This window comes from Cottoperca gobio, chromosome 12, assembly GCF_900634415.1.
Source record: "Cottoperca gobio chromosome 12, fCotGob3.1, whole genome shotgun sequence".
NCBI lineage: Eukaryota > Metazoa > Chordata > Actinopteri > Perciformes > Bovichtidae > Cottoperca > Cottoperca gobio.
In genome coordinates, this window is record NC_041366.1 from 2,644,461 (window position 1) to 2,714,852 (window position 70,392).

A 70,392-nucleotide genomic window follows, 5' to 3' on the forward strand; every position below is an offset into this window, starting at 1 on the left:
AAGTCTTTCAAGTTCTGCAATTTGTTGTTCCTGCTCTAGCAGTACTGTATTTTCCGCACTATAAGGCGCACTTAAAAGCCTTTAATTTTCTCAAAAAGCGACAGTGCGCCTTATAATCCGGAGCGCCTTATATATGGATTAATTCTGGTTGTGCTTACTGATCTTGAAGCGATTTTGTGTGGTACACGGCGCTCTGTCAAAATGTTTTAGTACGACTTTGGTAAACTACAAAGCCGCACCGCTTGCAGTATTACGGCTACCGTAGTCAGGAGCGTCGCAGAGTAATATATACTGTGCTTCACCATAATATTACAGTGTGTGTGTATAAGGACCCCAAAATGGCACCTGTCAAGAGACACGCTTACGACGCGAGAGAATTCAACATTAATGAATCAATGGTACGGAAGTGGAGGAAGCAAGAAGATGACCTGCGCCAAGTAAAGAAGACCACACAGAGTTTCCGAGGGAACCAAGCGAGATGGCCACAGTTAGAGGACAAAATTGAACAGTGGGTTATTGAACAGAGAGCAGCGGGTAGAAGCGTCTCTACAGTCTCTATTCGACTGAAGGCAACAGCGTTAGCACGGGACATGAATATCAATGACTTTCGAGGCGTCATTGATACCTTCTTGGTGCTTTCGTTTTATGAAAAGACGCACACAAACTACCATCTCGCAGCAACTGCCAAAAGATTACGAAGAAAAGCTGGCCCCTTTCCGCGCATACTGCAAAAACAAGATCACTGAAAAGAAGATCCGGCCAGAGCACATCACCAACATGGACGAGGTTCCCCTCACCTTTGATATCCCCGTGTACCGCACCGTGGAAAAAACAGGGACCAGAACGGTGTCTATACGCACCACAGGGAACGAGAAGTCATCCTTCACTATAGTTCTCGGTTGCCAGGCTAATGGCCAGAAACTTCCACCCATGGTCATTTTTAAGAGGAAGAAAAGAAAAGTTTCCAGCTGGCGTCATCATCAAAGCTAACCCGAAGGGCTGGATGGACGAGGAAAAGATGAGTGAGTGGCTGAGAGAAATTTACGTCAAGAGACTGGATGGCTTTTTCCACAAATCTCCGTCCCTATTGATCTGCGACTCCATGCGCGCCCATCTCACCGATGTTGTCAAAAACAAAGTGAAGCAAACTAATTTGGAGCTTGCCATCATTCCGGGTGGATTAACTAAAATACTCTAGCCGCTAGATATTGGTGTCAACAGGGCGTTCAAAGTTAAACTGCGAGCTGCGTGGGAGCAGTGGATGACAGAAGGCGAACACACATTCACCAAGAAAGGGAAACAGCGCCGGGTGACTTACGCTACTATCTGCCAATGGATCATGGAATTTGAGGGATTTGTGGACGAGGAATGAACTGAAAAAGTGAGTGTATTGTGTTGTATTTTACGTGTTACAACTGAACAAGGTTGGGAGTTATTGTGAATACGCTCATTAACGTTTGAACAATGTTGAGTTATTGTGAACACGTTTAATAAAGTTTGACTGACTGACTTATCTGACTGTTTTGTTTCGCTTAATGCGCCTTATAGTCCGGTGCGCTTTATATATGAAAAAAGATCGAAAATAGACCATTCATTGACAGTGCGCCTTATAAACCAGTGCGCTCTATAGTGCGGAAAATACGGTACTTCTAAAGTGGCTTCATTTGCAGCAATTTCAGCAGTGGCTTCTTGTCTTTTGAAGCAAGAGAGGATTGAACTTCTTGATGCATCTCTCGAGTTGCTACGAGAATGAGCAGAGGACTTGGTGCCATGAGAGCTGTTACTTCCTTTGTCAGGGGCAGCAAACTTGCATACAGACTGTCTGTTTGCTGTTATTTTCTTCACTCTCTTTACCTTCATCTTCTCGTGTCTAGTCGGTCTCTTGCAGTCTTAATGATTGTCTTTATTACTGCTTCACATGTGTCTACTCTGCAACGTGTGTCATGGTCGGGAATGTCAATTTTTGTGAAAGGGGGGCGTTCACGTGTATTTGGGGGGCATTTGTAGGCTATGCTATGTTGTTGAATCTAATATTTGAAAGAAAGAAAAAAGAGCGAGACAAAGTCCTTGTATGTGAAAATTTCACCATGAACGTCGTGTTATTGACTTGGTTACATATTTACAAGTGGGGTGTTCCCCTGACGGACTTCCCCTGAAAGCACCGTGCGTCCAGCATCTAGACACACAATAGCTGTGTCTCAATTCAGGACCGATCAATTGTAGACCGATTACGTCACAGCTGCCGCAACAGGGCCGTCCCATTTCGGAGACTCAATGCGCCCAGAGAAGTTATTTTCTGACGAAAGATGGCATCCCTCGAACCAGCAGTAGCAGCAAATGGATATACTTTTAAATGTAAGTATTGGGTTTCAACCCGCTCGAATAGCTAACGAAACAAGTGTTATAAAATCAAAGGACCTTAAAACATAAAATGTTTGCTAAAGCTGTTTGGAGCAGCTGTACTGTGCAGGTTGGCTGCCGGCATCCAACCTAAATTAGTCTTTGAAAGTAGAACTTTTAAGACCTTAACTTTCAAACCTAAGAGTTTTAAATGTTGATTTATATTTCACAGATTGTGGCGATTGTATAGATAATTTATACTTCATATTACCCGCTTGGTTTTCTGACAGTTGAATATCACTTAAAAAGTCCAGTGCAATAGTTGGTTGATTATACATATTTTATTATTTATAATATATGTACTTATTTTGCAACTTAATCTTCTTTTGTTTAGTGGTGTACAGCTAACATTTTGTTTTGTTTCAGGGAGGAGACGGTGGCAGAAGAGAGGAGAAGAGGGAGAGGATGGACAGACTCTTCTCTCTGCTGGAGAAACTTGTTGACAAATTAAATGTAAATTAATTTAAATAAATAATATTTATGATGAATATTGTGTATTTATTTTACATGAACTATAAATGAAAATGAATGAAAACTTAGCAAATGATTGATTAATTGATTTCAATGCTTTTTTTATATGCCAAAAAGTGACATGTGACCTTAAGGCACGTGACGTGTGGCCGGGCAAAAGTAAAAAGATACATTTGCGCGGCTTTCTTTTTCCCAGAAGCAAACAACCTAGCTTATCTTCGAAATGGCACAGAGTAAAATGAATTGTGCCAGTATTCTGTTGAGTATCTCAATTATGGATTTGTGCCTTCCCCCACCAATGCACAACTTCCGATGTACTTATTGTGCGAAAAGGTTTTCTCAAATGAGGCCATGAAACCCTCATGTCTCCAGGAGCACCTTATCAAGATGCACCCGGAGAAAGCAGACAAGGAGCATCCCTTCTTCCAGGCCCTTAAAGATAAGCATGGTAGGAGTACCATCAGCAGTCTCTTCTCTAGGATGACCAGCCAGAGTGATAGTGGGTTACTGGCGTCATACAACATCTCCCTGCTCATAGCTGAATGTGGACAGCCGTTCACAATCGGAGAGAAGTTGGTGCTCCCTGCCATCAAAGAGGTCATCTCTACGGTGATGGAGCGTGATCCCACACAGGTGCTGAAATCGCTCCCACTCAATGACAATGACACCGTGGCACGCAGGATTAATGAAATGGGCGCTGATACAGAGGAGCAGCTGTGTGTCATCCTGCAGGACTCTTATTTCAGCATTCAGCTGGATGAGACAACAACGCCCTGCTGATGGCCTATGTCCGCTATAGGGCCTCCAACAGTAAGGAGATGGCTGAGGAATTTTTGTTTTCTAAATATCTCAAAACCGACACCAAGGGCCAGACTATTCTTATCTGGAGAAGTCAATTCCCATTAGCAACATCCTGGCATGCGCCACTGATGGTGCTCCCTCCATGGTTGGCAGGTACCGTGGCTTCACCGCTCTGCTGAAGGAGCAGGTCCCGCACGTCCTCGCAGTCTACTGTGTCTTGCACCGCCATAACCTTGTGGCCAAATCTAAAAGTCCAGCTCTTCACAATTCACTTAATATAGCAGTCAAGGCAATAAACAAAATAAAAGCCTGTGCCCTGAATGACAGACTTTTCCGACAGCTGTGTCAGGTTGATGCAGATCTCGGGGAAAAGGTAATGTCCAGCTGCGACATCATGTACCTTGCAGACTTTTTTTGTCTTTTTTTAAATGAACAAAGTCACACTAAGCAAGGAAATGGCATAACCCTGGTCCAGTGCAAGGCAGTCATCCACAGTCTCACCTCCAGGCTGGATCTGTACAGGCAGAGCATGGGCAGGAGGCAGTTTGCTCATTTCCCACAGCTGACCAAGGTGATACTTAATTTCAGAAACATCACTAAATAGATATAATAGGCCCACTGTTTATTAATTAGGCTAATATATTTTATGTCTTTGAATAAATTATGTTGTAATGTTTATTATATTGACTTGTCTAAAATATGGGCCCAGGGTGTAATATGTAAAAAAATCATGAAATGTTTTTATTCAGGAAAATGAATCTCCAATTCTGACATAATTAACAAATATTTTAATATATTTTCTTATTTAACTCATCAAGTATTCTAGCGTGATATTTTCACTGGCTTACCCTTTCCTCATGTGGAAACATATGGACTTAAGTTATGCAAAACAAAACATGCAAGAATTAAATAACCATTTCAGTCACATGGAAAGCAACTCGGCCAATCGTGCTAAAACACTCAGCTCTATTGTTGCACAATAACGACCGCTGACAGTGACAGTTTTGACAAAACTTTGTTAAAAATAGTTTAGCAATTGCACCCTGTATAGGCCTATATATGCACTACAAATACAAAGAACAAGCAATACAATACAATAAAATTGAATCGTATGGTCTGCATAAAGAAAGATTTGCTGGTTATACTCATTGCAGGTGTCTGAGGCACTTACCGATGACCTCCTCCTCATTTACATTGACCACCTGAGGATGGTTAAGGCGGACATGGAGATCCGCTTAAAGGACCTCCTGGACCTGGATGTTCCCATCTGGGTGGTGCAGCCCTTTCAGGCAGACGTAAACAAATGCGAGCCCGCAATCCAGGAGCATTTTATCGACATTCAATGAGACGATGAGGCCCAGGCTACTTTCCTCACCTCTGGCTGGGGCAGCATGTGGATCAAATATGCTGAGCTTTACCCAACTCTCTGGGAGAAGATCAAGCTGCTTCTTCTTTCCTTTCCCATAACATACCTGGCTGATCAGGGATTCAGCCAGGTCCTCCACATGCAGTCCAAGTACCGAAATAGCTTGGACTTGATGGCCTCCGGCGCACTACGGCTGAAACTACCTTCTCTGCAACCCGCAGTGAAGAAAATGGCTGAGAAACACTAAGTGCAGGGCTCACACTAACTATGAAAGCAAGTTAGCTTATTGTTTTTAAAGTTAAGAGGAATCCTTGCTATTTTGCAGTACCCTCAGAATTGTTCCTTTGTTGGTGGCTCGTTTTCCGCTTAAGTGTGCAAATTGTGTCGCATTTCTGAGGCTGCTGTGTTTAACACCAATTAAAGTTTGAATGTCTGACCCATTTCTGATTGGCTGCAGTCAATGACACCGATTAAAGTTTGAATCTCAAACTTCTTACCGTTGCATTTAACACTTAAAGGGCCTACGAAATGATATTTCGTCAGTATTATTGGCCTTGGTATATGATAGAGGTTGCATATCTATTGTGAAATGTGCCATATATATATTTTTAATATTGATGTATTCGTAATAAATCACGATGATAACAGCATAAAAATGACTTCCGCTAACAACAATCGATCGCTGCGCCGAGAGCATCCACTTCGGCAATGTTCGGGCGATGACGTCACAAGTAGAATGCAGCCGCCGCCAGTGTTTGTCTGCGTTGAAGCGTCCAGCAAAGACTGCTGTCAATTATTACGAGAAAGAATGGACAACAATCGACCGCCAAGGATAATTGTGAAGCAATGTGTTGTATGGGGATGTGGGGCCGTCTCCAATTCTAGCTTTCTGTGGCCAAAAGAGGATAAAATGTTGCGTTTATGGACAAGACAAGTGCGTCGATGAAACCGATGATTTGTGGGCAGCACTTTGAGAGATCGTGTTTCGAACAAACTATGCTCGCCAAGGAAATTTAAAAAGAAATTAAAAGTGAACGCAGATGCTGTGCCTACAATACTGCCGAGACCCCAGCCAGCACAAGCCAGCACGCCGATTCAAACACGTCCGCCGGTGCAGAGTCCTCCACCAAAGAGACGAGGAAATGCATTCGCCAAAAGGAAGAGAGCAAAGGTAAGCCGTGCTACTTGTTTACTGTATTTCTTGTTTCAAGCATAAAGCCATAATCGGTCAGTGTTTCCCCTACCATTGCGCCTGTCAACGGAGCCCAGCGCCCTGCCAGAAATTCAAGGTGGTTTTAGTTTTTTTTCTCAAATAAAATAAATATATTTTTTATTCACAACTCACTTTTCACATTGACAGGTGCTCTTTTATTAAATAAACTAAACACTTATGCTATTGATCTAATTTATGTGCACGTTTCAGTTTGTACTGTTTACTTTGCGCATTCACATTCTCTCCTTCGCTCCGTTTTACGAAGGGCGGGGCTTCGCAGCTGACACACACACGTGCGCACACACCTACAGAGCGGAAGGAAGGAGAGGGGAGAACTAAATAGAAACCGCACCGCGCACGCAATCTCCCCGCGCCACGCACGCGCACGCAATTTTCCCGCGCCACGCACGCACGGTGAGCGCCCCTCCAAAGCAGTAAACCTAGGGGAAACACTGGCATTCATATACACACACATAACATTCAACTAAAAACGCAGTTGCCCAAACATTATACAAACATACCTCGTAGGCTGCTTGTCATCTAGAGGGGTTGATGTCTTAAACTACATTTATTGAGCTTTATACGTGAAGAGATCGCAAGCTCACGTTGTGCTGCTTAGATCTGGAGCCGCGATCACCAAGTGCATCGATTAAAAAAACCGTGTTACACAAACACCGCAGATTAGCCCCGCCTCTATTATCTTCAAGGTAGGAACCAAAATTAAAGTGCAACCCGAATACTTAAATAGGGAAAACGTGAAGACAGTTACAGTTCATGTAAATTGAATACACAGTATATTTATCATTGTATATATTATTTATTTCAATTCGTTTATATTTCATTTGTCAACAAGTTTCTCCAGCAGAGAGAAGAGTCTGTCCATCCTCTCCCTGCTCTCCTCTCTCCTGCCTCTGTCTCCTTCTCCCTAAAACAAAATGTTGGAGCAGGTTTAGCTATACAGCAGGTAATATGAAGTATACATTATTGAAACAACCGCCACAATCTATGTAAAATATAAATCAACATTTACAACTCTTATGTTTGAAAGTTAAGGTGTTAAAAGTTCTACTTTCAAAGGCTAATTTAGGCCGGATGGTGACAGCCAAACTGCATCGTACAGCAGCTCAAAACAGCTAGCTTAACTAGCATCGCCGCTAACGTCCCGTAACTTAACCTATAATTTTAGCGAAAATGTTATGTTTAGGTTGTTTTAGTTACTTTTTGTCTCTCCCACAACGTAATTCCTCTCTCCTACAGCGTCCATTACAATTACATGATGCAAATGGCACATTATGCAAATTAGGCAACGGCGTAATTTAGCGACTTTTAGGACAGCCAATAGCTACTTTCCTTACTGAGGAGTTGGCAACACTGACTTTAGCTAGGCAAGCTAACAACATGCTTCAAGATTTCTCTCTCCAAGCCAAAGAAACGTAAAGTTGATTCTCAAAATCGTCAATTCCAGAGCGAATGGACAGAAAAATATTTATTATTTTGCCAGTCCTTGAGATTTATATTACAAGTAATAAACTGGTGTGTTTAAATCAAATCAAATTTATTTGTATAGCCCAATATCACAAATTATACATTTGTCTCAGTGTGCTTTACAGACTGTACAGGTTACGACACCTTCTGTCCTTAGACCCACAAGGAAAAACTTCCTAAAAGAAACCCCATAATTAAAGGTGGAAAAATGGAAGAAACCTCAGGGAGAGCAACTGAGGAGGGATCCCTCTCCCAGGACGGACAGACGTGCAATAGATGTCGTATGTACAGGATAAACAACATAGTACAAATACAACATTTGACAGAAATTATGTTGTGTTGAAAAAAAGAGAAAGTATGGATGAATCCAGGAAAATGTCAATAAGATTCCCGGTATCCAGCAGGACCAGGGCAGCAGGCGCAGCCACGATTCCTGATCCTGACGTAAACTTTATCAGTGGCAACCTGCCACATGAGAGACAGACACTCCGGGGATGATGCCCCGGATGATGAGTTAGTAACATACATTTACATACAGATAGAGAGGGAGAATAAGAGAGGGAGGGGAGGAGAGAGGAAGAGAAGGAAGAGAGCAGGGAGGTGTCCCCCGGCAGTCTAAGCCTATAGCAGCATAACTAGGGGCTGATCCAGGGCAAACCTGAGCCAGCCCTAACTATAAGCTTTATCAAAAAGGAAAGTTTTTAGCCTACTCTTAAATGTGGAGAGGGTGTCTGCCTCCCGAACACAAACTGGAAGCTGGTTCCACTGGAGAGGAGCTTGATAGCTGAAGGCTCTGACTCCCATTGTACTCTTAGAGACTCTAGGAACCACAAGTAACCCTGCAGTCTGGGAGCGTAATGCTCTAGTTGGTTTATAAGGTACTATGAGATCTTTAAGATATGCTGGAGCCTGACCATTAATTGCTTTGTAAGTCAGGAGAAGGCTTTTGAATTCTATTCTGTATTTTACTGGGAGCCAGTGCAGAGCAGCTAATACAGGAGTAATATGATCCCGTTTCCTTGATCTTGATCAAAGATGACGCCAAGATTCCTTACAGTGTTGCTGGAGGCCAAATTAATGCCATCAAGAGCTTCTATGTCATTATAAAATGCGTTTCGGAGGCGTTTAGGGCCAAGTATAATAACTTCAGTTTTGTCTGTGTTTAACATCAAAAAGTTGCTAGACATCCAAGTTTTTATGTCCTTAAGGCATGCTTGAAGTTTAGCCAATTGATTGGTTTCATCTGGTTTAATTGATAGATATAATTGGGTATCATCCACATAACAATGAAAGTTTATAGAGTGGTTCCTTATAATATTGCCCAAAGGAAGAATATATAAGGTGAATAGAATCGGTCCAAGTACAGAACCCTGCGGAACTCCAAGACTGACTTTGGCTGTCATGGAGGATTTATCGTTAACAAGTACAAATTGAGATCGCTCAGATAAATAGGACTTGAACCATGATCAACAGTGTCGAAAGCAGCACTGAGGTCTAACAAGACAAGAACAGAGACAAGTCCTTTGTCTGATGCCAATAGAAGGTCAGTGGTAACTTTCACCAGTGCTGTCTCTGTGCTATGATGAATGATGAATCCAGATTGAAAAACCTCAAATAAACTATTATTATGTAAAAAGTCACACAACTGTTTTGCGACTGCTTTCTCAAGGATTTTAGCGAGAAAGGGTAGGTTAGATATCGGCCTATAGTTGGCTAAAACCTCTGGATCAAGACCAGGCTTTTTAAGAAGTGGTTTTATTACAGCTACTTTAAAGGATTTTGGTACGTAGCCAGATAATAGAGACAGGTTGATCATATTTAATAACGAGGTGTTAATTAAGGGTAAAACTTCTTTAAACAGTTTAGTTGGAATCGGGTCTAAAAGACAGGTTGATGGTTTAGACGATGAGATTGTTAGTTGGTTAAGGTTGATTGGAGTAAAACAGTCTAGATATATTTCAGGAGTTACAGATGTTTTTAAAATTCCAACAGTTGAAGTTAAGTCATTACCAATTGAGGGCAGGAGGATATTAATTTTGTCTATAATAATTATAATTTTATCGTTAAAGAAGCTCATGAAGTCGTCACTACTGAGAGATATAGGAATAGAAGGCTCTGTAGAGATGTGACTCTCTGTCAGCCTGGCTACAGTGCTGAAAAGAAACCTGGGGTTGTTCTTATTTTCTTCTATTAAGGAAGAGTAATAAGCTGCTCTGGCATTACGGAGAGCCTTCTTATACGTTTTAAGATGATCTAACCAGACTAAACGAGATTCTTCCAATTTAGTGGAAGGCCATTTACTTTCAAGATTTCTCGACTTTTGTTTTAGTTTGCGGATTTTTAAATTAAGCCATGGAGCTTTCTTTTTCTGTTTTATAATCTTCTTCTTTAGAGGAGCGACAGAGTCGAGTGTTATTCGCAGTGAGGCTGCAGCGCTATCAACAAGATGATTAATTTGGGAGGGACTAAAGTTAGCATTGGAGTCCTCCATTATATTGATATTGAGTCCTGGTATTGAATTAAGTGCTGATGGAATCACTTCCTTAAATTTAGTCACAACACTTTCAGATAAACATCGAGCGTAGGATATTTTGCCTACTGGCTTGTAGTCCAGTAACAGGACTTCAAAAGTTATTAAAAAATGGTCTGATAAAAGAGGATTATGTGGACACACTGATAAACTTTCAATGTCAACACCATATCCCAGAACAAGGTCCAGAGTGTGGTTTAAACAGTGAGTTAAATGCATTATTAAGGCTGTCACTATCAACATCCACATGAATATTAAAGTCACCTACAATAATTACTTTATCTGTTTTAAGGACTAAACTTGATAAAAATTCTGAGAATTCAGATAGAAATCCAGAATACGGACCAGGAGGGCGGTACACAGTAACAAATAAAACTGGCTTTATTGTTTTCCATGTTGGGTTTGAGAGCGTAAGAACAAGGCTTTCAAAAGAGTTATAGTTTAGTTTAGGTTTAGGATTGATCAAGAGGTTTGAGTCAAATATGGCCGCAACTCCACCTCCTCGGCCAGTACCTCGAGGAATGTGAGTATTAATATGACCAGGTGGAGTGGATTCATTTAGACTGACATATTCTTCATGTCTCAGCCAGGTTTCAGTGAGACAAAATAAATCAATCTTATTATCTGATATTAAATCATTTACCAATCCAGCTTTCGTTGATAAAGATCGGATGTTTAAGAACCCACATTTCATTTTTCAATTTAGTTGCACTTTTGCAGCGGTGGTGTTTATTTTAATTAGGTTTTCATGTATAACTCCTTTTCTGTTAACCATATACTTGATTAATTTCAGTGGTCGTGGGGCAGACACAGTCACTATGGGGATTTGAGTGGGTGATTGCCTGGAAAGAAGCACAGAGAAGTGTGTAAGACTGCAACTCTTTGTCCTGGTCTCAACTCTGGGTTGTCATGGATTAGGTCCACTAATAAACTTTGTAATATTATTGGATATGAGATCTGCTCCAGCCAAAGTAGGATGGATGCCGTCACTACTAATCAGACCAGGTTTTCCCCAGAAAAACAACAAATGTATTTCCGTGATGAAAGAATACACCGGGAAGAGGCACTACAAGTCAAATAACAGCTTGTTTCCTGCCAGTTTTCCCGTGGGCTCAGAGGAACGGAGAAGGAAAGTACAGGGACTAGCATCATTTGAAGTGGCTTTTGGTCGCGACAGAGCCACGATAGCATCCCTGCTTTTATCTCCTCTCCTTTCCTCCGCTCTGTGTCTGACTGACTGTAGGTGTATGCGCACGTTTGTGTGTGTGTGTGTGTGTGTGTGTGTGTGTGTGTCGTGGGTGGAGCCCTGCCCATCGCGAAACAGCAGAGGATGTGAATGCTCAAAGCAACGCAGTAAACTCTGAAACGTGCACATAAGCTAGATAAATATCATTTAATAAAAGAGCACCTGTTCAATGTGAAAAGTGAGTTGTATGTTCCAAAATGTATCCAAGATATGTATGTTATTGTGAGTCTGATGCTACTGTTTTACTATGTTCTATTTGAATTTAGTATTTAATTCTATGGATATGGACTTGTTTTCAAAGCATCTTAAGTATGTTATAACAGGGCTACTTACTGTTAATGTGGTGAATACTGTTTTACTATATACATCTTTTTTTCTACATTCGTGGACATGGACCTGTTGGGGAAAACAACTCTTGTCTCCTTGGTTTTAAAAATGCAACATTTTGCACTTTTGTGTGAAGCCTTGTAACCATAGCTTTCCTACTTTTGTGAATGGACTGGTTGCTTTCTGCAATGAATTATGGTGATACAATTAAAGTGAAAAAAAAGGATGCACATGACTAGTTCATTTCATGTATTAGTAACTATTAACACTACTGTAAGTAAGAGTCATTTGTAGTGATTCATTGACAACGTATTGTGTGGCCCACAAACCGCCATTGATTTTCCTGTTTGATTGAACAGCCCTGGTGTAACGCATCGTTTGGTAGAGGATTGTCTTCACTAGCTTTTAGTGGGAACCTCCATTTGTTATTGATATCCAACATACTGTACAATCACCACGGCCCCTGGTAGACCACTACACCAAGAAAAGTCTACACTGTGTGCAATTATCAATGCCTGTGCAATATTCACTTTTTATTCACTTTTTATAGCTTTTGCTGTCAAGTGCAATATTCTCTTTTATAACTTTTGCAATTACACTGTCATGTGCGACTGTACTTATATTATATTACTGTTACTGTATTTTTATTCTATTTAATTGTGTACTCTCTTTGCTGTAACAATGTAAATTTCTGATTCTGATTCATAATATATGAATTAATAGAAATAAAAAATGTACAACTGTTACAATGGATTACTATAAGAATCCTTTATTAATGATTTATTTAGAATTGACAAGCTTTTTCTGATGTCTTATTAGAAATGGAAAAATTCAAGAGACACATGAGCATTTATAAGATATAAAATTATTCTTATAAACTATTCATTAGGGGTGACTTATCACAAAGTAACTAGTTTAGTAAAGTTATCTGCTGGAAAACTCAAATAGAAAAGATAAAAGAAGTTAGAAACATGTGACGAGACAACAGCATTCAAAGTTACACTCATTTATTCGGATCCCAAAAATGTATTTTATGCTAATTCTTGTGGACTGAAATGACTGAACTGATGACTGCAGACAATGATGAACTTTATTGAACAGTGCAAAGGATCAGAAGTAAACAATAAAAGTGCAAACTGGTCATCTTTTTTAGGGAGCATGGCTGGAAAAGCAAGGCACTGAAGTCTCAGGTGGAGCGTCTCTGCATTCTTCAGACCTCCATTACTCTGCTTGGTGAGAAACTGCTGGTGGAACTGAGATAGGGAGGGTCGCTCTCAGTTTGGGAGAGGAGCAGGAGTTGATGGTGAACATGCAAGATGGAGAGGAGTAAGAAGCATCTCTGGTACACAGCTTGTGTAGAAGGAAACATCTTCTGGTAGATCTTGAAGTCTGTGAAGTCCAACATGGTCTGGAGGAGGAGGAGGAGGAGGAGCAGAAGAAGAAGAAGAAAAAGAAGAAAAAGTAAACCGAACGTAAACAGAAACACAGCTTTAAACTATCTGCCCAGGCAACTATAAATGTGTTTGCATGTTAACTGAAAGATCATAGTGTGTGTGTGTGTGTGTATCTCCGATCCTCGCTGAGGTCTCCACTTGGCAATAGGACAGAGCTGGCCGTGCAAGTTGCCGGGAGAGGCTGTAGGTGGAGGTGCACTCCAGAAACCGCTGACATTCCTCTGCGGCAGCTGCTCCTCTTCCCAGATGGATACATTTGTTTAAATAATTATGTCACACTCAGTCACACCCTGTCACACTCTGCCATACTCCATCAAACTCAGTCACACCCTGTCACACTCTGCCATACTCTGCCAGACAGAGCCACACAGCCACACAGAGACACACAGAGCCACACTGAGCCACACAGAGTCACACAGAGCCACGCAGAAGTCACAGAGCCACACAGAAGTCACAGAGCCACACAGAGACACACAGAGCCACACTGAGCCACACAGAGTCACACAGAGCCACACAGAAGTCACAGAAGTCACAGAGCCACACAGAGCCACACAGAGCCACACAGAGACACACAGAGCCACACTGAGCCCCACAGAGTCACACAGAGCCACACAGAGTCACACAGAGCCACACAGAGCCACACAGAGCCACACAGAGTCACACAGAGCCACACAGAGCCACACAGAGTCACACAGAGCCACACAGAGTCACACAGAGCCACACAGAGCCACACTGAGCCACACAGAGCCACACAGAGCCACACAGAGCCACACAGAGCCACACTGAGCCACACAGAGCCACACAGAGCCACACTGAGCCACACAGAGCCACACAGAGCCACACTGAGCCACACAGAGCCACACAGAGCCACACATTTTATACACTTTAAAACTACTGTATGTACTCCAGCTCTATACGTTTTGTAGTCATTTTGTGTCTCTTTGTTATTGGAGACTTTTGGAGACTTTTCTGGTGTTTTGGAGACTTATCATTCTGTAGTTACTGTCCTCAACGAGCAGCGGGTGCTGCCGTGAAAAAAATTAATTAAAACATAATATATATTTTTTAATTAATATGTTATTTTATATATATAACATTTATATCGGGGTTGTCAATATATCAGATTTTCATTACATAACTATCGTGGCATAATTAATACAGGTAGATCAGCCTGTTGGTCCGGCCCTCCACAACAGTCCCAGTTTCTCATGAGGCCCTCTGCTAAAATGAATTGCCCACCCCTGTTCTAAAACTAGCACTAGTCACCATGGAGCTCCGTCTAAAATTTGTATTTAATTGTTTTTTCTGTTAAAAATCAATAACACTTGAATTATTCTTTATTTTAAAATGAGAATATTGAATATAGAATTTAAAAACAAAAATGTTTTATGGGGTCAATTCCACACGCAAACAAAATCTCAATTTCCCTTTTCGCTGAGACAAGCTAGCGGGAGCAGCTACGATGGGGCGTTTATTACACTAAACATGGCAGAAAAGCGAAAGAACAAACTATTTTCACAATGATTGGGAGGAAGAATTATTTTTTACAACAGTGAAAGAAAAGTGTGTATGTCTCATTTGCGGGGCGACGGCAAAGCGGCACATTGTGGAGACACTTCGGTACCGGTCACAGAAGCTACCATGCTAACTAACTAACTAACTAGCTACCAGCTGCAGCACTGCGGGCAGAACAAGCCGTGAGGTAAAGCAGCTTTGGACAGCAGCATCTCTTTTCACCAGGCCGGTGAACAAGTCACAGAAAGCAACGGAAGCTTCATTTAGAGCTGCACATTATAAATATAGTACAAGAAAGCCTTTTCGGACGGAGAGGTCTTGAAAGGTGCAATGATGTTATTGAAAACACTGTTCAGAGACGAGAAGAAAGGTTCTGATGTGGATCTCCACTCTCTGATGTTACAAAGTTAGTGTTTGTACAAACAGGGTATGATTAGAATATGTGATTGTTAATGATTTCCTTAATGTTTTTACAGAAGTGATACTTTGTACTAAAATATAGCTGGTGTGATTTTTAACAAAATGCTACAAATAGTGCTCATTCATACAAAACTGTCAATAAAGATATTTACAAAAATATCAGAGATGTGATAACTCTGACTTTCAAATGTTGAAATAGATTGAGAACATAAATAAATAATGTTGCATGTTTTAATATATCTGTGTTTCTACCATGGTAAATCATTGTTAATAATCATTGTGAGGAATAATTAACATTAACATGTGATCAGACAGTCTCTTCACATAGATGAATATTTATTATTATTAATGATAATATTATCATTAAAGGTGAACTGTACAACTATGTTATTCAGGAAGTTTGTATCAAACAAGTAGCCCTTCATATTATTCAGTACTCTTGAAGCAGCTCTCAGTATCAAAAAGGTTGGTGACCCCTGATCTAAATCATAAATTAGAATCAGAATTTGGCGTATTGCCAACTAGGTTTTCTCGCAAACAAATGCACACTGGTAGCGGTTTGTGCAGAGTGGAGCAGCACACTTTTCCGAACACGTTGGGGGTTACCTTATAGATAAACAGTGGCATATTTTTGGTTAAAAGTGTTTTTGTTTTCAAAAGCTTGTACAATGAAAAGTGGATCAATACAAACCTTTTTTGGCTTTCACCTGCGAGGGGTGTGGATGTGAGTTTTGTGTATTGGACCAAAAACACGTGTCAACTTAAGGTTTACACTCTGTTACAAATTGAATGCTACAATAGTCGCAAAACTCGCTCCTCGCGGAAAAAGAAACATGTTAGAGTAATAGATGGATTATCTTCTACAAGAGTAAATTACTGACGTGAGATCTTGTAAACAGATATGTTCTAATATTCTATCTTGCAAATTATTGATGATTGTGGAGCATTCTGCTGGTATCGTGACTCGAGGAACTGTCAATCAAGTTCACGTGTATAAAGTGCATTAGTCGTTGGCTGATTGAAACGCTATCATGGAAGAACAGGAAGAAGAAAAAGCTAAAGCTAGGAGGGAAGGAATATGGGTCATTCCAGAATTGGAGGACATTTCATGTCCCACATATAAAAACATCTAATAATCCATGCCCAAAAAGCTAAACCATGCACTTGTTGTGTTAAATATACTTGTCTTGAGACAAAATGTATATAAAGTTGTAGAAAACGTGGTTTCAAAATATTATTTAAAATATCAAATAGCTCTCGAACACCCCTAAAATGGCATTTTTCTCTTGTCCCAGCTTCTTGGTGACCAACTTGCATGTCAAATATAACATTTAAAATAGAGTTTTAATTTACTTTTTTTGGCATTATTTATTGATATGTCTCTTGTAATGGTAAAATATATTTTTTAAATAACAGTAATTTTACACTGAAAGTGTGTCCCACAACATGCGTGCTACCCTGTTACCGAAACCTTCTTAGCTTGGCAGAGGAAGTGAAAAAACTGTTAGTCACATGACACAGAGGAAATGGAATCAGCAAGTCATGTGCTACTACCATGGGTAGACCAAAAGTAAGTCCTCCCTTTTATTTTTAATATATTTCCAATCTTTTCACTCTTAATGGAGTGTGGCACTCACACAAACACAACCCTGTTACTCACATTATGAGACTAAAACAAATTAATTTCAATTGTATCTTTCTTTAGTTGGATATCTAAGTGTGTCCATTCCTTGACAGTAGCATTACATTGTGCAGCTAGCATTAATTCCTGAGGTAAAAGCTCAAATTAGCATTGATTTGTAACTCTGTTACTATAATTAGAGTAAAAGGGTTGACATACAGTAACAGGGTTGCATTTCCTTCAGATACTCTATTATTTATAATACAATTTCATATGTATAATTTAGCATAATATAATGTTTTAAATGTATTACTGTATTTTCCTACAGTATGAATTTCCTTTTTTTTTTATTGCCACCGAGTAGCGTAAGCATGTTAAGGTTGCAACTACTTACCATTTTCTTAACAATTATTAACTCACAAAGAACAAATGTGTTTAAATCATGGTTAGATCAAGAGGTTAATACCCTTTTTTAAATTGATTTCTATAGAGTTCTAGGACACCATTGAGCGCTGCGGAAAAGCAAAGGCGCTATCATGCCAGGCGTGATGCTGATGAGCAGAGGAGACAGGAGTACTTGGTAAACGAGAAAGAGAAGTGGAGGAAAGATGTAGAAACAGGAAAGAAGAAAACGTAAAAAGACAAGAGTGAGAGAGAGCAGCGTGCCCGTCGTAAAAAATGGAGAGAGGCACATAAGAGGAGTAATGCCAGGAAAGAGGTACTTGAGAGATTAAACAGAGCGAAATTAAACCGTGAGCTGCAGAAAGTAAATGATCAGTTGAGAAAAGCAAAACAGAGGGCAGAAAAATACAAAAAGCGCCTCCAACGACTGAAAAATAACAATCCATCTCCCAGAACAAAAGTCAACAAGTTGATTGGGAAAATCTCAGGTACATCCCTAAGAAGAACCTTATTGTTCCATACAGCAGTGGCTGAGGAAATACGTAACAAGTATGTTCCTTCAAAAAGAGAGAGTGACAGACAAGTCATTGCAGGAATAGTCACCAGCAAAATAATAATGAAGTACAGGCTGCAGAGATTGGTGCAAGAAGTTTTGGGAGGAGGAGGACAACATTTGCGACTGAAAATGTCTGCAGGTACCAAAAAAACAAGTGCTTCACCTTTGTTGCCACTGATGACCCAACAGAAGGCCCCATTCACAACACACCAGAAGAGGTGCAGTGGCACAGCCCAGAGATTGTGGGCAAATGGTGTGCCCTGGTGTATGACAACATCATCTACCCAGGGATCATCACAGAGGTGAATGAGACCCACTGCCAGGTGAAATGTCAAACCGTTTTTACTGGCCATTGAGGGAAGATCTTCATTGGTATCCCTTACAGGATGTGCTGACCCTTATTCCTCCCCCAGAGAACGTTACATCACGCCACATGGCTATTGCAAGGGAAGTATGGAATACTCTGGCATGCCACGAAAAGTGAATGTGTGCTGCAGCAGGGTGGGACATGTTCAATTTAATTAATATTTGTCAGTTTGTCATGACTATTTTTTTAAATGCTCATTAATCTTTAAGCAAGGTTGTTTGCATACTGTACTACTACAATGTTTTATATTTGTCCAGTGTATATTTGATTATACCCAGTTTGTTGTTGTGTTGACATGTTTGTTATGTATCATTGATACTCTTCCTGTTAATCCTTCATTGGAAAATATATATAACATATTATCAAACAACATTTCTGTGGTCCTGAGTATTTATTTGTCACATTTATGTCATGATCTACAACCAAAAGTAATGTAGCCATTCAACCCTGTTACTCTAATTTCAACACTGTTACTATATCATTTTCTGTTAAAATAACCTTAAATAATTCTCTCAGCTCACAAAAGTTTAAACTAATGTCCTTTTAATAGCTTGATATGCATAATGTATTTGAGCAAATATTTCAAATTAAATACTGAAATTGGTAAAAAGAAACGTGTGACAATTGAAAAGTTGGGCAAGATCGATTTAAAAAGCTGCTTAAATTAACATTAAACCAGTTTTATCCAAAACTACATGAGTATTTAATATAAATGTGACTTTCTTTACTTAAAGAGTTTTATTGAAGAATATTTTTTTAAATACCTTTTTCTGCTTAAGAGTATGTGTCACAGGGTTGCACAAAACATGGCACACAACAAATAAAACGTCTAATAAAAAGTGTTTATTTGATGCCTTTACTGGCCAAATCACTTTTTTTGATTGTTTATTATCTGTTTTTCCTAAATACATAACAAAAAGAATAAAATAAAAGGTCAATTTTTCAAAAGTGTCGATGACTAAATTGTCTTCCAATTCTGGAATGACCCATAAGCTAATAGGCTACAGCAAAGAAGGAGTAAGCTAGCCCAGCTAACAGGCACAATGAAGTAGATGGACCAGCTGGCTAGTGTTTTCACTATAAAACAAAAACTGAGTTGTTGAGTGAATTTCAAAAAGGAAATGATGCTCTAAAACTTACTAAAGAGGAATTTAAGGAGGACCAGCTTTATTGGGTTGAACCTAAAGCACACGAGGTCTACGGTTTCTTCACTAAAACTGAAAAATGGGTAGAGGTGGTCGAGGACTGTGCTAATTAAGCAAAGCTATGCGATGAACAAGTCAAGCTTTCAGATAGCATATCCACAATACTATCTGCCACCAGTAGAAAACATGGTTGTTCTGTGTCATTCTCAATTTCATCGATACGCCTTCAGGCAGAAGTGGAAAGAGCAGAATTGCTAGCTATGGCTGCTACAGTAAAGCAAAAACAAGAAAAGGAAAAGAAGGGAGCTGTAGACAGCTGTAGAGTTGGAGTTGAACATTGCAATAGCTGAGTATCAAGAGAAAGGCATGAGTGCCGCAGCCAGACAATAACCGATAGTAAACCGATTGAAAAGAGTTGTTGAGAATTTTCCTTTGCCAATATGGCTCCCTTTATTTACATTTAGCAATTGTTTCAAGTTTTTTCAAGGACAATTGGGGCCGGTGTTGTTGGAGCCAAATTAAGTTTTTAAGTAAATACCATTTATTATCATGAATATGTATGTGTAGAATGTGGAATAAATGGTTAGGGGAAGATAATAATATTATATATATATATATATATATATATATACATTATTAACATACAACATATACAATATTAGGATTTGTATCAAGATGATGCACTCTTACTCCGAGAAATGTCAATATCAATAACAAAGATTTCCAAATTCTATCTGCTTGTAATGTTATAAGTCCTACCACTAGGTGTCACTGCACACATACACACATACACAGACACACAGACACACAGACACACGTACACACAGACACACAGACACACAGACACACGCACAGATTCCTTGCTTCATAGTTAGACTAGTGCAGTGCCTATTCAGAACGGACTGAATGTTTGGTCTGTGGCAGCTTTCATGAGAACTGCTCATACAAATCATTTCACACTCAACAAAGCACTTCCTTCCCTGAGCAATACACCTGCCATGACATAGTTGTGTCACACACCGAAGACACAGAAACATTGGTGAAATACACTTCACAGGAAACAATATCAGGGGCGGACAGCTTTAGATTTATTATGATGTTGAGGTATGAAAAATATTGAACTTACTATTCTAACTCATTGTAAATCACTTAAAAAATATGCAACTTAACAGTATACTACTCACTTACTGTGTACTTCTCCTTCAGATTGTACTATTACATTTACCTGATAGATAAATGTTACTGGTTACGCTGCAGATTCAGATTTTACTCACAAAATATAACAATTAAATTTGATGCATTATTATTGAACTATCCAGCTTTATATTAGAATTGAAAGTCCTACCTTGAACAGATATAGAACAGTATCTTTAAGTAGCCTACATTGTGCTGATAATGCCTCTCTTTAACACTTTGCTGGACTGTACAGAGCGCTGTTTGCTGTTTATTCAAACTTTATTAACATTGAACGTGTCCAAAGGTTTTGGGTTCCCTCCTGGAGCTGCTGCCCCCGTGACCTGACCCTGGATAAGAGGTAGACGATGTATGTATGTGTCCAAACTGCACCTGATCCGATACTGCACTCACTTGGGTCTCCACCAACACATCCACCAAGTGTGAAGTAAAATTGCGTGATAAGTCTAAAACACTCGAGTGTTCAATGTCTGTCTTTTTTAAAATAGTTTTATGTCTTTGCCAATTATATGATTTATGTTAGAAATAGATTTTCAGTCATTTAAAACCCTGAATAGTAAAACAAAAAGGCGTCCTGTGTCTTTTCCTAATCATTTTTCCTTGACTTTGATGGAAAACGTCATGAGGTCAAGAAACGATCTGAAGAAGAAATCCTAATGTGATAATCGAAAGATGTTTCTAATGTATCCGTAGTGTTCAGTCAAACAGTGCGTTTATGTGTTGCTGCTGGAAGTAGTTGTGAGAAGGCATTATCTCCTTTACTGTCGTAAAGGGTGGTCCAGTGTATCCTCTGATAAAGGAGATAAGAAAGGAAGCATTTAGAGAATGTGAACAGCTCTTATCATGGCTGCCACTTAACAGTTCTAAGGTCATGACACTCAGTCAGGATCCTTCCTAAGCAAAAAACTCTGCTCACCGGAGCCCCTGTCAGGCTCTCACCAGGAGGTACCGCTGGTGGCTCGGGGCCCTCTGCCTCCCTCTAGTGCTTCTGACCTGCCTACAGTTTGGAGTGGTCTTTATTGATTGCTTTTATGTGTCCACAGTTTTAATGAATTTGCATGCTTTATCAAGGCTACATTTTGTATTATATTCCAGTACGTGTGGTGATATTCTCTTGCCTCTGACTCCGGACCAGACCGGGTCAAGAAGGTGCTGGCAGCCTTACAATACCTTAAAATCTTTACCAACTAAAGTTTATTATAATATAATGTCACTATCAGACTACAGTAACATTATGGAAGCTGTCAGGACATTGCATCCTTATTTCCCACTGTTGGATCCTTATAAAACTTTGTTAGAGGCTCATTTCTGACATATTAGAAAAGAACTGCACCGTTATCTGAAGTGAAATCACACAGCCTATCTAACCCAAACCAAAAACACACAGGCCTGATACAGTTGTATTGGTGTAATGACGGGTCACTGTTATTGATCTCAGTACCCTAAATAGTATTACTAGACAAAAATGGCTAATTGATTGATTGATTAAATAAACACAAGTATGGTATTCAACAAATGCAGTTATTGATTGTTTGTGTATCGCAGTTCACTGGAGTCCGATGTTTCACAGCTGGGTTGCTCCACCAAAAGTCTAGAGCAGTACAGCATTTTCATTGAGAATATCCATTAAAACAAAAAGCTTATACTTATAAGGGTCTTACAGTGGGAAATAAAGTTGCACTGTCCTGGCACGAAGAACATCTAGGCTACGAGCGACCAGATTTTATTTCTAAGTTTCCATGATCGATGATATATATATATCATATTATAGTAGCATTGTGTTACTGGACTTTACTGTAGCCTACAGAGAAGGAAAAGTGAACAAACCAGTGAACCAGTCCTTCTTGTATGACTGCTTTTCTTTATTTTTCCGAGGGACAAAGCCATGACTCGCTTCAGTGTTCAACAGGTCAGCCGTTAACTTTCCTGCTTGTTCTAACACTTGTTCCTAGAGCTCAGTTCAAAAGTTATAGAGGTCTAATGTTTGCCATTTGATACAATCAAAGTGATATGTAAAAGGTGAACCCAGATCATCATTGACTGCATACAATTAGCAAGGAATTTATCAAGGTGACATGAATTCTAAATAAACATGGTATACTGCAAACATTCAGTTGCAGTGGTCTCGCAGTAGGCCTTACATTTCTTAAATTTGCTTATAGAATTCAAACCAGAATGTAGGAAACATACTCTTGTCTTTGTCAACAAGGCCCTTCGGTAAATACAAAATGACACTTTGTGACAAAGAAGTGGAGCCTTTGTGGGATTTTTCTAACATTAATGTTGACAGACAAGAATGAAGAACTGTTCACAACAAAGGTGTTCTTACAATTGTATTTTGAATCCTATTTCATGGATTGAAAATTCTGGTTTGCATAATGGTTAGTTAATAGTGTCTGTGCACACTTGAAGTAGACAGTTGCATGTCAGCAAATTCAATGAAGTCTACAGCCGAAATTAACATAATGTGACACTAGTACTGCTGTCCGGTCTAAAACATCCACTTCTACAGCCATGTGGAAAGTAAGGGTGTGGGGGTGGTCAATGGACATATAATAATAATAACAATAATAATAATAATAATAATAATAATAATAATAATAATAATAATAATAATAATAATAATAATAATAATAATAATAATAAACTTTATTTATATAGCACTTTTCTTAACAATGTTACAAAACACTCTACAGGAAAATAAATAGCAGATGAAAACCAAATAAATAAACAAAACAACAGAGGGACCATAAAAAGGCCAGGATCTAAGGGCTATCAAGGGCCATTTCAATTTTTACAAAATCCTTCGAATGCTATACTAATTATTGAAATCATAACCTCTGCAATTTGTTTTAAAGACACAGCCCATTCATTTCACTTTTCTTTCATGCTGTGCAAAAACAAATGCACATAAAACATGCTGTTTTATCAGAAATCAGAAATCCTTTATTAGTCCCACAACGGGGAAATGTACCTTGTCACAGCAAAAGAACATATGTAGTAAAAAGGCAGTACGCAATAATTAAATATAATAAAAAATAATATAAGTACCAAGTGGTTGATAGAAAATAAAGTGAGTATTGTAAATGGCAGTGATAATTGCACAGCAGTGGTGGAATAGTCTGTTCTTGGTGTGGTGGTCTACCTCTCTATCTTTCCATGTTTGTATGTTACGCTCTGCAGAGAGCTGCTTGTTGGGCCAAACTCCGCTGAAGAGCGTTAACTTTATCCAAACGCACTCGTCCTTTCAGCTCGTGCAGTTTGGCATGTTTTGTGCTTTCGGCTACTGACGCTCGAGATTATTTTTTCCGCAAGCGTGTCCGCACAAACTAGACACACTGGCCTTTAACTTCCACAAAGAAATAATCGTTCGTCCATTTCTCCTGGACGCCATGCTGCGTTCACTAATGTCAATGACGTTTAATATTGAAGTTTGACATGACATGACCACGTGATATGTTCAAGGACCCTGACCTTGGCCAGGAAACAGTCAGTCGCCCATTTTATTCTATTGCTTTTGGATTTTCTTTTTTTTTGCGTGTTTGTGAATTACCTCAAGGGCCGGATCAAATGGACTCGCGGTCCCTGCCGGAGGTTCCCCACCCCTCCTTTAAGGCATCACACTTGCCACACAGTGAACCTGGCTCCTCTGTATCATCCCAGTGGAAAGTAAAAGCACCACAGAGTACATTTGTTTTTTCATTTACTAAATGAAAAAACAAAAAGGCCACTTTAGCAGCAACAGAATGCATGATGTATACATTGGGGCTTAACTAATTAGGCAGTCTTTGCATGAAGTTAATGGAAGCCTGCACTGATTCACATTTACTGTCTGCCGACATTTCTATTTTGTATCTTTAAAAAAAAAAACACCAACTATGTTGACATGGTTTATTCTTGGTTTAACTTTGTAAGTGTGCTCTGGGTCATGATGGTGTAAAGTGTGGTGATCCTGGCTGTGTGTGTTCATCACCATAGATCAGTGATCTTCACTATTTTTTACACGAGCCAAAATCCATTCGATCTCAAAAGATGCCTCAGTTAATTGTTCAGCTGTATTAGTTATCCTGTGTTTGAGCCTTTGTTGTCCAGAAACAGAAGAAAGCTGCTCTTTTTAAATTTTTCCTAATTTCCCTTCCAGGTGCGTAAGTTTCGTTGAATTTTGGATGCGTCGTTTGGAAATGCTGCTCCAAATGACTTTGCTTGAAACCAGAGCGGGTTTGTTTGCATATTAAGCATGAAAGCTTCGACTCGTGGAGGACAAATACAAATGTCTCTGTCCACTTGTCTTGAATTTTCCTATACTCGTCTTGTATGGCTCGTACCTTTCTTTTTTTAACGGGAGTATGAAGTATGAAGTGCCATAGTATCCTCCAATTTAAATGCTCCAATTTAGCGATATACATTCGATTTTTTAGCAAATGTCCATAATCATAAGCATGCTTATGATAACATATTTTTAATGACCGTAAGTTTATTTATTTCTATACTAGCCCACCACGTATATACCCGTCCAAGAGCACAGTCGCCATTGTAGTGCTGATAGACCGCCAAAACAACTCTGCAGTGAGTCAGTGTAATGCCTAGCAAGTTTAAATATCTTGTTCTAGTCTATATTTGCACCTTTTATCAATTATTATTGTATATTATTTTGTATTATTTGTAGGCTAATAGAGCAGACACTCTCAGTGTTTTAATGGGTTGTATGTAATAGCCCTGCTTGTTTTTATGAAATATCTGTATTGACTGCATAATCAGAACTATCACCCCTTTATTTAGCCTACTGCCATGCGAACCACCAATGAGTAACACTGCCATAGATCATCATACACGTCACTTATTTATAGAAACACCTGTACACATACAAAAGTCCAAATTACAATCTCTACAATTTACTGTATATAATTTCTCCCACTCGCTCACGCACACGCATGCACATTCGTAAACATATCATGGGAAAAGAACTGAGCTGAAGTCTGTCATAACTGGCCCTCTGGTTTTGGTAATTAAATCAATGCATGGTACAACCACGGGAAAAGACATATTTGAGGAAGTACCTAAATGTGTGCGAAATGAAACTGCCCCGGGACAAACTGACAGGACTGACGCACCTGCGATGCGGTGAAAAGAGCCGATTAATGCGGGAGAAGATGCAGCTAACGGTGTATCACAGCATCATACACCAGGAAGTGCTGTGTTGTAAAGCTCTGGAGATGGAACATGTAATAAGCACCTTAACACAGACAGGAAACTTGAGGAGATTCATTCTGAACATGGCGGTTCGATGGCTGAGTCGAGGGAAAGTGCTGAATAGATTTTTAGAGTTGCGTGAGGAAATCTACCAGTTTTTGGAAGCAAAGGGAAACACACCACAGATCTCTGGGACGAAAAGTGACGATGTGAGCTGGCCTGTTTGTGTGACATAACGAAGCATCTCACTGTTAAACCTCCAGCTTCAGGGCCAGTGTGATCACGACATGTATGATGCAGTGAGAGCGTTCCAAGCCAAGCTGCATGTTGGAGACACTGATGCAGCAAGGAAACTTTGGTCACTACGTGTTTCCAAACACTGACAAACCATCTCCACCAATATTGAATATAGAATTTAAAAAACAATTTTTATTTATTTATATGAACTCTGACCCTGCGCAAGCTAAATCTCCATTTCTCCAGAAAAGCTAGCGGGAGCAGCTACGATGGGGCACTAGGTGCGTTTTTTGATGCTAAACATGGAAGAACAGTGAAATAATTATTTTTTACAACAGTAAAAGAAAACTGTGTATGTCTCATTTGCGGGGCGACGGCAAAGCAGCACATTGTGGAGACACTTCGGTACGTGTCACCAAGCTACCATGCTAACTACCCACCTACAGCACTGCGGGCAGAACAAGCCGTGAGTTAAAGGCAGCTTTGGGCAGTAGCATCTCTTTTCACTAGGCCAGTGAACAAGTCATAAAAAGAAGCTTCATTTAGAGCTGCAAATGTTTTTTAAATAAAGTACAAGAAAGCCTTTTTGGACGGAGAGGTCTTGAAAGGGGCAATTGAATTGGTTATTGAAAACACTGTTCTAAGACAAGAAGAAAGGTTCCGATGTCATCTCCACTCTCTGATGTTACAAAGTTAGTGTTTGTACAAACAGGATATGGTTTGAAGATGTGACCATTAATGATTTCCTTAATCTTTTTTACAGAAGTGATATTTTGAACAAAATACTACAAATGTGCTCATTCATACAAAACTGTCAATAAAAATATTTATTAAAATATCAGAGATGTGATAACTCTGACTTTCAAATGTTGAAATAGATTGAGAACATAAATAAATAATGTTGCATGTTTAAATATTGACCTGTGTTTCTACAATGGTAAATAATTGTTAATAATCATTGTGAGGAATAATTAACATTAACATGTGATCAGACAGTCTCTTCACATAGATGAATATTTATTATGATTTTTATTATTAATGATAATATTATCATTAAAGGTGAACCGTGCAACTATGTTATTCAGGAAGTTTGTATCAAACAAGCAGCTCTCAGTATCAAAAAGGTTGGTGACCTCTGCTTTAGATCAACCGAGGTGGGGGAGAACAGAGTGATCGATTGTGTCGAAAGCAACACTAAAAAAGCGAAACAGAGCAGAGGAGGGAATGTGAATGCGCGAGGCAAGAAAAAAACGAAAAACTTGAATTTCACGGGGCGTGGGGTTCCGTTTTGGGCATAATGTAATGTAATGAGACGTTTATTATGTGAATAAAAAATAATTGCGTTGTCTTAATTTAAAAGGAACACATGCTACGTTCGCAAATTGCAAATATGTTTGAACTGGACAAACGTGCTATTCACAGTAACAGCCCAGTCAAACACTATCTACAGAGGCGTTATTCTGTATCATTTTATTTAGCCTTCATATAAGAGTGCTTCATTTGAACAAAGAAACTATAACTTTTATTCTGTTGCTACTTGTATTTTGGCTTAAGAAGAGTTTCAGTTTCAGCTTCTTCTTTCCGATACGTTCTCTCCCAGCTGTACTTCATCCTTACGTTAAGGGCCAGAACAGTCACTCTGTTATCTGACTTTTAAAACACCCACTCATCTCCCCAGCAACTGTCACATGGTTAGACCTCCAGAGAAACTGGTCTTACAGGAAGTGCATTGAGTTTGCCCTTCAAAATAAAACGCTCATGTTACACAACTTCTACCACAGGCTCAGAGTCATATTGAGTTCAGTCAGAGTATTGAGTTCAGTCAGAGACAAGCTTGTGATTTTAGCCTACATTCATTAAATTGACTTGATGATCAAGGAGACATCTACTTTTGTCAAACTGTGCTTTGCATAGCATATATTCAACACTGTGAATACAAACATTTATAAAGTATTTTGTTATTGTTATGAGGTATTAATGTGGATAGCAAAAACTGTTGTACTGTACCTTCAAGACTTTTTCAATAACTGTCCTTTTCCTATCTGCAATTGCATTAAATCAGTCAATAATATTTAATAATGAACTATACATTTGATTTCCTATGTGTAACTATTTCGTAATATGCACCCTTTTTCCAACACTGGTGGTATTTTGTTATTCTCGCTGTATTCCCAAATTATCCTTTTTTTATTTTGAAGGCAACATTTCTCCTGTTCCGACATATGTTGTGTAACCTGACTGGACTAGCTGAGTTACATCACGCAGAGAGTCCGTGTATGTAACCTGGCACAAGCAGCTGAGGTGAGCCGCGAGCTCCTCTCTTCAGTGTCTCCACCGGGTCCTCTCTCTGTCCCACAGCCGCAGACATGACGCTGTCTCTGGGATGGCTCTCAGCTCTGGTCGCAGGTGTTTTCTCCGCTCATGTTTTGCAGAAACTCTGCTTCCCATACTTTTGGAGGGACCTCGTGTTTCTGTTGAAGGTGATGAGGTACGGCGTGAAGCTGGAGCTGTTCAAGCTGACCTCCAGCGTGCACACGGTCCTGGACAGGTTCATCCAGCAGGCGCAGCGCATCCCCAACAAGCCGTTTGTTATCTTTGAAGGAAGCGTCCACACCTACCGGGACATCGAGCAACGCAGCAACAGACTTGCTAATGTTTTCCTCGAGAGAGTGAACTTGAGGAAAGGAGACTGCATTGCCTTGCTCATGAGCAACGAGCCCGACTTTCTGTGCGTTTGGTTCGGGTTGGCGAAGCTCGGCTGCTCGGTTGCTTTCCTGAACACTCAAATCAAGTCCAAGTCTCTGCTGCACTGCTTTAAGTGCTGTGGAGCCAGAACTCTAATTGTTGGTTCAGGTAAAGCTCTTTTCCTTCACTTGTTATCATCACCTTTTCTAATAGACACTGGGTTTACTCCCCTCAACTTCTGCATGTCATGTCATCAATAGTGTCGTCTGTCAATGAGACATGCACAAGAAACCCGTTATTCATATCTCCTGCTCTCTGTTCTGCTCTCTGTTCTGCACTCTGTCCTGCACTCTGTACTGCTCTATGTCCTGCTCTCTGTCCTGCTCTGTCCTGCTCTCTGTCCTGCTCTCTGTCCTGCTCTATGTCCTGCTCTCTGTCCTGCTCTGTCCTGCTCTCTGTCCTGCTCTGTCCTGCACTCTGTCCTGCACTCTGTCCTGCTCTCTGTCCTGCTCTGTCCTGCTCTCTGTCCTGCACTCTGTCCTGCTCTCTGTCCTGCTCTCTGTCCTGCTCTGTCCTGCACTCTGTCCTGCTCTCTGTCCTGCTCTCTGTCCTGCTCTCTGTCCTGCTCTGTCCTGCACTCTGTCCTGCTCTCTGTCCTGCTGATCCGGTTGCCACAATGCAGCCTTGTTAAATGCATTTATTGTATGATAATTAATGAAAAAAATAGATTTATTCACCTTTTTCAGTTTTTCATTTAATTACTAGATGAATAGTTTTTCATTGTAACACAATGTTTTGATTTCTGTGTTAGTTAGCCATTTAAATCTTCTATAGACAAACTCTAATAGGATGACAATGTTGCTGTGCGTCTGCAGGATAGGGAAGGAAGCAACATAGTTTACACATAATAACCATCATATAACCCTACAGTATGCCAGATAGGGCTGACACTGTGACACTGTGACACTTTCCTTAGTGATTAGTCTGTTGGTCATTTTTGTAATTGTTTATCCAATGCAATGTTAGAGCAAAACTAGCTCATCACATTTTTCCAGAACCACAAATAATACATGTACATATACATGAGAAAAAAATGCAAACTTGCATTGAAAAAGTTAGAACCAGGTTGGCTTTTATCCCGATTAACAACCAGAATTCTGATCAATAAGTTATAAAAATAGTTGTTGATTAATTTGATGTTGATTGACTAATGAACTCATTGTTGTAATACTATTGTCAGAATGTATTTGTGAGACTTTGCAATCTAAAACATTTTAGAGATGAACATTTGATAGGCACTTATTGATTTTGTTCCGATCTCTAAATGTCCGGCCAGGTCGATTTTGTTGTGAACTGTGTGGAGTCTCAGTGAATGATTGCTCAACAACTCTGAAAAACATCCAAACTCATATTCAGCTTCCACCCGTGTTTCTCATTGGAAGAATCCTGTTTCTACAGTTAATAGGATTCAGCATGCTACAGCCATGTGACAGGATGACATCGTGCTCTACCAAACAAGCATTATATTGGTCAGGGGCACTGTCCTTATTACAACCCCAGTGAAACAGGAGAAGGATTTTCGGAATAGCTGGAACAGTCGGACACTGATGAGAGTGGATGTGATGCCATCCAAAAGCACTGTTGCCATAGATTCTGTCAACAGATTATTACCTCCGCCAAAGAGGTTCTGTTTGTCTTGTCTGTCTGTCTGTCTGTTTGTATTTCGGCAGGATTAAAGAGAAACCTACTGGCCCGATTTTCATGAAACTTGGTGGAAGGGTGTGTAGATGATGTAGATGGGGCCAAGGAAGAACCCATTACATTTTGTTGCGAATCTGTTAATGAAGAGTGAATGAATCTCTAAATGAGCTCTAAACTCAAGAGATTATAGTTTGATGGGGAGTGCTGATCAAATTGTCTCTTCAAAGTCTTCCCACAGGAGCTCAATAGTGTTGAGGTCAGGTGACATTCTTGGCCACTGCTGCACTTTCACCTTGTTCTTCATTAAGATGAAGAATGTCAGGGTCATGTTAACCCAGGGTGTGGGGACAGGGTCGCATCTTCACTTTCAAGATTTTGCAATACATCGGCAAATTCATGATGCCATCAATGAAGTACAATTGGTCCACACCTTCAGCACTTTTACATCCCAATATAAGAACTTTGGATGACATAAAATCCAAAGATTGACTTTGGTCTAAACTGGTTTTCGAGAGCTGGGGCTTTCGCAGTGCTTCCTGCGTGGATCACAGCCATGCATTCCACTTGTATGCAGGATGCGTCTTACTGTGTGAGATAGAACAGTCACTCCAGTTTGGCTTTTCACAGCTTTTGCAAGCTTTGAGACACTTGCATTCTGATTCTCCTGCACTTTTATCACAAAACTTGCTCATCAGGAGGTGAAATATTGCGGCGATGAACTGGACGTTTCCATCCTTTTAAAAGTCCGTCCCTTTTGAATTTCTGTATCACATTCGCTACTGTGTTCCGACTTAATAACAATGATTTGATAATCCTCTTGTCCTTTTCTGAGAGTGATTCATTGGGTTAAGTTAAGTACTACTTTAATTGTGAATTGTGAACCTTATTGGCCAAAGGTTATACTTCATTGCTGTAGCACCAGCACTAGGTCAAATCATGCATTTGTGGTCTCTGTAGGAATAGAAAAAGAATCCATGTCACCAACGTGCTTGCTCGAGGAGCTATTGTCTGTTCGGTACATATCTTTTTGGACGGAAAAATTTTGGAAGAATTGTAACAAAAACAGCAGGGCTTCAGCGCTATGGGCTAAGACCCCAGAAGAAGGAACAGCTCACATGTTTGATATAATTCTTACTGTTAAGACAAAGCATGCTCTGCTTATTTTCCATTTTAACCTCATTATCCTGCTGCATTATAAATACTTCAGAACTATAGCAGCAGCCATTCCTCCTTGTTGAGGATGGAGTAGGATTCATAGATGTATGCAGAGTAGATTGCTTGGGTAATGATTATAATTATCCCTGAGAGATTGCCCAGCAGTGCTAACATGAGTCACAATAATGACCAACAAAGCTGCGTTATTTCTTTTTATGACTGTGGTTTGTTTACTTTGTGTTGCCTCAGTGAACACTCCATGTTTCCTTGAAGACACTTACAATCACAAAGTATTGTATTTCAAATCATTTACAGGTCCCAGTCAGGAATGGTGCTGTATTGTGAAATACTTATTATTTATGTGAGTTTAGACCTTACAGTGGAGGTTCATGACATGTGTAATTTCAGTGATAAAGAAAACACACTCATTGCAAAACATTCTCAAAATATCCAGTCTCCATGAAATAGCTGCACGATCCTTTTAAAAGTAAAGTTTTTATATATATATCATACTTCTATTAGCTTCCTATCTGCTCTGATGTCTCCACATACAGCAAGCTCTTACAATTTAAAGCTCAAAAGAGCTTGCTAAGAGGGATAAGTCAAGTTGAAATATAATTGAAGAAAAATGTAAAACATTATTCAAAGTATTCTCTCCATCTGCCAGATTTAGTGAAAGGTCTGGACGGCATCCTAAGCAGCCTGCTGGAGGACAACATTCAGGTGTGGGCCATGAAGAGCCAGAGTGAGCACACACAGGTGCACACTCTGCTGGATAAGGTGGATGCTGCCTCTGACCAGCCGGTACCAGCAGTGTTGCGGGCCACCACCTCCGTCAAAACCCCCAACCTCTACATCTTCACCTCTGGAACAACTGGTGAGTTTTCTACAGCTCAGTGAGGAGCAAAATTTTGAATCTTAGTTCATAGTTACCACCGTTCATCATATCATCGTACTATAATGACGTCTATGTGTGTCTGAGTTGCGATTATCTCGCCAACCCTGGGACCAATCTACTTCACACGTGGCGTGTGTGTTGCTGAGGACCCAAAGGAGTGCAGTGCTGCACAAGAAGTTATTTGGATCAGCGATTCTATAGAAAACTGCAAAAACACGGTCTGCTTGACCGGACTTTGCTTAGCGCCTGCGCTAGGCTGTAAAATGCAAATAGACGTCACATCAAAATTCAGACAACAGTGCGGCTACGTCCGCTAATGGTCACTATAGAACGTCTCTGTATGTTTTCTTTCACAAAGTAGCGCACCTGTCGTGCCATTACCTTACTGTCGATAGAAATGAGGATGTGTGTGTTAAACACGTTGCACGTTTATCAGTCTGAACTTCGACTTTCTTCCAAAGCATTCCTCAAACCTGGGGCATTCAGGATACATTTAGTATCACGAATGCCATGTAATCAACTTTATGCTGTTTCTTATCAGGCCAGCCATCCATTCACCCAGCTAAGTGTTTTATAGCCACCTGCGTGTGTCATGGTTGTGTTGGTAACAGCGCTCCTAGGGTGGACCCCTGCAGCTTCTCCTGGGAGTGCTGAGACTTCTCCCCTATGTAATCCTCCCACTGTTCGGAGCTCTTTGCTTCTTCATTGTGTTTGACTTAATGCCAAGTAAATAAATGCCATTTATTTCCTTATAATCAGTTTGAATTTACTGTGAGATCAGGCTTTGCAGAAAGACAGTAAAAGCTTGTTTCCACTGGACGTCAGTCGTCTGTCAGAACAGGAATGCTTTGACTTCTGCTAATTCTGCTTGGTACACCATCTGTATCACATGCACATTACTGATTATATTTACTGAGACTAATGATTATGGAGCAGATTTCAGAAGGCGGTATGGTTTTAGTATTTCTCAGGCTATCTGCCTTTTTATTGTTCACAAACATGACAATTTAAAAAATACATTGTGCACAAAACAATATGTAAAACTAGTAATTTGTGCGATTATTCAACAAATCTCAAGGTAATGCTTGACACAACTTTGACTTGATGTGTAGGATTACTGTCCATCAGAAGCAATATCTCGCTTCTTTTGGAGAGAAAAAAAATCTATTTTTGGAATCTTACAAGATAAGAATCTCTATTCCTACATGAATACGTTTCCCCCATCCCTACTGGACAGCACCGAAAGGATGATACATGATTACATTTCAGTTCACTTTTCTCTTATTATCATTATTGGAGTCCAAAATCAGTTAGGGCTTCTTCTTCTCAGGAGCATCCACAAAACTACTACTGTATGATATTAGAAACACAATTGAATGCATCATTGCATGCCACTTTGTTGCATTGGCATGGAGGCAACAATGATTGAACGTATCAATTGTTTATGATCATGTAATGCAGTATCATGTCTTTTCATGTCCACAGGGCTCCCTAAGGCTGCAGTGATCACTCACTTCCAGAGCTTGAAAGCAGCAGCAGGGTTTTGGGCGTTTGGAGCAACTGAAGATGATGTGATGTACATCCCTCTGCCGCTCTACCACAGTGCAGCTTCCTTGATCGGTATAGGAGGAACCATAGAGCTGGGTAGGCCTCACTATATGTCTACATGACTCATCCTTTTGTATTCACCGTTTGTTGGAAGCATTTATTTTACAGTATCTTGTCAGATGAAATCTTAACATGTAGCAAACATCTATCTAGATCAAGGATCGTTTGTCTGACAAAGATAAAATCTCAATTTGAATCTTGTTTCTTTTACCTATTTTAGCTGTTTTTACATTTTGCAAAAGGTCACCATTAAAAGTATTCCAAATGATCTATTAGCAGTTCCTGTTTGCAGTATGATGTTTGACTCAAATTCACCTCATGCTGTATCTTTGCTTCAAGTCTTGCCCTCTGTGCGCCCTTTAAATCTTCTGCGCGCCCCCTGGGAAGGAACGCCTCGCCTTATTCATTTAGCGAGTTGACATATGGGCTGCTTTAACCACTTATAGAATAACTACACCCAGTTTTATTAGTAAAGGGAACATTTCACTTTATAGTGCCTGTACATTTGGGTAACCCTAAACCTAACTCTGTGCCTACCAACCCGCAAACTGTGAACAAGACGAACAAGCAGTTTTTTGTGAAGACATGGGATTCAAACTTAGCCTGTATAAAATATGGATGTAGTCTCCGTGGCGTCACCAATAGCCAGTAGTAACTAGTAAGTAGTAATAACTAAGTACATTTACTCAAGTACTGTACTTAAGAACAATTTTGAGGTACTTGTACTTTACTTGATTATTTAAGTGTCATGCTACTTTCTACTTCTACTACACTACTTTTCACAGGGATATATTGTACCTTTTACAGCACTACATTAATTGCTGACTTTAGATACTAGTTACTTTTCAGATAAAGATTTTAAAAATCTTTTGTGCAGTAAATTAAACCAACCAACAGTAAAAAATTACAATAAAATTAGCTCTACTGCAGCAAACTACAACTTTAAAATATATCTTACATGTTACTGCTTCGATAATCATCATCTAATATTATAATATATAATAATGCAACAACTAAAGAGAAACAGCCTCCAGGCAGCTGTGAGGGCAAAGAGAGGTGGTGTGGGTTTTTTTTTCCGTTTCTGCCACTTTGAATGTAATCTAATAAACAAACTATAAAACAGGAACATGGCTGTAATATCTACAAGAGAGTCAGCAGCTGTACTTCTTCTCTCTGTATTGACTCACTATCACCTCTAGAGGAACAAGTGGTATTACAGGCTGGACGGAGGGCAGCTAGCTGTTAGCATGCTAACTTCAGTAGATATCTCTGCAACACAACACAGAGATGTGTTTAACATAACGTCAACACTGTTACCTATTCACACTCTGTTCATAATGTTAGTTCATTGTTTTAATGTTTTAAGTTTAAATTCTGGCAGATTTTACACATTGAACCTTTAGGCAGGGTCCCTGTGGAGCCTTAAAACATCTTAAAGCTTTGTTAGGTAACATTGGAGAAGCCAGCACGAGTAAGCTATATTCAAAAAAATTGTGAAGTGAAAAGCCCTGCTCAGTGTTGCCAACTCCTTTCCAATGAAAGTAAGCTAGCACTAACACTGACAGCCTGTCCCTTCAGGCCTCCCTACAAAGCCACTTCCCCAAAATTATCATTTTGACCATTAACAACGAACATGATTATTGTTTGTACTGACAGCTGTGAGTCAAGCTAGCAGTTGGCGCTTGGTCCACAGTGTCCGCAGAGCACAGTGTCCACAGAGCACGGTGTCCGCAGAGCACGGTGTCCGCAGAGCACGATGTCCGCAGAGCACGGTGTTCACAGAGCACGGTGTCCACAGTGCACGTGTCCACAGAGCACAGTGTCCACAGAGCACAGTGTCCACAGTGCACGTGTCCACAGAGCACGGTGTCCACAGAGCACGGTGTCCACAGTGCACGGTGTCCACAGAGCACAGTGTCCACAGAGCACAGTGTCCACAGTGCACGTGTCCACAGAGCACGGTGTCCACAGAGCACAGTGTCCACAGTGCACGGTGTCCACAGATCACAGTGTCTACAGAACACAGTTTAACTGCCAAACAACGTGACCCCTTTGATTACTCGCTGTTTCACTTCAACTGGCCGCTTAATTAGAAGCTTTAGAACAAGAAGTGGACACTGGAGACTATTATGGAGAATATTTTAGGTCTTTGTTGCTGTGTTTCCTCTCTTTATACAATGATCCACTGTATGAAACTTCATATTTGGGTTTAGATAACATTACACTAAACTGCTTGTTTCAGCAGCTGATTTAGAATGAGCTTGAATGTGATGTTGGTTATAAAATGGTTTTGGAAAAGCAGCTAATTCTAATCAGCCATTAGTTTGATAAACCTTGCTGGCTTCTGCATTTTATCCAACTGCTACTAAAGTTGACAGTTCAATGTCCTTCACTGGTAGAGATAAACATCCTGCCAGGTTGTGCTAACAAACCTTGGTGAGGCCAGTGTCCTGACACTTTTAGATGATGAAATGTATTTGGACACATAGCTGTTCTCTCCTTGTCAGGTCTAAACCTGCAGAAAGAGGTAGGACAAATTTAGACCTGTTCACATGTTGCCACCTACAGACAAGGAACGTGATAGCTGCTGTTGAACTGGAGTCCTGAACTGCAGGTCTGACACTCCTGGCACTGCGGTTCTACAAACAGCTGGGATCTGCTTTGCATCAAGTCTATCATAATACAGTTCTCAAATGCCATGTACGTTGGAAGGGTTAATGGTCCCTGTAATCATTCCAAGACTTTTAAACTGGGACTCGTCTGAAGATACATCTACTGTAGTATACAAAATGAAAGTTAGTTAAGCTAGCTAACAAATTAGCGAGCACTTCCAGCCTCCAAATGCAAGACTGTGGTTGTTCTCACCAGGTATGTGTGGTAGGTTACAGGTGTAAACTGCTAAAAATGTCATGTCACAGGCAACAGTGTTATTTTGTAATGTTGGAGACGAAGAATGCCATCATAACAAAATAACATCAAGCGGTCTTTGAACCTTTACCAAAAGATAGCATTGGCAGGCAGAAATTGTGTCTGGGGTGTTATTTTCTTTGATCTTTCCACATTTTTGTGTATTCAAGATTCTAAATGAAAAAACATTGTGGGTTCGATCAGAAAGCTTCTCTTACCTAACTTAACCGAGAGATTGGAGATATCTTTGGCAAGAAATACACGTTGTGTCGTGTAAAGAAACCTCACCATACTGAAATAGAGAAGGGTTTCTGAAACAGCCAGTGTCATGCTATAAGTTCAGTATATACGTTCAGTGATGTTTGCACTGCCCTGCTATTGATCATGATACATGACCCTGTCGCAGAGAGTTGCTTAACACTAAATAAAACTTGCTCCATCGCAGAAGAAAGACTGAATGGGCTGTGAACAATTGTGTGATACAACGTCAAACCTTTAAGAAGAGACTGTCTGAAAATGTGCTCAAAGTTGATACAATTAATTGCATCTCACACCTCCCTATCAGTGTGTTTACGTGCTTTCAAGTAAAGGTAAGCTTTACTGTATACTTTTATAATTTAAGTAATGTTACTTTGTAAAAACTACTCGAGTAGAAATAAAAAATTGTTTGAATTAAAATGATTGAAGTAAAAAAAACCAGGACACTAACATTCTTTTCCCCATTTTTTTTGTTTGATGTGGACATAATTTCCACCACAGCTGGTCTTCCTCAGGTAAAGCAGTGAACACACACCTGTTTTATGGTCAGTTTGGGAATGAAATGTCTCCATCTCCTGATCAGATCACCATGTACATATACAGCAACTGAGCAGCATGTCAAACATCTGCAGATCAGGAATGAGCCTCCACATCCAGGTCAAATGAAGACTATAGGGTTACATAAGTTTAATCTTACTGATAGGATAGGACGAGGGATAATTAGAAACAATGAAGTGATGAAATAAATTACAGGTCACCTCTGGAAACCAGCTTCTCCAGTAAACTAATGTCTTAACTGTAATGGTAGTGTAAACCCAAAACCTTTAGGTTTATGTTTGTTAGCTTTGTTTAATTGTTTTCATGCCTTATTGATAAATGGGTTAATTAATGGATTTTTTTTCAATGTAGTATATATTTACTTTTGGCTTGTGGTTAGATTGTTTAGGTGGAAGTGGTTTGACTGTAGTACCCCTGGGTTTTGGTGGCACCTAAGGGTGGGGCCTATAAAATTCTACTCTTTTACCAGAAAAAGGGGGGAACTGTGCCTTGTTGGCTGAGACGCACACACCAAAATAAAATTAAGCAGCGACTTCGGTTAAAACCATGCTTTCAAAATAATGACGAGGGCAGGGAACACATGTGGTTACTGACCTGCAGTGTACGATAGCGGCTATAAACCTTCACCTTGTTCACTCACTTCTTGCACCGTTAGCATTGTGCAGTGAGAGCAAGAGATTCAAACAGTACTTGGACTTGTTTAGTAACATTATGCTATACAACACCACTTATACCTGTCATCAAAGCATGTCAAATATACTGTATGTTTTATATGGAAATCAAATGGCTTCTAGCCATAATAGGATTTAAGGTCCATATGTATAAACATATGGAGTAGATTAGTATTGAAAATAGGAGAATTATATCCTTTTGATAGTGAATTTAATGACGTTGTTGTTGTTCTGTTACAGGTGCGACCTGCATCTTGAAGAAGAAGTTCTCTGCCTCACAGTTCTGGAGTGACTGTAGGAAACATGACGTTACTGTTTTCCAGTATATTGGTGAACTCTGCAGATACCTCTGCAACCAACCTACGGTAATCTTCTGTTCGGCATTCAGCTTTGAGTGTTAATAACCTCGTGCCTGTTTCTGAATGGACATTCTGACGTCACCAAAACAGTGTGAAGTTGCTATTTAAATAAAATGTCCCTCCTCAATATAATTATACCCTGTGGAAAAGGCTCTGGTTTGCTTTGAAACAATTAGTCATGTGTGTCACGTTCTGGCAACATGTCTGGTTTCTGTGTGATTTTTGAATGTAAAGTTTTGAATGAAGCATGTTCTCTGGATTCTGATGGACTAACACACAAACTATTGATCTTCAAAGCACCTGAACGTTTTCTTCTATCATATACTTTCTACTACTTTCATTTATCCTATTCCATTGCTTGCTGTTGATATCACAACTTGTTATCCACACATCACGCTACAAAACATTTCCATACGTCAACATACATTGACACTTAATGACTGACAGAGCAAGTGATTTAGAGTAAAGCACCGGACAAAATGTTTTACAGTAGGCAGACTTCTTTCTTTGTACAGACAGTCCTTTACAGTCACTGCTTCTTGTGAATTGTTCAAGTGAAATTGTGCACAACTGTGGCAGAAAGACAAGCAAGCTCTTTGTTTTTATATTTGTCGTCTCATTGGGGACATGAAGACACGCATGCACACACACGGTGTGAGGGCAGAGCTCATCACTTCTTCAGGCTGGACTCAAAGTCCTCTTTGTTCTCTCTCTCTCAGGCTGAGTGGGTTGGAGGCCGGCCATGCCTCTCCTCTCCACTGATTGGCAAATTAAAGATGTGGACACGTACAGCACATAAGCGCTTTTTCACAAAGTCAATGTCTGCACACAATTACTGCTTGTAATCTGTCATTATGCACAGTGACCAATGTGCAAACATGTCAAAGACCATAGTACTCATCCCAGAGGACACAGATACAAGTTAGTTTCTCTTATTGCCACAGGGCTATGCTGCTGGATTAATCTCAGCACAGAAGGAACGGCTGTGGCAGTACACCACATACATACGCAGGCTTTATCATTACTACTCATTTTCTGTAGGTGTTTTTATTTGATCAGGAGTGCAGAGACCAACAATGAACTGTTGATAGAACACATTTTAGGTATTAGCATGTCAATGTAGTCATAATGTTTATTGAAATCTATTGACGGTGATGAATCCTCAGCCCACAGTTAGTCTGTTTGTGTTGTCAACAGACTCTTTTGTTTTGTTGGCTGCCCCCAGTGGTGGATACACGCAGAGCTGAATTACAAATGAAGGTGAATCAGGGTCTGCTCGGCCCCAGGCCCCAGGCTCATTGTTTTTCAGTTGATTTGTTGTTGATATGCAACCAAATGACCAGGACCAGGGGGTCTGTCTGTGCCCTGGGACCCCATAGTGGGTTTACATGTGTCATCTACAAACACATTCTCTCTATTAATAAAGGGGAACTTCAGTGTTTTTTCGACCTGAACACTATTTTCCAATCTTTTTGTGTCTAAGATACTAATGGGGACAACTATTTTTTGAAATTGGTCCAGTACTGAACGAGGGCGCTGCAGCCAGCAGGCCTAACCGGGCTGCAGTGTCATGCTTCCTCACAACAGCGCACCATCGGTAACGCTGCTTTTTTCACCCACCAACAGGCTCAGATGGATAGTGTCAGCATTATGGAAAAGAAATAAAAAGGTTTTCTTACCTACAAAGCAGCAGTAGTGGTTATTTTGGCCACGGTTGATGGAACGTTGTTGGTATCTGCTTGGAGGTAAGCCCCTCCTCATCTCCGGTGTGCGTTTGTTGTGAACACAGCGCTAGTGTCCACTACCTCGCTTCTATTCAAACAATTAAACTTCACTGCAAGTCGCAATTCATACATTGGAAAATCCTCATTTGTATAAAAAAGCATTCTTTGCTATACGTTATTTGCTATATTTCTAAACGTATAGAAATAGCTATAAGAGCTGTTTGTGAATCTGCCGTTTGTGGCAGATTCGCTCTCTTTCTGGGAGTTGGTGTGCTCACTTCAACTCAGTCAGTTTTTGTTTGTGAAACTCAATTTGTTTCTTGTGAGCTGCAGTTATAAAGCAAAGACTCTCTTCTATATATTCCTTCATATCATCTTAATGATAATATGTATTTACATGGAAGACACTTGAATTGTACACGTCATTGATAAATGATCAGTTGTCACCTGTCAGATCTGTTTAGCTAATGTCATCTCGTCCCTTCATCAGACAGAGGAGGATAAAGTTCACAAGGTGCGGATGGGAGTGGGGAACGGGCTGCGGCAGGACGTCTGGCAGGAGTTCCATAGTCGCTTTGGAAACATTAAAATGTGCGAGGTGTACGGCTCCACTGAGGGAAACCTGTGTTTCATGAACCACATTGGCAGGATTGGAACTGTGGGCCGCTCCAACTTCTTCTACAGGGTGAGTGCTTTGATTCTCTGCATGTTATTCACATGTTGGTGAATTACATTCTAATCACTTGTAATGCAGCATAGAGTCTTTTTAAACGCATGAGAATGCATGCCACTTTACTTTCCACCAACAGTGAAACGTTAGGATGAAGCATGCATTACTATTCATATGGACTTAACTTTACTTAACAATACTATTGTTATACATAAGATGCAATTATATGTTATGATCCTGCAAGGACTATTCTGGCATACTATGAGTCCATACAGTTGTGTTGAGGTGTGTACAGGTGATAAAGGTCATAATGTAGCATCCACAAGACACTTATAATTCATTATAAGTCACATCGATAGTATTTTATGACTGTTGATGTAATGCATCAGAAAGCATTATGCGTGTAGACATAAAGGATTATGAATGCATTATCATTCACTATGAATGCCTTCATAATGTACTGTAGATGTGATCGTCATAGAAAGTGTTCCCTGAACCTCCATGGGGGAAGAAAGGAGTGGAGCACACAGATGGATATGCAGCCTTTGATTGTGCAACAGACCAACGTTTCAACACCACGGTGTCAAAGAGGACAGCGACAAAAAGGCTAACACATACACAGATATATAGTAAACATATAAAATGTATATTGTCAACCTACACAACTGGTGTGCAACTCTCATTGGATAATTGGTTGAACAGAATGTAAAATCTATTGGAGAATGGATCCTAAAGTGGGAGTTGCCATTGTCAATGTCCAAGTCATGTAACACAATCACAGGAACAATAACACAGATGTATCTCTTCAAGTTACAAAGATATACAAAGTACTGCATCCATCAAGTGTACTAGATGAAAGGAACAGGACAAATTAATTTCTTCACTGAACTGTGTAAGAGTACTGAGTTGGAGAGGGTGAAATGCTTTATTTGCATTGCACTTTTGTGTTCAGATATGCAAATCTTTTAAGCTCTATTCATTTTTCCAACAAACACCAGATCACAGGGACATTTCAGCATGTGGACAACGTGTGCTGCTGCAGTTTATGAAGCATTTAATGCAGTATGTTTTACCAGTTTGTATCTGTAAAGTAGCAGTTGCTTACAAATGTCTTTTTCTTGATCTACCAGCACACCTGTGTGGTGACCACGGTGTGACAATGAATGCTGTTTTTCCTGTTTGGAGTACAAGGCATTGTTGGTATTTGGCTATATTATCTCTAAATCCTACTGGAATAGTTCAACATGTTTGGAAATACACACATTCTTAATCGATGTCTGTGTACAAAGTCAAGTACGAAAGTTGGAAACAGGACGTGGTTAGCTTAGCATAGCATAAAGACTGTAGGCAGGAGGGGGACACACAGCTATCCTGACACTGCAGAGAAGTGATGGGCGGATGGACGTTATTGTTTGCCAAGAACGCTCCAGAACAAGTGTAATTTTTCTGTGTGTGAACCATCTGAGCTAAACGTGCAGAGACAAAACAGGGAACACTGTAGTAAGCAACTGCTCTTTATTTAGTGTTAAATATAATAAAGACGATTAGACATATTTGTATTTGTTCCACAAGCTTGGGTCAATCCCCACAAGCACATTTAAAATTATATATAGCAACTGACCTTAAAGTGTAGAGTAATGAAACATAACTGCAGCAACCAAGCATGCATTCATCCAGAATTCTAATAATTTGTAAGTTACTCAGTACCTCTAAAAGCACATCAACGAATGACCCGTCTCCTCTAAGAGGTGCATACTTATGTATCCCACGTTCACTCTCGAAGCAGGGTTTGCTAATCAGGCACAACTCGTGGAAGAGGCAGTGTGAAGACTTGTATTTGACTTCTAAATGTGTGCACAGGGTTAGCCGAGTAAACTAGTACGTGGAGGGGGAGGGATAAATGGCTAAGAGGAGATCTGTAAGGTCATGTATCATCCTGGATTTAGCAAGTATCCTCCATCAGAGGAGTCTTTAAGGGGTCAGTCAGTTGACTGTGGTTACTGTACCTGGCGTGGACACCACATATGGATATCATGGTAGTCCAATAAATATATTTTATTTATTTATTGTTGATACACCTTACAATGAAATGCATTACAATATTGTGTTATTTAATATATTTTTATGGCTTTGCGCCAGCGATACCTATGGCTGGAGGCTTTATATTTTCAGGTTGTCTGTCCGTCCGTCTGTCCCATTCTCATGAACCAAACGTCATTTCTTAAAATTTACCACAAGCTTTCACTTAGACTTAACTGATTAGATTCTGGTGGTCAAAGGTCAAACTGCAGAAACTTGGAAAGAGGTCGACCTGAATAATAAATTGTAGTGGTTAAGTTGTAAGTCTGTTGGGACAATGAGGGAGGATGACCGGTGAAGGGACTCCTGTGGTTGTGTTTGGTATTAGCTGCACTAATGTGGAGCTGTTAATAAGAGGGGTTACAAAAGAGTAGCTAGTAGCATGTATTTAGCTCTAATCTCTGACCTCAGCTATTTTTAGATGTCTCTCTGCTATTCCTGCTGCAGTGAATTGTTATACCATATAGTTATACAAGTCAAGTTATAAAACATAATCATTTCAAGACACATGTACGAGTTGTCAGTTCTATAACATGCAGAAAGTTATTCTTAGATTTATTTGTGTGTTTATGTTTAATCAGAGGAAAGCCTGTAAATACTTTATTACATGTGTGTATAATTAAATATATTGTTTTTGCATTGATGCATAATTTTATGTAGTTAAAAACCGAATTTAGTTTTAATCTGCTGTAAAATCAGAAATCATAATCATGCGGTGAATATGCAGGTAGACCTATAACGCCTCGTTCCCACAAACGTAGCTCTATGGCAGGGGTGTCAAACTCAAATACAGACTGGGCCAAAATTTAAAACTGAACAAAGCCGTGGGCCAAGGTTGATCAAATTAACCTTTTAATAGGGACCCAAACAAGTTTTGCATTGAATATTGAACAAGCAAGGCTTATATAACTTTATAGTGACATGCAAAATCGAGTTTCAAATAATAATAATAATAATAAAAAAATATCAATGGCATATCAAATAAAATTTAAATAAAAAATGGAATGCCTCTTTTCTATTTGCAGCCTTCTGAGGTAAATATCAACATTAACTTTTTCCACAGGCTAATAAATTTGAAAACAAAATAACAATGAATAAATCAACCATTCAGGCCTTTTTACTGCTCAGTTTGCGACACACTGATCTAATCTGATGTGCCCAAGCCAGATACCTGGTATCTTTTCTTGGATACTAGTTCATTAATGTCGGGTTCAGGCTTTGAGCTGAGGCAACCTTCATCTTCACCTTGAACGAAGGTGTTCATCAGTCAGACGTATCCTGTGAGACGTTTTCGTCATCTTCATTGAGGAGAAAAGTTGCTCACATAGATAAGTGCTGCCGAACATGGAGAGCAATTGAGCAGCTTGGGTGCGGAGCTGAGGCATTGTGTCAGGGATGAATTGTGGAAACTGTGCGGCGCCAACAGCATCATACTTTGACTTCAGCGTGTCATCGCACTGGAGTTCAATCAGCTCCATTTGGAGGTTAGTTGGTGCTTTTTCCACATCAACTGCGAAGGGATTACTAAGCAGTTCAAATCTACATTTCTGACCATCAAAGTCGTCAAATCGCCGGATAAACTCAGCGCCGAGTACACTGAGTTTTTCAGCAAACTGTGCGCACACGGCGGTAGAGATCTGCGTTGTTATGGTTTGGCAGCAGGGGAAATGGCCAAGGTTTCCTTGCAGCAGCTGATTCTCTCACAGGCAGAGTTTAGTTTTAAAAGCTCTCACTGACGAGTACATATCTGTGATGATGCGGCCCCGCCCCTGTAGCTGCAGGTTCAGCGCATCAAGATGGCTTGAGAGGTCACACAGAAAGGCCAGCTCACACAGAAACTTTTGCTCCCAGAGCTCTGCTGTGTCCTTCCCTTTGCTTTGCAGAAACTGACATATTTCTTCACGCAGCTCGAAAAATCTGTTCAGTACTTTCCCGCGTTTTAACCATCTCACCTCTGTGTGATACGGCACGTCTGTGTGTTCCTAACCAAACTCGTCCAGAAAAGACTTAAACTGGCGGTGATTCAGACCTTTGGCTCTTATAAAGTTAACAACTTGTGTTACTGTGGTCATAACATGTTCCATCTTTAGGGCTTTAGCACACAGTGACTCTTGATGTATGATGCAGTGATAAACAGATAGCTCACCTGCACAGTTCTCTTCCCGCATCTTTTCACGAATCCTGCCCACCAGTCCATTCTTTTTACCACTCATCGCTGGCGCACCATCAGTGGTTAATCCCACGAGTTTATCCCACAGCAGGTTTATTTCAGTTACACATTTGCAAACCTCCTCAAAGATGTCCTTCCCTGTGGTTGTGCCATGCATGGATTTAAATCCCAAAAGCTCCTCCGTAACACACAGATTTGAGTCGACACCGCGGATGAAGACTGACAGCTGCGCAGTATCAGACGCGTCAGTGCTCTCGTCCACAGGAAAAAGAAACAAAATCTTTTCCCTTTTCCATCAGCTGGTCATGCAGATTGGTGGCAAGATCACATGTGCGCTCAGCTATTGTGTTCCTGCTCAGGCTTACGTTTGAAAAGGCCTGCTTTTTCTCTGGGCACACTTGGTCACAAACTTTCAGCATGCACTTTTTAACAAACTCTCCCTCATTAAAGGGTCGGGTTGATTTGGCGATTTCTTCTGCCACGATATAACTTGCCTTTACAGCAGCCTCATTTTGTGCTGTGACTTTTTTTTAACATATTCTGTTGTGAAACCAAACCTCTTTTCACCTCCTCTACTTTCTGGCTCCTTTGAGTCGTGTCCAGGTCCTTGTACTTGTCCTGGTGTTTCGTTTCATAGTGTCGCCTAATGTTGTACTCCTTAGTTACCGACACGTTGGCTCCACAAACGAGACAAACAGGTCTGTCTTTTACATATATAAACAGATATTCTGTCTCCCACCTGTCCAAAAAGTTCTGTTTTCTGCCTTCCTTTTCGCCATTTTTGGTAGGGGTGACACTGACAGTTGTAGAATGAGGCCGCAGCACGTCTGGGAGAGAGGCACGGGGAGGCGGGGTGAGCCGGCCGGCTTTCAGCAGAAGCGTTGCGCAAGAACACGGATCGCTACTTACACAGAGGAGAGAGCATGGCTAGCGCGCCAAAACAACAGCAGAGCATTATGGGATTTGTAGTATTAGCGGTATAATACCGGCGGGCCAGCTCTAATGTTAATTTGATATTGCCTCAAGGGCCAAATGAAATTACACGGCGGGCCAAATTTGGCCCGCGGGCCAGAGTTTGACACCCATGCTCTATGGGAACCTCCGTGATCTCTGATGTGTACGTGGAGTACGTAGAAATGTTTTAACTAATTAGTGAATTAGGGAACAAGATATTTCATTCAAAGCAGTTGCTTTACTATTTTGATACTCAAATCGTATATAATTAATTTAGCTAGTTAGCTTAGCTAGTTAAGTTGCTAAAGTACATGGTTAGCATAGCATACACCACCTAAATCAAAGTTAAATACAAATAGGTGAGTTTATTATTACATTTATATACATTAATTTATTTGCATTTATCAATCTGTAATGCTCCAGATATATCCACCATATGTTTTTGGGAATGCACCACAGCCATAGCCATATGGTTAAATTGAAATAATTGATTTAAAATGTAATATCAATAACTTATTTCACCAGCTACACATAAACCAAGAGAGCCACTAGATGGCAGATGGGTTTTTCACAACAGAGCTAGCTTGAGTTTCCTCACCTGCACTTTTCTTCGGAGCAGAAGGAGCGGGGCTGGAGAGATGAAATACTGTGAGAATCTCCGATCCTGCTTTTGTCTCTGATGATCAAACCGAAAGCTCATTTTGATCGATTTTCGATTATAAAATATGTGGCGTCAACACAATGTAAAGTCTGTGGGCCGAGCTGGAACATAACCAGGAAGTAAACCCTCAAGCTAGAAAACTTTTTTTTCCATTCCGGCCATGTGCCTCGGATTATTTAAAGAGACTTGCATTTAATATGTTTTTGAGACCACCGCGTAATAAAGGCCTGTTTTCCAGTTAGTGTCAAAATGTCTGCTGTGAAAACAAATTTGATTATCTGGCACTTCTTCAGAACATCCACAGCTTCCGCCATGTTCCTCTGTCGCTACGGTTTCTCCCCACATCCTGCCCCCGACTGGCTGGTTGATGTAAAACACATTAGTTAGATTTAATGCCACTGCCCAATGTAATACGTTCTCTTATTTCTTTTTGTGTAGCTCCTGTTCAAGTATGATCTGATCAAGTATGACATGTTGAAAGATGAACCAGTGAAAGATCCAAATGGTTTCTGTCAGCGAGTGGAAAAGGGTAAGAGTGCAACTCCTGAACATTTCCATAAAACAATTGTCTTTTTAGAATTTGTTTTTTTCTTTGAAAGTTCACCTGAAAACACATTTTCCTATTTTTCTTCTTAGGTGAAACAGGGCTTTTACTGTCCAAGGTGAGCGCACTAAGCCCGTTCTTTGGCTATGCTGGAAGCAGGCAGCTGACTGAAAAGAAGCTGATGAGAAATGTGTTTGTGAAGGCAGACACTTTCTTTAACACAGGCGACCTCATGGCTGAAGACCAGGAGGGCTTCATCTGTTTCAGAGACAGAGTGGGAGACACCTTCAGGTACAGTTGGATAAGATGTTTGAGATGTCTTTACTGCAGGTACAAACCATTCAGCTTCAGAGAATCCATCCCATGAGATGTGGGCATTTAGCAGGCAGAGAGGGTCTAACAAAGAGATGATATAAAGAGTCAGTGGTCTTTAAGTGTGTTCCTGCTCACAAGGCATTCATGGGAAAAGATGCAGCATGAACTGGAGGTGGTGCAGGATTATAACTAGAAACAAAGCAAAGCAAAATATACATATAAATACAGACCTGATGATGTTACATTACAGGTCATTCAGCAGACGCTCTTATCCAGAGAGACTTACAGTGAACTAAGTACAGGGACAGTCTCCCTGCAGCAGCTCAGGGTTAAGTACCTTGCTCAGGGGCTCAATGGTGTTGAACTCACAACCATCTGGTGTTGTATTTGGAAGCCGTACCACTAGGCCACAATTAATTTAGTATAAATCCATTTGAAATCGTATCCTTGTTTCTGTACATGCAGAGACAATGTTTATGTTCTAAATGTGCTAATGTTAATGTTCTTTTCTAGAACACAGTATTATTTCAAGCAGTTTGATGACTCTAAGATGTTTGTAGATGTTCTGCATGGCTTTACCACCAGGCGGTGCCTGTGAGTGTACAAGCAGGAGTGTGTAAAAGAAGAGTTCTTGTCAGTAAGCAAGAAGGCAGTGGCAGGCAGAGGGAACACATGCTGTAGAAATAAAGTGGAACTACACTCCAGTGTCTGCAACACTTGAATAAATATGTTATTTTCAAATGTTCAGTTTTATATTCAGGCCCTGTGTAAAAGACACACTGATAATCCTCATCTTGCTTCCCTGGTTTCAGGTGGAAGGGTGAAAATGTAGCAACGACAGAGGTGGCGGAGACTCTCGGGCAGGTGGATTTTATCCAAGAAGTCAATGTATATGGAGTGGAAATACAAGGTGTGTTTAACATGTGTTTGTCTCTGCTATCCAAATACTGCTCATATATAGCAACAGAATTACAAAACCTTTGAAAAATGTATTGTTTTCAGAATAATCGTCCCCTAACAATGTGCCACATATAATAACTTTATTATTGCAATCATTTCCAGCCACATGATCTATACTGTGTTACCCTTCCTGATACAGTATAACTGTGACCCATGTTGTCCACAGGGCACGAGGGCAGAGCAGGCATGGCTGCCATGATTGTGAGACCAGGCCTCACCTTCGATGGGAACAAGCTGTTTGAGCATGTGATGAGAGATTTACCAGCGTACGCCCGTCCGCTGTTCATAAGGCTTCAGGTAACATTGATGAGTGTTCTTTATAATGAGGACTACAGTGGAGTGGACAACTGTACAGAGGACTCATACATGTGGAAACAAGTTTGAAAACCAACATAGGCACATAAATGTGCGACAGCAGGTGGAGAAGCACAGCTGGGTTTCAGTCTTCACACAAATAACACAAGCTGCTGGGAAAGTAACGGGTTAAAAGTTCCACTTGCTTTATTTTTGCCCTTTTCTTAACTTGACACTCGATATTTTACACATTATTGATCTGGAGCTTTTCCACGGTGTGTTCTGTGCGTTCAACTAGACTTTGGCCGGCCTATGTCTCAGGTCCCAGTCTCCCAGGACTTTATAGTTTACACTTAATGACTAATTGTAGTGCAATAAAAGTATAAAATAGCAAAACAATTGAACAATCAAGTAAAATAAAGTTAAAATGAGAACACAACTGCAGCCACATATGCTTGTATGTATGTGTGTTACACCATCTAGTGTCCATTTGGTGCCGGTGCCTCAACTTAGTGCCCTGATAAGTATCGTGAATGAGACAGAAAGAATGCAATAATGATTTAATAATGCATAAATGTCGCTTCACATGTATACATCCTTAATCCACATAGTTAGTTCTGCACATGACATCAGTTGGCCTTTTTTATTTTTTTTAAAGCAAAATGTAAATAAAAATGTAGAATATCATAATATTAGATTTGCAAGCAAGAACAAAGCTATGAAGGATCTTGTTAGCTAGAAGTACAACATGGACAGACTTTTGATGGGGAGGAAAAGAAAAGGGGAGGCTCCCCAAGAAACACATGAGAAGAATCCAAAGTATGAAGAAGCTCAGTGTTAGTACAGCAGGAGAGCCTTCTTTATCGTGTTACCTTTCACTTGCATTCTTTATTTAACCGATGAGAGAAATGCTCTTTATTTCTGGATCCTTTCTTCTCCACCGGTTGATGAAAATGAACCTGAATCACTGCTCCAGTACTGGTTGTGCTACCAAAGATTATTTGCATTAATCATTTATCAAATCATCAGTTATTTTCTCAGTTATTTTATTAACTTCCCAATATTTTCTAATGTCAACTAAAAGTCTATTGTTTGAAAAATATTTTAAACAATTAGTGATGAGAATTGTTAATGATTAATGATCAGCTCATTACTGAGTGCCCAGCAGTAGAGACAGCAGGCTCTAATAGCACAACTGTGTCAGCAATGATAAATCCCCTAAAGTAGCTGCTGTAGATTTCGTATCACTGTAGTTCCAAACTAAAATTCCAAACATTAGACGGTTCAAGTTACATGTTGAGTCTGACACCTGCCGAAATGACACGGACTGTGGTTGTTTGTCCCTCAGGAGGTGATGGAAATGACCAGCACCTTCAAACAGCAGAAGTTCCAGCTGGTGCAGAGCGGCTTCAACCCCTCAACCATCTCTGATCTTCTCTACGTGTTGGACTACCAGCAGCAGAACTACATTCCTCTAACAGACAGGATCTACCAGAGCATCCTCGCCAGAGAACTCAAGCTATAGAACTCCCAAGGGTGGATGTGATGACGCAGCTGGAAACAATAATGGAAGCCAGTGAGCCTTCGCCATGCTCCATGATTTACTGAGGTCTGAATGAAAAGCCCTATGAACTATGAAACAACAACTCCGCAAATTAACCTTATTTTACAGCTCAAACCTTCAGCTGAAACATCGATCGTCATGGTATCCAGAATGCCCTGCAAACAAACACCTTTATCTAAAACGTTAATAAATGAATTCACCAGATTTGAATGGATACATGAATTTCCCCCTCAATTAGAAGATTATTTTCACAAATGTAATAATGATAAGTTTACGGTCTTATGTAAGGAGGCTAAAATCTGTTCAGCTGCAAATCAATGAAGGATTTCTTCAGTATTTCATATATTTATAATTAATGGATACATTAATAATAATAAATGAATGAACTGTAATTTATAAAGACGTTTTTAATGCTCTTTCTGTATGGATTAAGAGGGTAAGTGTCCATTAATACTTCCCTTAAAATCCATATGAAGTGCCTTAATTACATTAGTACTTAGGATTAATTTATGGAATTTTGAGGTGCACAATTGTATAGTGTATGAAAATAAAGATTCACAAATGTGGTTTTTAACTTACAAAGAAAATAAATGCTTCACAGATATGTTCTTTGCTGACACCTGTCATTTTACCTCAAATGTCTTTGTGAATTTTCTTTACTGATTGTTACTTATTTATAAAATTCTTACATGATGTTGACCAATTACAGCACACACTGTGTTTGTTCAATTCATATTATTTGAGAAACAAAAACATTTGTATATTGTCTTGACTGAGAGATTTTGAATATGAAAAGCCCAACAGTGCCCAGATAATTAGCCTTTACCAATGTTTTTCAACTCTGCAACAATTTATTTATTTATTACATTTCTTTTTATCTCTTTATATGTGCTACTAAATGTTTTTTACAGTCATTGAAGCTTGGGAACTTTCCTGGGTGACATGAGTCAATTAGCATGAAAGGTCTCTGAAAGGGGGGACTCGGCTGAAGTACTTCACTTATAATGGTGTGTGTTGGATATAGATGTGTATGTCACGTACAGTCAGTGCAGCAGTGAACTCGTGTTGGCTGCCTGAGCTAGAATGCCAAGCAGTTTTTCTGTGCAATGAGGAATTATTACTGACATTTTGGGCGCTTTCACTTTCACTTTCACTTGTCAATGGTTAAGATCATCGGGGTAAACAGTCAAACTGCTCTTGTTTCTTGACATATCAGACTTTGTTGTAGCGGTACAAATCTAGCAACCCCACCTTGACATTGGGACTTTGAGACGAGAAATGTTCCCTAAAAAACACAATGCCTCCTTTTGGACATTTTTACATTCCTGTCTTTGCACTGGACCCACCAAGATGAATGTTTTCAGCTGACCTTGGATAACACAGGAAAGCGTTGGATTGTTTCATTGACATCAGACTTTTTCATGAGTGCAAGCTGTTTGGTCCCTATGAGTAGACTGCCATGTTTTTATTCAACCATGCATACTAAATGCTGGAAGAGATACAGGTCCGCTATTCATAGGTGCAAAGCTCAATTTATTTTTGTATTTTGGCAAATATAATGACTCAGGTAAAGGGATGTACTGTGAGTTAAGCCCTGCTCAGACGGTGCCTTAAGGAGCCAAGTTATTGCCCCTGATTAAGCAAATCAAAGCATGTTTGATTTCTGGGTTGTGGCGACTCCCACAACGGTTTAAAATGTATCTGAAACTCAATGAGCTGTTGCACAGACGAGCACATTATTAAGCAATAAAGCTAAAGTGGTACAGCTTCAGATATGTTTAATTATGACTTACCCCTGACTGGACCTTATACGGCCCAGACACTTTTTTTTTTTGTTCCATTTCCTGTTTTCTGTTACTATTGCTGGCTATAGTAAACACAGGTCCAAAGTCTTGGAGCTGATACATCTCTCATGTCATACATCAGATCCAGCTCAGATCATCAGACCTAATGCGTTAACTTGCTTAGCGGCCTTACTGTGTCTCCATGATTCTATAAGAGCTCTGCTGATTAACCTATACTTCAGTAATATCAATTGTTATATTATTTGCTGTTGAGCATTAACATCGACCCTGGAGGCAAAACAAAGTCTCCCCTGTGCTCCCCGAGGCCTCTGCTTTATTACATTAAAGCAGTCCTCAATTATTAGACTCGCATGTCTCCAACAGTGTTGGACTTTATAGGCTGACTCAAAGGGATGAGCTCCAGAGCCACTGTGTGCAATTATTATCAATACATACACTATATTGATTAGATTAAAATAAATATGTCATTTAAAACCCCTATGAATAAAGTCTGACTTGTTCTGACTTTAACTACTCCTACTAGTAGTATTAATAAAGACACTGCTTCTGCAAACCAATATCACACAGTCGCCATAGAATCTTATACATTTTCACCAGAATTGTTTAATTTGTCTAAAATTGCCACGCTAACGGCTCTGTGCAGCTGTGCTAGAGGGTGTAACGCTTAGCATGCTAACATTTGCCAGTTAGCCCTTAAGACAAAGAACAGCTGAGGCTGATGGGAATATTCTGCAGGTTTTTGGTCATAAACCAAAGTATTGGACACATTATCACTTTGACATGATGATGGCACTACAGAAACATTCAGAAGATCACCAAAGTTATTACAGGTCATCCTGAGGGGAACGTGAATGTGTATACCATATGTATACACATTTACGACTGTGGAGATATTTTAAAAATCCCAAAATGTGAACCTCATGTTGGCACTAGAGGAAAAGTCAGTATACTTCCTCCTTTGGGGACCATGCGTGTCTGTGCCAATCCATTAAATAGATGTTGAAATATATAACTTATTGATGGCACCAGAGGAAAAGATAGTGATCACCAAAGTTATTAGAAGCTTCCCTCTGGAGAACTTTAATGTGCAAGTGCAGGGGAGGAGCAAATCCAATGCAATCTATCTAATAGTTGATACTGAACTACAAATGTTAGAGTGTTACCTAAGTCAGTAGCCTTTATCCTCTGATCACCATCAATGTTTGTACAAAATGTCTTGTTAAACCCTCCAAAAGTTATCGAGGTACGTCAGTGTGGACCAAGTGGTGGACAGACCGCCATCCGTAGACACATGCCACTAGCATAGCTAAAAACAAAACAAAGTAGAACAATGCTTCACATGATTAAATATTGAGCTATGTTAAAAGAAACTTATTATTCAGACTTCATAGTACATGCAAAACATTTATAGACTAGCTGCTAGTTATAGTAAATTATTCAAATGTATCATTGGTCTCCCCTGAAATCTAGTCTTTCAGTAGTGGGCTCTGAAAGTCCACTACCAGATACAGATACACTTCTTTTGGGCAGAATGCGCTGCATATATTGACAGCACTATCAGTATTCTTCAAACCAAGTGCTTCTACGATCTTCTAAAAGCATCTGAAAACCTTTTTCTGGTGGGAAAAGTTACAATTTTTGTAACTTTCTAAAGCAAACAAAGGACAGTCAAGATCTACATATGCTTCAGTCGAAAAAAAAAAAAAAAAAAAAAAATACAAAATACAAAATTCTAATTTAGTACAGTACTTCCACTATCAAATAGTGGTAGTATTAGTTACTTCCCACCAGTGGTAATTATAGTCTTATTTATAAATTAATATAAATGTATAATTAGATCCATAACCACTACAAAGATATTCTAATATCATTATGTGCTCACAACTGAACTGTCACATTGATTTTAAACAGCAGATGGCACTAAAATGTTTTCCACTGGTGGAACAAGAATTCAGATCCTTCCCTGAAGTAAAAGTACTAATGTAAAAATAAAAATAAAGTACTCTTTATGTACTAAATGTACTGAAAGTATCAAAGGTAACTGGCATTATTGTGACTGATATCATGTATCATGCATATGACATTATTAGATGTTCATACTGCTGCATCAGTGTGTAAGCAGCATTTTACAGTTTGTATCTGTTCAAGGTGAAGCAAGTGTGAATACTTTATTCAGTTCCACTAGTTTAGTCCACTAGTTCCCAACATATGGGTCCGGCCCCTCCAAAGGGTCACAAGATAAATCTGAGGGGTCATGATCTGTATTTTCCTTTTCTTTTAATTTAATTCTAAGATTGTTTGTGAAACATTGGGTAATTTGACCTCTTTTGGCCTCTGACAGTTATTTAAATGAAACAATCTTAAAAGTCTAGAGGGAAATATGTCTTTGGTGGAACAATTCATCTGAAAACTGATATGGAGCTCATGTCTGTTCATGAGAAGGAGTAGATGTTTACCAGTAAGCTCAGCTCTGTTTAATTTAACAATATGTCATTTCAAATGTAAATGAACTTATCAAACAGACTTTTTACAATCCACTGATTTCATCTGATAAATTCATCGTGTTTAATTTAATGAAATCATGTTATTAAAAAAATGGTTTGGGCGGTCTTTAGGGATGCCAAACAGTAACGTTACAAATCTTAATTTAGTTTATTTAACTTAGTTAAACAGAACAGCTGTTAAAAGTTTATTATCAGCCAGAATGAAAAGTATTTCTTTAGGAGTCATACAAAGTCATTCAGATGCATCCAGATGCAGAGGCAGCTTCAGTCGGTGAGTTTTTTTACATTCATTTATTTACCTAGCTGAACAGCTAATGTGATTCAGCTGAACACACTTAGCCTACTTGTGTTATAGATTGTATTGTTGTGTGGGATTTGTGATGTGTACACCGAGGCAGCATGTATGAGTGGGCTTTAGGGCAATACTGCGGAACCTTCGACGCAAGAGTAAAAAAGTAAATGCTTTTGCTCTAGCGTCTTGAGGCCCAGGGCCATCAACACCGGCTGGCTCAAAGATAGCGCTAGCTTGCAATGGCGAAAGTGGAAAAGCGGCTAATGTCCAGCACAGTTTTTGGAACTTGCACATTTCAGTCACTGATCAGCTCATAAATGGGAAGCTAAAAGCTGTCAAAAAAACATCAGGTGGCTGTAAGTAGACTAAAAAGATTATTTATTCCAACTAAGAGAGGTTCCTTTTCATTAAACTTGATCCAAACCATGACACATCAAAGACGATGCAGGACTGCTTCCCCACTCACTAAGCTGAAGTTTTCTAACCATCATATCATGTTATTGCAATGCTCACCCTCTAACATATTTTATGCACAGATCTAGGACAATGTGAAATGTTCGAATTCCAAGACATGCACCACCATGATATGTCACTTGATCAGGGTTTGGACGAATAACACAATAACTATCTGAGCAGAGAGATACCATGAGTGAGAATAGAGGAAACATTTTTTTGTTTATTTTGTTTTATGCTTATGAGTATTTAAACAATGCATGGTAGCTATGAAAACAGGTTTTGTGTAGGTAGCTGTTATTTAGTTTTTTTATGCAAAACATGTTTCCCCCTTTCCCCTCTTCGTTTCAAGAAATACATAATTTGTATGTAGGATGTATGATGGACCATTTTAATGATGACACAAAAAATAATTTATTCATATAAATTCTGCAGATTAGCAGGAAAAATATATATTTCCAAGACAACTTTCTGAAAATGTGTAAAAATACCTTCCAGTAACTAATCTTGTGTCATTTTGAGGGAAGTCTTTCTCGTTTTAGAAACAGGAGTCATAGTTGAAGTTGATTTCTGATTTCTGGTGCAGAGTTGACAGATAGCCTGGGGGCAAGGTTGCTCACTTTAAAAGCTCATTCAAGTCATTCTTTATTTTTGTCTGACTGCCTAAGTGGCATGAGACTGGTCGGACAGCAGCATGTAGGGAACAGATGTGTGATGCAGTGTCAGGATGTCCTGCAGCTCCTCCTCACACTGAACACTGACTAACTTACTGGAATGGAATATGCCTTCAAGGGCCTTTCTTGACATTTTAACATCTATAAAGCACCATCAATATTGACATCCATAATGTTTACTGTGATTCAAAGTACAGCTGCTGAGCTCAACACTGCATGCTTCAGCTGGAAGGATAAATGCTGGTCGTACTACCATGTGTAGCTGACAACAAGCAGCAGTGTGTACAGGGTATCTGGAGAAAACTTTCCACTCTGCTTGTAGTCACAGTGACCCTTTATGTGCTGATTTGTTGTTCAATAATGTTCTGTTTGTTAATGACTTGCAAAGCTATTTGAAAGAAAATAACTTCTAATGCAACATTTTCACACAGAGAGGTCGCACTTCTAGTGACACATTCCTTTCAGTCATTCTGCTTTGTTTCATGTGAAACAAGCGAATGAAGCTTGTATCCGCTTAAATAACATTGTGTATCGCATGCTGAAAAGTTAAAGGGTCAGTTCATCCAAATTACAATAAAAGCTTATTTTTCATTCTTTCAATGCAGAAACTTTTGGTTTCATTTGTTCAGGTTTAGAGATAACGGTCTCTGAGATTTTGCCTCCACTCAGATAGAACGGAGGTGATTTAAATTATGTTCTGTGGATTATCCAGAGTCTTTCCCATGCCCCAATATTATTCGTCTGTGCCTTCCAGAACAGTTACAAATCACTGTTAAAATAAATCTGCTTTATGATGTGACAATACTATGGTTAAGGTCTAGTTAGGTTTAAGGGAAGATAACTGCTTTTTTAATAGAGTACTCCACTTCTATAACATTGTCAGACTCCCGTTAAACAGTTTAAAACAAAAATTTATTGAGGAGCGAAACCAGATGTGTTTCCATGAAATCCTCCACCTTGTTACCTTGACACCTTGTTTGGTGCTTACATTACCCACAATGCAACACATCCACACATAATTCAGGTGTGTTATGTTAGTAGCGCTTAAGGGTTCAATGTGTAAAATATGCCAGAATTTAAACTTAAAACATTAAAACAATGAACTAACATTATCAGCAGACTGTGAAGAGGTAACAGTGTGGACGTTATGTCAAACATGTGTGTTGTGTTGCAGAGATATCTACTGAAGTTAGCATGCTAACAGCTGTAATACCACTTGTTCCTCTAGAGGTGATAGTGAGTCAGTATAGCTCCAGTCTGCCTCAGTACAGAGGGAGAAGAAGTACAGCTGTCTGACTCGGCCAGACTCAGGGTCAACATCACATCCTTGATCCCTGCAAGTTTTGATACTTTGTTTTGATTAGATTCAAAGTGCCAGAAATAAAAAAAATGACTTGTACCCACATCTCGTCGGGAATAGAGTGGGTAGCGGCACGGAGACGTTTTTTTCCGTTAGCAGACAGCAGACAGCACTGATTTAGCCGACTCCCCACCAGATCCTCAAACTTTCTATTGCTGCAGTTACACAGGTTAGACCCAGCGCTCCATTACTCCCGGTGCTGGGATATTTGGCAGTATTTGGAGCTGCTGCACGCTCCTCTCTTGGGAAGCAGTACTATGACACCGTGGAGGGCGAAACAAAAACAGAGTTGTTTACTTGTCTCACCCCGGACCCGGCAGTTTGGGGCAAGTGGCTCAGAACTACACACTGCCCCTTTAATGTGTCCTGCAGCAGAGATGCGCAGCAGCTACAGAGCTTGGTAGGCTCACTTTACTCCAGATGTTTTTACTTTTCTAACTTATAGTCTTAAACCAACACTAACTGAAGTGACGTCACTTGAGGACAGACTCCACATAGCCTCAGGCCTACATAGATACGGGGCCCCCACTGCCCTCAATTGTCACCATCTTCACCTTTTTCTCACAAAGGTTTGGATTTGTCCACCTACAGTACTCACATTACTATATGTTGAAAGATTTATGGGTCTCAACAGTACTGAGTACTATTCTTAGTACTTTATGAGTAGTCAATGCAATGTCGTCCATGGAAGATGTTAAACTCCATTAACTTTCTACATAAGTTGCTCTGATATCTTGCTCATAGATAAATGATAGGTGGTAAAAAATCTCATGAGTGTAATTGATGAAATAGCAAATTAAGTTGTTTGTGGTTGTGCACAACATGTTGTTGTTGTTGAGGTGGGTAAGACTGTCCTAACAGATGTCAACAGACTGTTCCGCCTGTTAACACTACGTCTTGGACAGTTGACCCCAAGGGTCACATGCTCACTGTATCTATTCATGGTCAACCTTTAGGATGACAGCTGACGCTCCCCCAATTTATTATGCCATATTGGTTTTACAATAAATGCACCCCTGATGATGACAAGCCACATTGTTGTGAAGTTATAGTTGAACACATGCTCACACTCCGCCCTGACTTGTGAGATAAATCAATCATTGATATTATTTGTAGATGGTAGCTCACTGGTGCTTAACTCTGGTCATGCATTTAACTTGTTTTTTAAAACCCATCTCTCGCTTTCACTAATGGATGACACTAAAGTCCCAGAAACACCAAACAGAAATAAAAGAACTAGTGGCGATGAATCCGACTTTTGCATTGCATCGTGTCGCCTGTGTCTTCACCAAAAAGTCACACTTGAACACACCGCAAAGACTACAGCCAACAACTAACTAGCAAGTACATTCTGCGCCTGCGTGAGAGGAAATAACTCTCCATAACAGCAGGTGGCGGTAGTCTGTATTCATCATTCAAAATGTAAAACCGGAAAACGTAGGACTGCAGTTATACAAACTGTCATTATGACACACATTAAAATAAAGCAGCATTTGTCTACCACACCACTCCCACTCAGACCACTCAAAAAATTGAGTATTGGAATAATCAGATGAGATTTGGATGAAAAATGGAAAGAGCCTTGTTGTGTGCCTCTTAACTTTAGTCATTCGTTTTCCTCATGTCCATTTCTCTTCTCGTGCACAGATTGGTTTAAGATGAACAGCCAATCAGAGGGACGACGGCCGACCGTCAGATTGGTGTGTCAGGGCCTTCACATTGACTTTTACCAAGAATTATGTCCGTCTTTCAAAGCCTTTAACTCACATGTTATAGATGCCCAGGCCCCTCCTTGCCAACAGTGATTGACTGATTCCTTTCAGGAGTGTCATTTTCAAAATCACGGATGTGCCGGAAATCAGGGTTAGAAAACAGTGGAAATATTACGGTGGTTATTTCTTTTTTATATCAGTTACTCATTCAGTCTCTCGTTCAAACTCTCAAACCAGAGCTTGTGATTGTTGGAATAGTGGAAAGACTAACAAAGATGGTTTCGATGAGAGTGTGTTAAATGATGATCAGCGAGGTTAATGTTGTCTGACTGCAGTCTGGTAACTTAAAGGAGAGCATATTAATTGTAATAATTTTTGTAAGGTAATAAATTATAATAATTGTCCAAATTCCTGTTGATATTTATTATATATTCACTTCAACACGAATAGAATTGTTCTGTAAAAGGGGTGAAAATTCTGTCCGACCAGATGTGATGTTTTCCTGACTGCTGATCGGAGCTAGAGCCGATAGATATCGACACTACTGCGTCATTTGATGCATTTGTTTGGGTTTATACAATTATTGTAGGGGACCCTCTGATTTCACGGAGTCATCTGAGTAACCATTCAATGATAACATTGAGATTCTTAACTAAAGTGAACTAAAGCTATACATACTACCTTTCTTTTCCCTGTGTGTCCAGTGTTTCCCTGTTTGTCTGGGTGTGGCGTGGAAGTAACAATCCCCCAACCGGCATGCTGCTAGGACCCATGCTGTTGGTGAACCAACAGTACCTCTCTCTGTCGGCCCTAGTGGATTCTGGGGCAGACGAGAGTTTCCTGAATGCCCACCTCATTTCCACCTACTTGTATCTCCATTCAACCTCTCGCAACCTCCCTCAATGCTCGAAGCTTGAATGGAAAACTCCTGGCACATGTCACCCATGTCACTGAGCCCCTTAAACTCATTCTGTCAGTTCATTCAATTCCATGTTAAATCCTCTCCTCACACTCACACTTTCCTGGTTAAGAGTGCACAACTCTCACATAGACTGGTCTAATAACCAGGTCCGGAGTTGAGCTCATTCTGACATTCTTCATGCCTGCAGTCTGCCCTTTCTGCAGTAGAGGTCTCCACTGCCCTAGTTAGGCCTGAGTATCTCGATCTGTCAGCAGCTCCCTCAGTCTACCATAGCCTGGGAGGGGTCTTCAGCAAGCAGCGAGCCCTCTCTCTGCCCCCCCCATCGCCCTTAAGATTGCGCTATTGACCTCCTCCCTGGCGCACCCCTACCTTCCAGCTGCTGGTTTAACTTGTAACGGCCGGAGCGTGAGGCCATGGAGACCATTTTGAGTATTTAGTGATGCTATTCGGACTGACCAACGTCCCTGCAGTCTTCCAGCTCCTCCGTGACTTCCTGAACCGTTCTGTCTTTGTGTATCTGGATGACATCTTGATTTTCTCCCGAACGATGGAAGAACACGTCCGACATGTGCAGCAGGTTCTTCAAAGGTTGGTGGAGAACAAACTGTTTGTTAAAGCAAAGAAATGTAAGTTTCATGTGGACTCAGTGGACTTTCTTGGATACACCATCGAGCAAAGGCAGGTAAAAACGGACCCGGAAAAGGTTCAGGCAATGGCCCAGACCTTTGACCCAGAAGTAGCTCCAACGTTTTTTGGGTTTTCCATCCATCCATCCATCGTCTACCGCTTATCTGGGGTCGGGTCGCAGGGACAGCAGCTCCAGTAAGGAACCCCAAACTTCCCTTCTCCGGGCCACATCCGCCAGCTCCAACTGGGGGATCCCGAGGCGTTCCCAGGCCAGTGAGGAGATATAATCTCTCCACGGAGTCCTGGGTCTTCCCCAGGGTCTCTTCCCAGCTGGAAGTGCCTGGAACACCTCCCTAGGGAGACAAACCCAACCCAGGACACCATAATCCCTCCGACCTGTGGGTGCAGTGATTGGGAGAATGAGAGTGCGGTAATGAACGCACAGAGAGACCAGCCTGATCCAGATAACGGTCCAGATAACGGTTTGTTTGTGTCTGACTCTGTCTGCTCTCAGGTTCTCCTATAGGTCTATTCTTCACGCTTCGCCTGCCATCCAGATGACAACCGGACCCTATCCTTGTTAAGAAGCCACTTCTGGTGGCCTTCCATGGAGGCGGACTCTGGAAAGCATTCTGTCTTGCACTTGTAGCATCTGTCAGTCTCTCTTCTGGCTATCATCCTCAGACTAACTGGCAGACAGAGCGAGCCAACCAGGACCTTGGAGCTGCGCTTCGTTGTGTCACAGCTAGGAACCACTCTTCCTGGAGCATACTCCACAATTACATTTCAAGTGCGGCCACAGGTATGTCTCTATTTAAGTGTTCACTGGGACCACCTTTTTCCCTGCACAAGAAGACGAGATTGCAGTACCTTCAGTTCAAGCCCCCCTTCACCGCTGGCGGAAGATTTGGTGCCCGCTCTGCTCTGGTCCGTTCCAGTGAACGCAATCAACGCATTGCTGAATCCCCCACCGCACCCCAGTCTTTCCTCCAAAGACTTTCCCCGTACAAACAGAAGAAATTAACACCATGCTTCAGAGATTGAATGAACCCATCCAAATTAAGTTACCATCTACCATGAGAATTCACCCCACCTTCCATGTTTCCCAAATAAAGTCTCTACCAGCCCATAATCCCCTCCGGCCATTCACTCACCACCCACCCAGATCAGTGATGACCACCCTTGGTCTGATGGCTGTTGGACATACGCCACCGAGGCCGTGGGTACCAGTATTTGTTTGACTGGGAGGGTCACGGTCCCGAAGAGAGGAGCTGGATATTCCACCAGCTCATCGTGGATCCCTCCCCCATTCAGGACTTCCTCAGAGACCACCTTGATAAACGTGGTGGCTCACCTGGAGGGGGCCAGATTGTTGTTTCAACCAAGTGGTATACTCACTCTCAGCCGTTTAGCATTAGTTCTGAGTTTTCTCCCACGTAAAGTTTTTGTCACTAACGTGTTCTTCCTGTGCCTCCAGGATCACATCTCACCCGCCTTCCGACCTGCCTGCCTGCTCGCTTCCCCAATCTGACACCACCTCCAGTTTGTCACGGTCACAGCCTCACCTGCCTGCCCTGCTAAGCTCCGTTATCGCCATTCCCCCAGCTACGTGCTGCCACTCCATTCGCACGCTCATCCTGGTGCTTTTTGTGGACAATAAAAACTTTTCTTCCCTCAACTCCCACCTGTCTGTCTGCTTTTGGTACTGATCCAACCCTGACCGTAACAGTTTCAGGAGAGAACATTCAAGGACAAATCTGCAGTCTATTATTTGCTGTGTTGAGTGGAACTATGTCTGAACTTTGTCAGATGACTTATCTAACCAGTTTTTGTTGAAATCGCCAAAAAGGATTTAATTTCTACAGGAAATGAAATTGATGACGTAGACCAGGCAATTAAAAGACTCTTCAGGCGAACATGGTGGCCTATTTATGCCACCAATTGTCATACATTTATTTGCATGAACAATCACCCTAACAAAAACGCATCCACAAGGTTGAGGTTCAACTGCGGGTATGACTAACTCAAATATGAGATTAGAGGAACATATCCACACCTCCACCCCTGAAGCACGTATCAGAATTATATATATTTTTCTAAATAATTGTGTCTTGTATGCCCGATTGGGCTGGACATATTAATTAAGCATGACACAATAAAAACATTTCAATCATCAAACTGTAGGCTAACTTCTTACCCGTCCTTCTCTTCATGGTCATCTGAGTTTTCTTCTGAAACTTAACAAAAGACTTTCCTTTACCTGAGCAAAGTTTTCCTTAACAAACAGGCAACTAAGCTGTAAGATCACCGCTAATGTTTGCTCCACAGCCATGCTGAAGGAATCACCTTGAAAAATGTCAGTTATTTCTTTAATTCCACGTCTTGTTGCAGATGCTTCTGGGAATGTGAGCTGCCTCCCCGGGTCAACTATGTGCTAATAACCTTACACTGTTCTGAGAGGTCGTAGTGACACCTGAGGCTGAAGCTCCTCTCCTCCCCCAGAAATAGAAAACTACACTGACATACTGTACTTACTCTAACATTTGTGTTTTATGTTCCAGTCTATGTCAGTGCAAGTCCCTGCTATACTGTCTTCTTGAATTTAAAAAGTGTAAATTCTATTTCCATGGCTTGGGTCTGTGCGCTGTTCTAATATCTCACGCTAAAAACTCTAACTAAACCAATGATTGTAATCTCAGTGTACAATATACATATATATTTCATTCATAATGCAGTATACTGCGTTTTGCATCTGCTCAGAACCTCCGAGTGTATAAAAATATTTTCACCTGCTTGCTGTTTGTGATGGCAACCCACTTGTTTTGTGTTTGGCAGTGTATATGCACATAGGGAGAGGGAAGGCTCACTGCATTTTGTGTGATTTTCATGACACACATGAAACATGATTTACAACTGTAGGCTATATGACTGAAAAATAAGAATTATGGTGATCACATAATATGCATTATTTTTTATGCATTTTATGCATCTTCAATAGCACCTGACTTGACAGTTTTACACATAACTATAACCCAACCTCAATAATTGTACTACTTTACATTTTATAATTGAATACGGCCCAACTTAAATTATTGTTCTAATTTTAAGAACAAAAGACTGTTGTTGACAGTTCTTGAATATATGTCACACAATTTTGCAGAAAAATACAACCCAACTTGAGTATTCCAAATAATAATTTTTTTTTAAACTTTGATTGAAAATGCTTTTGAAATGCTTCTTGCACATATTAATGTCTAAAACCTTTTGCATTTGTTTACACATTATTGAATTTGTGTCCGCAAATCACCTGGCAAGTGTGGATTTAATCTGTGTGATGTCCCAGTTTTATACCAGCACCTAAACACAACATGCATTTGTAGGGATGTTAATGTTAAATGAATGTTAGAGGATGTTAACATATCAAAATGTATCTTAAATCTTTAGACTTATTGATCTCCATAGAAAGTCCATACACATATCCCCCACAGTCTCATCACAGCTCAACAGTCACCTTGCAGGGAATGAGTTGTGTTCAGATGTTAGTAGGTGGAGTGAAGTCGTCCTCGGTGAAAGTCACAGTACCCTGTTAACTGAAAGGCCACAGATATGGTCAAAACAAACGAAACACTGATGATACATAAACTCCACCACACCACCATGTAACATAGCACTCTGCTGGGAAGTTATAATAACACCTGCCATTCATCCAACTGCAAAGCTGGAATAGATACTTTGATTTCAAAATATTTCATGCCAAAAGTGTTACCTGAAGTTCTCTGCTCAGTATTTCATCACATACACGTGTACCCTCTAAAATGCTGCTGCTTTTGAACACTAGGACTGTAGCAGTATTTCACAGCGACTTTACGGAACCTTTTTTTTCATCAGATGTGAATTGTTATTATTTTCGCAAAATGACCTCAAAGAGATGTAAATAAACTATAGAGACAAAAACTCAAAGTCAAAAGAGCTGCAAAACAACCCAACAGAATCCCACAATGACTATGAGTCGCAAAACGACCACAAACAGATGCAATGTGACCATAAAGAGACCTAAAATGAGACGCCAAACCAAGCAAAAAACATAGAACAGTATCAAGTTGGTAATGTGTATGAAAGTAATAAGGTAAAATGTGTGCTCATGTCCTGACAGCTACTGCTAAATATTTGTACTGATGTTTGATAAAAAATAATTTATCCAGCTTTCTTTTCTCATCTGTGTTCTCCTCTTTTGTTTGGTTTTCTTACCTGGAAATGTCTCAATATTAAGGGGAATATCCCTCCACTAAACATGATGGCAAAAAGTGACATATCAACACCCCATTTATGTTTTATTCTCACAATTCTATTCTACATGAGAGACGGATGAAACAACCAGTGGCTGTTCGATTTAATGAAACTTTGCTTGAAATATGCTGCAGACATTCCCAGGATATGTCATTTGACATGTCTCTGCAGCCTGACACTGAAGGTCACAAAGCTCAACCAATACCTTCTGATTGGTATGGATGACACTGCAGGGGTTCATGTGTAGACCTGCTAATTTAGACGTGGTCACAACAGAAATAACCCACAAGGTCAAAACCTGTGACACACTTCTCATCTTACAGTGAACAGAGAGAGGGCGGAGTAGGATGAGGAAGAGGGAGGATTCTCTCATTATTGGCCAGAGACATGGAAGCTCGTCACAGCCTGATATACTGATATACCTCTGAGCCATAGAGCTCCATTGTTGTTAAACATCAGTGAGCCACACTGTTGCACTGGCTGAAGTGTTCCTTCATCACCACAAACACACACACAGTACTTTATCTTTATTCAATCCCACATACACCATCCTGCAGCCCCAAGTACTCACTAGAGCACCAAATGTGGATTAATCCACCGCTGAAAATAGACCCTAAGAAATGTAGTATATAATCCTGTTTGTTTGATTAAAAATCACAGTCAGCTGCTGTTTAACTACATGTTTTTTTAATATATATATTTACGTCTTCAGAAGAACCAATAGGTTTGGGGTTATTCATCCAAAATGTGTGTTGACACTGGGTGAAAGGCTCCCATCACTGCAATACATTTCTAAACAAATAATCTATGAATGGGATATCTCCAGTGGAAATTCAAAATGCATGAAAAGCTCCCTGCTCCACTAAACAACTGTCTCTCTGTGAAAAATCCCTCCCGTCATTACACATGTTTACACTTGTGCAATTATGTTCTTACTGTTTTGGTGAGTGTGTGTTGGCCTGTTGAAATGACACAGGCAGGTGGGATGTTTCTGTGTCGTGTTTCAGTCAGTGAAGCTGAGGGTCTGCATGTGAAGCCTCCTAATGCTTTTTCTGTTTGGCACATAATGTCATGATTTAGCTGTGTGTCTGTTATTTGTCACATAGTGTATGTCACACAGGCAGCTGTGCAGGTGAGTCATGCTGAAGTAGTAAATTAGTGTTAGCCCTGATGTAGTTCACTCACTTTTTGATTTTTCCATTCATACTGTATATTTCCGAGCTTGTAATTTGTAAAATGTTTTGCAACATAGTATAAAATACAATATATATTTTTCTTTACAGTTTAATCATTGCTTCGTTTGTAAAACTCTAATCAGTACCGTCCACTTTCATTAACATTTTGTAGCATTACTGGTACTTTTTCTACTTTTACCTTTATTTTCTAAAATGTTCTTTATTTTAGTTTGAAGTTTATTTTACAATTAACGCATATTTATTCACCATGTACACCATGCACAAGTTTAAATTACTGCCTAACTGAATCATGCAGCTGTAGTTTTATAGATTATAGTTTATAGTATATATATAGTGTATATGTATTTGGACTGTGGGAGGAAACAGTCAGAGAACATGCAAACTCCACACACAAAGGCCCATGAGAGGATAATTACACACACTGAGCCACCTAACAATTATTTAATCATCACACACCTCCAGGACAAACACACATACTGTGGCCCTTATGATAAACTATTTTCTGTTTATTATTTATAAGAACTGAGAGGTCAAATGCAATTTTCTTTTTCATTGATCTTAAGAATTCCTTCTTATCATGACATTCTTCTAATCAACACATAGTGTTGGGGTGTAAACAAATATAAATCCTTCTGTTTCAGGCAATAAGTAGCAAGTGGTAAAAATGACCTTCATGATTACAGGTCAACATTTTCATTTTCTGATCAACTAATCAATACTTAAACACCATACATACACTTGTATCCATACATTCATAGTCTGAACTTGGTTTGCCAATATCTTGTTTATGTATTTGGTCTTTATTTTTGTAGATTGGCAGCTAGAAACCGCCGGTCGGAAGTCGCCTGGAGACACTTCAGGAACAAATATGACGAGGGTAACGTGATGAATGAGAACAGTCTGTATTGGGACTCCTAACATCACATCACAGAGTAGCTTTATCACAGGTCTAAAGTGAAACCCAAAACAGGCTAGATGGAGACATTGTATTTCTTGCCCAGCTTACACGTAGCTTTGCACAGGTAAACCTACCGCACAGTGGCTTGGGATGGGGTGTCACATTACATTGCATTGATCGTACAGTACACTTCAATGCAGGTTTTAATGTTCAATGGAAAATCTCATATTACATGCTTTATCACAGCCAGAGTTACTGCCACTACTCATTTAGTTGTGTCCCCCAGAAATAAAATGTGTTAAAGTCTTCCTCAGTGTGGATTTTGTCTCCCATCACTTACATTGAAATTGTTTTAGGAAGGGAGCAACCCTTTCAAAGCGCATATGGGCATGTAAGTATTGTTTTAAGATAGACTTAAAAACGTATCTTTCAATGTCCACATCTCCTGTTAAATAAACCAATAAATAAACAAACACTTGGTTAAGGTTAGGGAAAGATTCAAAGTGCTGGACATTTACATCCTGAGTCTTTGGTCTCAGTAAAATGTTAATGAACACATTGTGTCTCAAGACACTGTGGACTTTCTCTGTAGTAAACTAAGACCATGATATTTGCAGCAGTGCCTAAACATCAGCATAACAAGTTTAATAATGCTATAGTCACTACATATTTTGCCTGACAAGAAATTAAATATGTTGTCAACATTTTAATGACACGTAACATTTTGACTGGCCAGAAACAGAAATTAACAACATTTCCTTATTGTGTTAATAGAAAACACAATCCCATCTGCATAGATAGACAGATAGATAGATAGATAGATAGATAGATAGATAGATAGATAGATAGATAGATAGATAGATAGATAGATAGATAGATAGATAGATAGATAGATAGATAGAGATAGATAGATAGAGATAGATAGATAGATAGATAGAGATAGATAGAGATAGATAGAGATAGATAGAGATAGATAGATAGATAGATAGATAGATAGATAGATAGATAGAGATAGATAGAGATAGATAGATAGATAGATAGATAGATAGATAGATAGATAGATAGAGATAGATAGATAGATAGAGATAGATAGAGATAGAGATAGATAGAGATAGATAGATAGATAGATAGATAGATAGATAGATAGAGATAGATAGAGATAGATAGATAGATAGATAGATAGATAGATAGATAGATAGATAGATAGATAGAGATAGATAGATAGATAGATAGAGATAGATAGAGATAGAGATAGATAGAGATAGATAGATAGAGATAGATAGATAGATAGATAGAGATAGATAGAGATAGAGATAGATAGAGATAGATAGATAGATAGATAGATAGATAGATAGATAGATAGAGATAGATAGAGATAGATAGATAGATAGATAGATAGATAGATAGATAGATAGAGATAGATAGAGATAGATAGATAGATAGATAGATAGAGATAGATAGAGATAGATAGATAGATAGATAGATAGATAGATAGAGATAGATAGATAGAGATAGATAGATAGATAGATAGAGATAGATAGATAGATAGATAGATAGATAGATAGATAGATAGATAGATAGATAGATAGATAGATAGATAGATAGATAGATAGATAGATAGATAGATAGATAGATACTTTATTTATCCCGAGGGAAATTCCGGCATCCAGTAGCTTAAAACATGACTTACAACATTACCCATTACCTGGGTGAATGTGCTGTGCAGAGGGTGGTGGACGTTAACAGTTTATCAAGGGTCCTTCTCTCTGCTACTGTCACCAGGGAGTCCAGCTCTGTGCCCACTACAGAGCCAGCCCTCCTCACCAGTCTGTCCAGACGCCCAGCTTCCCTCTTCTTGCTGCTTCCTCCCCAACAAACCACAGCATAGAAGAGAGCACTGGCCACCACACACTGGTAGAACATCAACAGCAGTTTTTTGCAGATTTTGAAGGACCCCAGCCTTCTCAGGAAGTACAGACGACTCTGCCCTTTCTTATGAGGAGTGTCCAGAGTACCGTCTCCTGTGGCACTCCAGTGCTGCTGACCACAGTGTCGGACGTGCAGCCTTTCAGCCTGACGTACTGTGGTCTCTCTGTGAGGTAATCCGTGATCCATCTCACCAGATGTGAGTCCACCCTCGTCTCTGTTAGCTTATCTCTCAGGAGTAGGGGATGGATGATGTTAAAGACGCTGGAGAAATCAAAGAACATCATTCTCACCGCCCCACTCCCCTTGTCCAGATGAGAGTAAGCCCTGTGTAACAGATAGAGGATGGAGTCATCAACGCCCATCTTCGCCTGGTATGTGAACTGCAGAAGATCTTGTGCATGGTGGACCTGATGTCTGAGGTGATGGGGCTGCCGCTCCATGGTCTTCATCATGTGTGATGTCAGTGCAACCAACCGGAAGTCATCTGGCTCTCTAGGGTGTTTCTTTTTGGGGACAGGGATGAGACATGAAGTCGTCCAGAGCACCGGGACCCTCCCTAGCCGCAGACTCAGGTTGAACATACACTGAAGGGGCTCCCCGAGTTCAGCTGAACAGGCCTTAAGCATCCTTGGACACACTCCATCCGGGCCAGCCGCTTTACTGGGACACAGTCTCTTCAGCTGTCTGCTTAGCTGATCTTTGGTGATGGTGGGGGGAGGGGGGAGGGGGGTTGCATTGTCCATGGGGGTGATTGGGGGAGGGGGGTTGCATAGTCCCTGGGGACAGCCTGGGTGGCTGTGTTGTTGGAGGTGAGGGCAGGTACGGGGGTGTGTAGGGAGGTGCTGGGTGGGCAGCTCCTGGCTGCAACAGCTGGGCTATCAAACCTGTTGTAGAACAGGTTGAGCTGGTTTGCTCTCACAGCGTCCCCCTCTGTTACGGTTCCTTCAAAACATATTTGTTGTTGAAAATTACTTGGATATAAACGTCAATTTTGGGAGACAAAGTTGGTAAAGTAATGTATCCTGATATAACAACCCACTCGGCATATGATGCCTCCT

The 70,392-nt window shown here is 40.1% G+C and overlaps 1 protein-coding gene across 2 annotated transcripts; it reads left to right on the plus strand.

Moving 5' to 3' along the window:
- The first annotated feature begins 28,201 nt into the window (after positions 1-28,201).
- Positions 28,202-52,436, plus strand: slc27a6 (solute carrier family 27 member 6). Of its 2 annotated transcripts, XM_029445369.1 has the most exons (11): positions 28,202-28,793; positions 32,149-32,358; positions 33,865-34,023; positions 38,622-38,746; positions 40,955-41,149; positions 47,437-47,527; positions 47,635-47,660; positions 47,745-47,833; positions 48,670-48,767; positions 48,984-49,114; positions 50,460-52,436. In XM_029445369.1, exons 1-11 carry the CDS (start codon positions 28,307-28,309, stop codon positions 50,634-50,636), a joined length of 1,788 nt encoding a protein of 595 aa, XP_029301229.1. In that variant the 5' UTR covers positions 28,202-28,306; the 3' UTR covers positions 50,637-52,436. The 2 variants fall into 2 exon arrangements, with proteins under 2 accessions (XP_029301229.1, XP_029301227.1); XM_029445367.1 differs by having other exon boundaries at positions 47,635-47,833.
- The last annotated feature ends 17,956 nt before the right edge of the window (positions 52,437-70,392 follow it).

What these genes read in the sequence shown, in the direction of transcription:
- slc27a6 (XM_029445367.1), top strand. Translation starts at nt 28,307, where the DNA reads ATGACGCTGTCTCTGGGATGGCTCTCAGCTCTGGTCGCAGGTGTTTTC. An exon ending in AACTCTAATTGTTGGTTCAG is followed by an intron (nt 28,794 to 32,148) that starts GTAAAGCTCTTT and finishes TCCATCTGCCAG; the next exon opens with ATTTAGTGAAAGGTCTGGAC. An exon ending in CTTCACCTCTGGAACAACTG is followed by an intron (nt 32,359 to 33,864) that starts GTGAGTTTTCTA and finishes TCATGTCCACAG; the next exon opens with GGCTCCCTAAGGCTGCAGTG.